Genomic DNA, 70,500 nt, shown 5'->3' with positions numbered 1-70,500 from the left:
GGAGACAGGGTTTTACCGTGTTGCCCAGGTTGGTCTCAAACTCCTGGCCTCAAGTGATCAGCCCACCTCGGCCTCCCAAAATGCTGGTATTACAGGCATGAGCCACCGCATCCGGCCCTTATTGTGATTTTGATTTGCATTTTGCTAATCAAAGATGATGGCTGAGCATCTTTTGGGGGCCGTATTGGCCATTTGTATATCTTTGGAGAAATGACTGGGAGGGGTTTTGCACTCTGTAACACTTGAGTACGTGCAAGCAGCCCACAATAAAAAAGCTGATGGGCGGGGAGAAATCTGACCTTTATGATCCTCCAGAGCAAGCTTCAGGGACAGAGCCCCTCAGGAGGAGAAACTGCTGGAAATGAAATCACAGTTGAGCTGGATAGTGACACAGGAAAGGAAGGGGAACAGAGCCAAGAACTCCTGAAAGGCAGCTCCCACGCCTTTTAACACCACACAGAAATGAGGGAGAGTTTTGAGCTTAGACTTTCCTGAGCCTTTTTAACCAGGAAAACTCATCTCAGCTAAAAACAACAGAAAAGTGGTTGAAGTGAAATTGCATATAAAGGTATATAAGAAATAAGAATATGCACAATAACCTCCCTGTGGATAATGAGAGCACATCAAGCTGTACCCCACTATTTCAAATCAAGCCAAGTGACACTCTAAAAATGCAAAACATGAGAAAATAGTGTAAATCAACATTTTAAAAATGAGAAATATCAGGTGAAAGAACTCAGGAAAATATCAAAAATATTTCAAAAGTAAAAACTAAGTTAAAATGCAAGTGTCAATAATCACAGCAGATCATGCTGGAAAGGACAGACTGTGTGAAAAAGGAAACGTTTCAAGAGTGAAAAATGAAGAGGTAAAAAGGTTTTGAGCAAAAGTAAAGACAGGCAGAAAGGTCAAACGTATGAATACCAGGAGTCCCTAGAAAGGAAAACATAACAAATACCAAAAAGTAATCCAGAAAACTTTCTTAAAATTACAAAACAAAGATTTGAAACTGGAGATTAAGAAATCATCTACACTTAACAATATCAAGGCCAGGCATGGTGACTCAGCCTGTAATTCTAGCACTTTGGGAGGCTGACGTCGAAGGATTGTTTGAGGCCAGGACCTGGCCAACATAGTGAGACCCTGTCTCAAAAAAAAAAAAAAAAATCAATCCAGCATCACCAACAAAAAGATGTAGTTCTAGTAAAATTATTAGACTTTAAAGAAAACTTTGGGGGTTCTAAGAGAAAAGGAACCTTGTGACTTAAAGGGGAAAGACAATTAGATTACTGTCAGACTTTTCAATAGTAAGGATTGGTGCAGAAGAAAAAGGAATAACATGTTTAAAATATTCAAGGAAAGAAAGTGTGACCCAAGGATTTACAACCAGGAAAACTGACTTTCAAGTTCACACAAAGACTTATACACAAAAGTTCATAGCAGCTTTAATAGCCAAAAACTGGAAATAATCCACATGTCCATCAGCAGGTAAATGATAACTTGTGATGTATCCATACTCCGGAAATACTGCAACAAAAAAAAGAAATGACTTAATAAGAAGATGAATAAATTTCAAAATAATTATGCTGGCTAGGCATGGTGGCTCATGCCTGTAATCCCAGCACTTTGGGAGGCTGAGGCAGGTGGGTCATCTGAGGTCAGGAGTTCAAGACCGGTCTAACCAACATGATGAAACCCTGTCTCTACTAAAAATACAAAAAAAAATTAGCCAGGCATGGTGGTGCATGTCTGTGATTTCAGCGACTCAGGAGGCTGAGGCAGGGGAATCACTTGAACCCAGGAGGCAGAGGTTGCATTGAGCCACTATCATGCCACTGCACTCCAGCTTGGGTGACAAAGCGGGACTCCGTCTCAAAAAAATAATTATGCTGAGAAAAAAAAAAAAAAAGGATATACTATGATTCCACTGCTGTAAAATCTAGGAAATGCACACTCTCCTGAGCAGGCCCATGGTCAGCAAGATTGGGGGCTGAGGATGGAGAGAAGGATTAACAAGGAAGAATCCAAGGAAACTTATGGTAATGAGGGGCATGTTACTTATCTTAATTGAGGTGATGTCATGATCCTACAGGGTATATTTTTGTCAAAATTCACCAAATCATGCACTTTATATGCAGTTTATGACAATTATACATATCAAAGCTGTTTTTAAAATTAGCTTTCACATATAAAGGATATAAACTATTATCAATATGCAAGAATTCAGGGATTGTTGTTTCCAGCAGCCCTTCCTGAGGAATCTACTAGAGGATACGTGTCACACAACAAAAATGACTACAAAGACTTCAGCATAAATATATAGTTACTTGTAGAGAACTAAGACGAAATGAGAGTTAAAAGGCCAGACACAGTGGCTCACACCTGTAATATCAGCACTTTGGGAGGCTGAGGCAGGCGGATCACCTGAGGTCAGGAGTTTGAGACCAGCCTGGCCAACATGGCAAAACCCCATGATGTGGTTTGGCTGTGTCCCCACCTAGATCTCACCTTGAATGCCCACGTGTTGTAGGGAGGACCTGATGGGAGGTGGTTGAGTCTTGGGGGCAGGTCTTTCCGATGTTGTTCTCTTGATAGTGAATAAGTCTTACAAGATCTGATGGTTTTATGAGGAGTTCCCCTGCACGGTCTCTCTTTGCTGCCATCCATGTGAGATGTGACTTGTTCCTCCTTGCCTTCTGCCATGATTGTGAGGCCTCCCCAGCCATGTGGAACTGTGAGTCCATTAAACCTCTTCTTTTTTTATAAATTGTCCAGTCTCAGGTATGTCTTTATCAGCAGTGTGGAAATGGACTAATACACCCCATCTCTACTAAAAATACAAAAATTAGCCAGGCGTGGTGGCACATGCCTGTAATCCCAGCTACATAGGAGACTGAGGCAGGAGAATCACTTGAACCCAGGAGGTAGAGTTTGCAGTGAGCCAAGATTGTGCCTCTGCACTCCATTCTGAGTGACAGAGCCAGGCTCTGTCTCACAAAAAGAGGCAGTGGCCCATACCTGTAATCCCAGTACTTTGGGAGTCCAAGGTGGGAGATCACTTGAGCCTAGGAAGTTTGAGGCTGCAGAGAACCATCATTGTAGCACTGTACTCCAACCTGGGTGACAGTGAGCCCCTGTCTCAATTTTTTTTTTTTTTAATTGTTAATGAAGAGAAGGAGAATCAGTCATCTTTGGAGAATTATGGAACCAATTCATGAAGACTCAGGCATTTATCCAGCCTTTCCTCTCTGTCCTTGTATTAGTCCCTTTTCATGCTGCCAATAAAGACATACCCGAGACCAGGCAGTTTACAAAGGAAAGAGGTTTAATGGAGAACACTCAGTTCCACATGGCTGGGGAAGCCTCACAATCATGGCAGAAGTCAAGGAAGAGCAAGTCTCATCTTACATGGATGGCAGCAGGCAAAGAGAGAGCTGGTGCAGAAAAGCTCCCATTTTTAAAATTGTCAGATCTCACGAAACTTATTGACTATCACAGAACAGCATGGGAAAGACTTGCCCCCATTATTCAGTTACCTCCCACTGGGTCCCTCCCATAACACGTAGAAATTCAAGATGAGATTTGGGTAGAGAGATAGCCAAACATATCAGACCTCTACCCCTGGGTAACTGAATAGTTAATGAGGAGAAGCACCCCTATCTGGAGCATTCCATGGAATAAATGACAAAGAAAGGATAGAATTAGAGTATCACCATTTTGCAAGCCCCAGTGAATTAAGAGAGGCCTGAGTTATTGACAGCTGTTAATATAAAAGACAATCTAACGTACCTCCTAATGAGAGAACACACCAGCTGTAGTCTTGCCAAAGGGATCACACCTGATTCTGTCTGGTCTTGGCTCTAGCTGACAGTTTTCAGGAATTCAGAGGAAGATACTGAAACTGCGTATGTGCCAGCAAAACCCAGATCGAGAGACTAGACTCTTCAGCAGAAAAATTGTAAGGAAAAAAATCAGAGGAGGAATCTGCAAAGTAGGAGATGTAAAAAAACATCCAAAAAATGTTTAATGGGCAAGACTGTCGTGATAAAATGGGGGAAATGGATTCGATGCACATTTGGGTGATAAAATGGGGAAAATGGATTCGAAGTCAGGGCAGTGGTTACTTACACAGTGGGTGAGGGACTGATTAGGAAAGGATGTAATGACAGGGCTTTTCAGGCAGGTGGCAGAATTTTTGTTTCTTGATCTATTTCTCTATAATGAAAGATTTTTCTAAAAAAAAAAAAAAAGCCCCAATGTACCATTCTTTCATGTGTTTAAAAAAATGTCCTGTTTCTTAAATCTGTGGGAGTTCCTAATTTCTACTTCTAGTGCATACTGCAGAAAAATGCCCATACTGTTGGGATCTTTGAGGGAGAATTCTGAGCAGTGGACCACATGATGAGTGCTCATGCCAGCCTTCACACACAGTCCAGTCCTGAGAACCGGAGGGGAGAGGGACAGCAGCCTTGGGTCTGCAGAAGCAGTGTTCGCTTCAAAGGCACAGTCACATGTGTCCCATCTTTATAGATTGGCTGCAATGCCGTCAGCTGGGCCCCTGCTGTTGTACCTGGAAGCCTCATAGACCAGCCATCGGGGCAGAAACCCAATTACATCAAGAAGTTTGCATCAGGTGGCTGTGACAACCTCATCAAGCTGTGGAAGTAAGTAGCGTTGTGCAGCCTTCTCTTTGCGGGGGACACTTCTTTACCCTACTCACCATGACTCAGCCATGCTCACAAGAAACAATTTACCTTTCCTTCTCTCTGCTGCCAGTAAAATACTGTTTTCAATCTGTCAGAAGACATCCTTTAAAAAAAACACAGCCGGGTGCAGTGGCTCACACCTGTAATCCCAGCCTTTGGGAGGCCAAGGCAGGTGGATCACCTCAGGTCAGGAGTTCAAGACCAGCCTGGCCAACATGGTGAAACCTCGTCTCTATTAAAAATACCAAAAATTAGCCAGGCATAGTGGTGGACACCTGTTATCCCATAATCCCAACTACCAGGAGGCTGAGAGAGGAGAATTGCTTGAACCTGGGAGGTGCGGTGAGCCAAGATCACGCCATTACACTCCAGTCGGGGCAACAAGAGCAAAAACTCCATCTCAAAAAAAAAAAAAAACATCTTTCACCCAATTCCCAACTGTTGAAGCTGACACTGGCCGTGGAAGCCAAGTGTTTCCTGGAGGGTTTTGTTTTTTTTTTTTTTTTTTTACAGCTGGAGTGAATGGAATAAAATGCCATGAACTCCATGAATGAAATAAGAAAGATGGAATCAGTTCTTCACCCCAGGCAGAGCCTGTCGGGCTGGGGAGTAGTTGGAGTGTGGGAAAGGCCCAGGGCAGCTCCCTGCTGATTCATTCTCCCTCTGTTCCCCTCTGTTAGGGAGGAGGAAGACGGCCAGTGGAAGGAGGAACAAAAGCTGGAAGCGCACAGTGACTGGGTTCGAGACGTGGCCTGGGCCCCCTCCATCGGCCTGCCCACCAGCACCATCGCCAGCTGCTCCCAGGTCAGCCCAGGGCCATGAGAGCATCTCTTGTCATTTAGTCTCTAGTCCATCAGACTAAAGTCTTCTTAGCAGAAAGTCCTCAGGGAAGGTAAAGGGAGAGCAACAGGCACCTTTGGCCCAGAGCACAGGGAGTCAGGTTATTGTGTGGGGAAGTCTTGGTCAGAAGTCACAAGTGGCCTGCCTCCGCCAAGATGAGACAACTACAAGAGAACCAACACCAAGAAGGAGGTGGATTTGGGATGAATTTTCTCTCCTGACTCTTGTGAGACTAGGGAGTGGAGGTGCCCAGGTGCAGTTCCGCGTGTTCCCAAGGCAATGATTAAAGTGATGGAGCCATCCTTCCCAGACAGCAAGGAAAGCCAAGGGTGAGCCTTCAGTTATACGCCACCACACTAGAGGGAGCCAGCTAGGCTTTTCACATCATAGGAACCTCTTTGGTTTGGTTCTAGATGTGAGATTTTTGTGCTTTTTTACTTGTACCTTCTTATTCTCTGAGTTTGGTTTTCGGAGAGCTCTGCCCATTCAGTTGAGAAGTATAGACAGCCAGTGAAGTGACTTGGGAGGCATGAGGAAAACCCCCGAGAAAATCTGAGCAGTGCAGACAGAGTACACCTCTGAAACCCGGATGAGAAAAGGAATGTGGGAGACCCTTATCTCTTCCCACTGGTCAAGAATCTCCCAGATTCCTTTTCTGAGATGCCCCAGAGGTCCTTGGCCCCCCTTTGAATCCCCTACCTTGTTCCTGCAGAGAGGTGCTGCGTGGCTGTAGATTTGGAGGACATCACAAACACAGGAGTCTTGCCACCATCTCCTGACTCTAGCCTGTCTCTTCCTAGGATGGTCGTGTGTTCATTTGGACCTGTGATGATGCCTCAGGCAATACGTGGTCCCCCAAATTGCTGCACAAGTTCAACGATGTGGTGTGGCATGTGAGCTGGTCCATCACAGCCAACATCCTGGCCGTCTCCGGTGGAGACAATAAGGTACACACCCATTCCCCATGGCAGGGTGGACAGGGGCCTCTCCTACCAGAGAGCACACTGGACATGCCCATCTGACTGCAGGCAGGCAAGGAGCCTTAGCCAGGACTGCATTTTGAGTTTGCTTCTTGGTTACATCATTAATGTCACAGCCCATGAAGTAGTATTAACATGTCCCTGTTTCACAGATGGGGAAAGAAGGTAGCAGGCAATCTGACTTGCATAGGGGTCCCGAAACTCTGAGGCGGCAGAGTCAGTCAGGCCCCTCACCCTAACCATTTGGTCACCTCATGGTGATGTTCAGTTAGTTGTGCCAAAAAAGTAAGTGTATAAGAAAAAGAACCCATAAACAAAAGCAAGAAGATTAAGGATCTTTTAAAGGCTATTTTTAAAAAATCTGTACAGTTTGTGAATACTTATGCTGGTAAGAGGTAGGTACACAGTGGGTGCATTGAAACAGTTTCAGTTTTGCAGCTGAAAAAGTTCTGGAGACCAGCTACACAGGGATACAAATGTACTTCACACAACTGGACTGTGCAGTTAAAAATGGCCAAGATACACAGTTCATGAACAGCGGGGACCTCGTGGAAAAAAAAGTTTTATGTTCTGTATTTTACAATTAGAAGGAAAAAAAGCTACCCGCAGAAAGGAAGCAGTAACAAGCTACAGCCATCTGCCCAGCTGAATTCCCCTGTAAGACAGGGGTCTCTAACATCATAGGGTCAGTTCCACATAGAGTGGCTGTGCTGTGTTTTTCAGCACCTCTACTCTGCATCTGAAGCGCAAGTCAGTGCGGATCATGCCGGCCCTTGCTGCTGCTCTCCCTTGCCTGTGTTGGTCTTTTACTGTTTCCCAGTGTCCACTTTGGCTCCATGTCTTACCTTTCATTTGCGTGCTCAGCATAACCAACAACATAGGCAAGGCAGAGAAGCAGCTGGTCTTAGAACTCTTTTCAGCTGCAAAATTGAAACTGTACCCATTAAATAACTCCCTTCCCCAGCCCTGGCAGCCACCCTTCTCCTAAGTGGAATCATACAATATTTGTCTTTTTGCAACTGGGTTGTCACTTAGCAGTATGCCCTTAAGGTTCATCCATGCTGTAAGCAGAATATGTCAGAACTCCTTCCTTTGTAAAGCTAGATACTGTTGCATTGTATGGACAACCACATGCTGTTTCTACACTCATTCCTCCACCAATGGGTGCCTGGGCTGCTGCCACCTCTTGCTATTGTGAATAGTGCAGGTGGGAACATGGGAGTGCAGATCTCTCTGAGAGCCTCTGCAGGCAGCTTTTCTGGTCAAAGGTCCCTTTGATCTACAGTAGTTCCAGAAAGATCTAGGAGCCCCCCTCTCAAAGCCATATTTCTAGGGAATGCCAAAGTCAGGACTAGAACCCAGGTTTGATGGCACTCAAGACAGACCAAGGGTCCTAGATTGCTTCGAGCAGGCCCACAGTGATTTTCACAAGGCTGTAACCAAGTGCCAGGCTGTACACTGCAACGTTTGCGGTCCCCATCACTATGCATTTAGGCTTCTTGCTTTTTCCTTATCAGCCTATATCCTTTTGCTGTCTCCATAGCACCCTTAGCTAAAGGACTTAGTATGTTTTCAGTCTCAGTATTCTGCAGTGTGTTTAGTGAATAAAGTTTGTCCCTAAAGCAGGAGTTATTAAAAAATTTTTTGAGACAGTTTGCTCTTGTTGTCCAGGCTAGAGTGCAATGGCATGATCTTGGCTCACTGCAACCTTTGCCTCCTGGGTTCAAGTGATTCTCCTGCCTCAGCCTCCTGAGTACCTGGGATTACAGGTGCCCAGCACCACACCCGGCCGTGTGCTGTTATATACACACACACACACATTAGTAGAGACAAGGTTTCACCATGTGGGTGAAACTCCTGACCTTCAGGTAATCCATCTGCTTTGGCCTCCGAAAGTGCTGGGTTTATAGGCATGAGCCACTACACCTAGACAAAATCATTTTCAATCAAACTAATATATGTATATAGCTTTAGATTTTTGATTCTGGTTTTTGAGACAGTTTTGCTCTGTCATCCAGGCTGAAGGGCAGTGGTGCAATCTCGGCTCACTGCAACCTCTGCCTCCTGGGCTCGAGCGATTTTCCTGCCTCAGCCTCTCCAGTAGCTGGGATTTCAGGTGCCCACCACCACACCTGGCCAATTTTTTTTTGTATTTTTAGTAGTGATGGGGGTTTCACCATGTCGGCCAAGCTAGTCTCAAACTCCTGACCTCAGGTGATCCACCCATCTTGGCCTCCCGGAGTACTGGGATTACAGGCATGAGCCACCACGCCTGGCCTAGATTTATTTTTTTTATTAATGCAGCCTCTTTTCACTCTCCAGGGGCAAACCGTTTCAGCTCTTAGCTATTTCTTATATAGTTTACCTCAGTGTAGAAACATATTGATCCATTACCTTCCTCTACCACGGGTTTTCAAACTGCAGTGTTGTTAAACCTGTTAAAACAGATTGCCAGCCCCACCCCCAGAGCTGCTTAATCAGTTGTTTCAGGACCCAAGCATCTGCAACTGTAGCAAGGTGACTGATCTGGGACCACACTTTGCAAACCCTCCTCCCTGCCACCCCATAGCCTCTCACTGTAGCTCTGTCACAGTTTAGTGAAAATAGCATCCTGTGTTGACATCATCCAAAGCTGCTGTTATTGTTACGCCTTCCTTTCGGTGAGTTTTTATTCCTTCTCATTTTGGTGGGATTTCAGTGGAGGAGGGACATGCTCTGTTCACCTACAAGCCTCTGAGCAGTGGTTCTTGATGGGGATGAGGCTCTCATTTAGGGGACCCAGTGCAAAGGGGACAGCAGAGGGAGGGGCACAGACCCGTGACAGTCTGCTTGTGCCCTGACTTGCAGGTGACCCTGTGGAAGGAGTCGGTTGACGGGCAGTGGGTGTGCATCAGTGATGTCAACAAGGGCCAGGGCTCCGTGTCAGCATCAGTCACAGAGGGCCAGCAGAACGAGCAGTGACAAGACAGGTGGGGCCTGGCTCCCCACCCGCCAGCTCCAGGACTGCCCCTTCCTGGGCCAACTGACCAAACAATTGGGAAAAGCCCCCAACTCCAACAGGATCATTTTCCCAGGAGGAGTTACAGATGCAGCCACAGATTGATCATCTGCCTTAACATGATCAGAGATTCAGAGATGCTTTGTAATTTACTGTCCAGCTGAAAGCACTCATGAGGAAGAAACTACAAATGATATTCAAATCTATTTTAAACTATTTTGGGCCATTTTTATGTAACTTTGGGTTCAGGCATTATTTGGGGGGTTTTGTTTCCAAAGTAACTAATAAAGTCATATTGCTTATAACTCCTGCTGCGTTATCCTAAGCACTCCTCACCCCACCCCACCAGCTCAGTTTGACTCATAGGTCAACATTCACAAGGACCACGGCTGTGATGGCCTGGCTCCACCCTACCCACAAAGGTACCTTGTCACTGTGTGAGCATCTCTTTGAGTCAGTTTATATTGAAAGCACCATACAGAGCACTGAACTCCTCAGCCTTTGGGGACAAGGATTGTAGCCCTGGATCTGCTACTTACCCTCTCCATACATATCCTCTTCTGTGCAATGTGACTAATACAGTCTGCTCTACAGAATGGCTGCAAGACTCAAATGAGCTAGCGCATCTGGTGACCCACAAAATGCCACGCAAATGCAAGGTGATATGTACCGAACACCAATAGGTAAGAGGCTGGTCTGGAAAGTGGGCACAATTCATTCAGTTTACTGACCCTGTCAAGGAAAGGAGGCCCCCATGAGGGGAGACCTAACTAACCGTAAACCAGGTACAACCTCTCAGCAGAGGCCCTGTGACCCTGACAATCACTATAGCCATCACTCAGTCTGCTGTGAGCCAGACACTACACTGGATCTTTCACACATTCACTAATTCAAGCAACACAAGAACCCTGTGTGGGTGTCCCCAGTTCACTGATGAAGTGCTCAGAAGGCAGAAGCCCTGCCCAGGACCGTGCACTGCCAAGCAGTAAAACCAGCGTCTGGGCCTGGCCCATCTCAGGAGTTACTCCCCACTGTAGCATCAGGGTGTGAGTTGGGGGGCTCCTCAGCTATAATCCAAGGATGCTTCTCATACCAACACTTGTATAAACAGACCCAGATAAAAGGTCAGGCCCCTCACCTCAGGACCCCCTATTTGTCCTTCCCTCCTTTTTCAACAGCCAAATCCTTTTTTAAAAAACTGAATCTTTGATCATACTATGTAACATGGAAAAAAGTGAAACTGCTTTGGTTAAAGGTGAGGATAGAGAGGCCATGGCACAGCCCAGTCATCTTCCCAAGTCTCTCCACAAAACTCAGAAGATCTCCACTTCTGAGACCAACATAAAAACAGCTGCTTCCTTCCTTCCATTACTCAGAAAAGCAAAGCCCAGGAAGGCACCTTCACGTGCACTTCTCAGTGTAGAGTTCCACACTGAATTGTTAGCCACATCCACATCTGCCTCCTGATATGCCCTGCGCTCCTTGAGCCTGGGCCTGGGCTTCCTATGGTGCCAGCTGCTGCCGCCAAGTAAATACTGAGAAGGAACTAGTCCCGTGTCACTCTGGGTTGGTGGTAGGTTAATGGGTTCCTGGCCATGTGCTTTATTTGTAATATACTACCAAGGATTGGTTAAGATAATCCGGGGTTAAATAAAGTTGCCACCATAACAGTTGTTTCTGCTTAGAGTGCCAACACGTTAACCTATTCCTGGGGTAAGAGGAGACCCCAAATTTTGTTACCACAAAATAGGCTAGTCAAATAGAAATACTATCTGTAAAACTCACAGGGTGGTTGCCAAGCCCAAATGAAATAAAAGGGAAATATAAAAGGCAGAGTTCTGGTTAGAGCCAGAGACACTAGCAGCCATGTTGTTCTTAATCCTTTTGCAAAAACAAACCAACTAGGACAGCAAAAGAAACCCACAGACCCTAGAACACAGAGCAGGACCAAAGTCTTCAGAGACTACCTCTGAGAGCAGCAAGGCAAAGAAAATGGGAGTTCTTACGGTGCTATATGCCAGAGACCCTAAAAATTGCCATCAAATACTCGTCCATTCTGAGTAGAAAGGAAGCCAATGTGAGAGCAATTTGTAAAACTAGAAGATTCACAGGCTTCCATCTACAAGTGAGCTTAGAAACACTAAAGGGAGACCTTCCACTTCTGCATATAAATGATTAATAGTTATAAGAATTACCCGGCCAGGCACGATGGCTCACAACAGTAATCCCAGCATTTCGAAAGGCCAAAAAGGGTGGATAGTTTGAGCCCAGGAATTCAAGACTAGCCTGGCTAACACAGCAAAACCCCATCTCTACTAAAAAATACAAAAATTAGCCAGGTGCAGTGGTACACACCTGTAGTTCCAGCTACTCAGGAGGCTGAGTAGCAAGAATCACTTGATCCCAGGAGTTGCATGTGAGCCATAATTGCATCACTGCAATCCAGCCTGGTCAACAGAGTGAGACTGTCCCAAAAAAAAAAAAAAAAAAAAAAATCAATTCCCTACCCGAGTGCAGTAACCAGCACTTTGGGAGGTTAAAGACAAAGGATCTCTGGAGCCGAGGAGTCTGAGATCAGCCTGGGCAATATAGCAAGACTCTGTCTCTTTAATAATTAATAAGAATTTCTCTCACACTATAAACAACTAGGAAATCATGAAAAATACATGAAACAACTGCTTTCAGTCATAGGACAACAGGTAGCATTTGGGAACAGGGAAACAAGTTAGGTAAGTACCGCAAATGCCCCAGATTACTACCCAGAAGCAGTTTCTGGGCCAAAAGAGAGACTCCAGTGTCTAGTAGTCTCTGGGAGCTGAAGAGACAGAAGTCAGAGTTCAGGAAGACCAAGGCAGCCTGGGCACAGTGGCTCATACCTGTAATCCCAGCACTTTGGGAGGCCAGGGTGGGTGGATCACCTGAGGTCAGGAGTTCGAAACCAGCCTGGCCAACATGGTGAAACCCCCATCTGTACTTAAAATATTAAAATTAGCTGGGTGTGGTGGCTCATGCCTGTAGTCCCAGCTACTCAGGAGGCTGAGGCAGGAGAATTGCTTGAACCTGGGAGGTGGAGGTTGCAATGAGCTGAGATCATGCCACTGCCCTCCTGCCAGGGCAACAGAGCAAATCTTCGTCTCAAAAAAAAAATAAATAAAACAGACTGGTACAGCTAATAAACTGATGGTTAAGACAGAATGATACCATTAAAAACCCTCCAAAAGTGGTCATGACAAGACGAAAGAAAAGGAAGAACAGATGGGACAGTGGAAAAACTAGTGACTTACAAATAATCTGGAGATTAACAGTAATGTGCCAACACTGGTGTTTTAATTTTGATAAATGTACTGTGGTTATATAAGGTATTCACATTATTAGAAACAATTAGGATATTCAGAGAGAAAGACTGCATCTTCCATGTTTAAATTTTCTGCTGGAAGCAAGCATTTAATCAAAATTTACCTGGGATACTTGGTAATTTATAATCAAAATTACCTGGGATACCTGAAAAAGATTGAGGCCCCCACACCAGAGCTACTGGATCAGAATCCAAGGACAGAGTCTTACAAATGTGCATAAAACTTATGAAGCTTTCCTCATGAATCCAACACAGGTCTTCTGGAAGTTGAGATTAGATGGCCCTCCAGGCCACAGCCCACCCTGAGGTCCTATGGCTCTTAGCAGTCCATACACTAAAAGGCTGGACGATCAGCAACGCTAAGAGAACAGTTTCAGTACAGTGGTGGCAATGAAAGGCAAGTTCAAGTTTTGAGGGGCCAGGACACAGTAAAGAAGGGGACACAAGGAAAGGGAAAGGAAATGGAGACGTAACATGAGGGGAGGGTGAGATCGGTGCAAAACAAGCTTTTTCAGGATTAGGGACCAGGGTGTATTTTAAGGCAGAAAGCAGAAGCCATTGGAAGGTAACAAACTGAAGACACAAGAGAGGCAAAGTGTTAGAGCTGTGGCCCCAAGATGGCTGGAGGCTAGGGAAGCCCCAGTGGGAGACGCTAGGCTTGGCAAAGAGGAGGGATGAGAGAGCATGGCTGAGGTTAGGGAGGATTGCAGAGTGACGGCCACCTATCTAGAATCAGCCACATGTGGCTGCTGAGCATTTGAAACATGGCAAGTCCAAATTGATATACGCTATAAGAATACACACCAGATTTCAAAGACTACACATCTGTAATTCCAGCACTTTGGCTTTTGGAGGCCAAGGCAGGAGGATCACTTAAGCCAGGAGATCAAGACTAGCCTGGGCAACATGGCAAGACCCTGTCTCTACAAAAAATACAAAAATTAACTGAGTGTGATGGCATGTACCTGTAGTCCCAGCTACTTGGGAGGCTGAGGTGGAAGGATCATCTGAGTCCAGGGAGGTTGAGGCTGCAGTGAGCCATAATAGTGCCACTGTACTCCAGCATGGGTGACACAACAAAATCCTGTCTCAAAAAAAAAACCATGCATATTTAGACATATGCTGTTGCACACTTAACAGACTATAATATGGTATAAGCATAAGTTTTATATTCACTGGGAAAGCAACAAAATTCATGTGACTCACTTCATTATTGTCTGGAACCAAAGCTGCAATGCCTCCGAGGTATGCCTGTATATATCTATTAAAAAATGTGAATCTAGAAGTTACGGAAGCTACAACTAGGACAAAAAGAAATCCGACCAAATGGCCCTATCTCAAAGAATAAAATCTCTTTCTAGAATCTCAGAATCTGCCTCTTTCAGACTAAAGTTTAGCCAAATCCATGAAAAAAACTGCTTGCTAAAGCAATTAATTATCAGTACAAATAAAATTATAATGAAAAGTATATGAAGATAATTTGTCCTCAGACGCTCTTTACATATAGCAATTAATTCACAAATGAGTCACTCATGTGCCTTCATGAAGGCAGGCCCTCAAGAGACCTGCAAGGGGAAGGAAAACTACCGCCTGGAGGGAACCTGCTTCCTGAGCCCCACCAAGGTCCAAAAAGGAAATCGTGGCTTCATCCTCACCCTCAATGAGTTGCCAAACTGGGCTTGGTTATTATTCACATTTGGAAAGCACGAGGCTAGTCAGCCAGTCCCCTCCAGGTCGTTCATGCTTCTTCCAAGTTCCACGTGATTCAGATTTGCTGTGTCCTCTACCTGCATCCCTCCTCCATTCCATAACTGAGAGGACAGTGAGGTAGCTTCCGGGTGCCTCCGCCACCATGGTTCTTCCATCCATCAGCTCTTCCTTCCTCGACTCTGTGGTATGTGGCTAGTGGAGTTTCCAACTCCCAGGGGACATTTCAGTTTCCCAAAGATAACACAGCTCGAAGTGGGTGTTTACTCACTGGTAGTCTTATCTAAGATCAACACTAGCAGCTCTGCCTGGAGAGGCCTCTGGGATCCGGGTAAGCAGAGGCTTCATGTCTCAGGAGGTGCCTGGTCACCATAGTTAGGGTTTTTCTGTTTGGGGAGTTTTTTTTTTTCTTTTTTTTTTTTTTGATGGGGCAGTTGGTGGCTCTGAAAAAGCTGCTCAAGTCTTCTCTGAGGACTATAGACCCCTCCACCCTCTCCACCTTCAGCCTCTCTGGGCTCCAGGGCCAAAAAATGTCTACACTGAGGTGGCGGACAGGTCTGTGAAGGCCTCCTGGTGACATGCTCACATGTTGCTGCGACTAAAGACAGGATTTTGGCCACCACAGTGGGCCAGTGGGGAGATGTTTACCAACAGAAGGTACTTTGTCCATCACGTCCTACTTAAGGATTCAGTCCAACCTGGCCTGTGCTTCTGCTGTCCCAAGAGACTAGAAAGCCCCCATCTACCCTGAGGTTGATCTTTTAGGTCAGAGTAGGTGGTCATTTGGCAATCAGCTGCTCTACTGCCTCACTGGACATCCTCCTGCCCCAATTCTATCCTGTTCAGTGCAGACTGATTTTCCTGGAACACCATGTTCATTACGGAGCCAGATGGCATATCAGAAAGAGCACTTACTAGGACCAAGAGACTCAGGTGGGAGCCCCAGCACTGCCCCCGATAGCTGTATGGCTTTGGGGAAAGTGTGACCCTTTGGTGTTCAGTTTTTATTACAGTGAAATAAAGGATTCAGCCTCCCAGGGCTTGAAAGACTTTCCAGCTCTTTCATTCTATGGTCTGTCTCTCGTCTCTCTTCTGCTCAAGGATCTTCAGTGGCTTCCCTCCTGCAAATAAAGCCCAAACTTCTTGGACTAGCAGCTCCCAAGGCACCTTCTAACATTTTTGTTAGGAGACCTCATCACCACCCTCCTCCAAGCCATCCAGCTTTCTCCTTGCTGCCCTGACATACTCTATCCATGCCTTCACCTCCCCTCTGCTTGCCAAGAAGCCCTTCCTTCAAAGCCTGCCCCAAGTTCACCACAAGCCTCTTTCCTGGAGCCTTTGCTAACATCACTGCCACAAGCCCCAGCCTCAGGTTAGCTCCTCTCCTGAACTGCTAGAATTTCTCTGCAGACAACTCACTGGCCCGTAGCGGTTCCCGCCTGGGCACCCAGCTGGATAAAGCACTCCAGTAAGGAAGGAATTCCTGGGGCCAAGGGGAATGAGGCAGTGGCCTTGACCTATGCTGTCAAGTTTTGTGGGCCTGGTATGAAACCATTGTCATCTGCAGGCCATTTTACAGGTTAGAAGCCACTTTCTCCCATCGCCTCAGTTCACCCTCAAAGACTCTGGGTAAGGGGAATCATTTGTGGTCTGCTTAAGGCCAGTCAATGAGGGAGGAGCTGTGCCCATGCTAAGCGCAGATCTTCCACCTCCAGGTCCAATGTGTTTCCCTCTCAGAACAGGCTAAACTAGAGACCAAAACTGCTGGGGGAAGGCAAGTCAAGCTGCCATGTGAAAAAACACCAAGTCAAGCAGTCATCTCACAACACCTGGCAGAAATTACTGAAGCAAAGCCACTGGCTGAGGTTATCCCCACACCAGCTTGCTCCAGAGGACAGTCAGAAGCATTCTGCTCACCCGGGAGTTGGGACTCTCCTCCTTGGGAAGGTGGAAGATCACCAGCCCGGCTCCCCACGGGCTCCCAGGGCTCACAGAGGCCAGAGCTGCATCAGCACACGGGAAACAACAGGGAGCTGGACTGGGGAGGTTTTGGAGCTCTCCTAGTGACAACAGCCTCATTTTACCCAGGGAGAAAGGGCGAGTATGCTAAGGTCACACAGCAACAAAGCTGCACCCAGACCCCAGAGCCCCTCTCCTCCCTCCCTCCTCCACCAGGGCCATGCCCACTTGGGGCACCCCACCACCCTGTGTTCCAGGGACAGCTGGAGCACATGCTTCACCTCTCACCAACCCAGCAATCCCGCAGGGCATCTGACCTCCACTGTTGACTTCTACCCAGAGGACACAAACATTTTTAGTTCCCAAGGAATGTACATCAGCCCCACAGAAGCTAGGCCACCTCTGAGATGGGGTTGCTGGTTTAAAACAAACACCAGCCTTCCTATATAAGGACCCGACAGCCACCAGGCACCACCTCCACCAGGAATCGCAGGTAGGTTCTCTCTCTATTCTGTGTGTGTGTTTGCGGATGGGTTTATTATCCGTGACTGCTGCCCAATCATGTAACTTCTCTGGGCCTCAGGAGCTCCCTCTAAACACAGGGGATGTTGGATAATCTGAGTCTGGCTGGCTGCTCAGAGACAAAGCTTGGCTTAAGAACTGCCTCCAACCCCCGCCCATGTCCCCTGGGGCCCTTGCTGGTTCAGCTCCCTCACTCCTCATAAAGACTTGCAACAAGCTCCTTAGACCCTGGGATAAAAGGCGCTGGGGAGGAGTGCCTTTCAGCCCCTATCAAGTCCTGCTGCCAGGCGTTCTGCTCTGAACAGCCTTGGAGAAGAGAACACACATCCTTCCATTCTCTTCTACCTTGGGAGGTGGAGAGGGGTCCTCTCTACACAGCAGTCAGGAGCTCAGATGGTAAAGCCCCTCACCCCATCTGTCGGGCTTCTACCTGAGCAAGCTCAGAGGCACATGAGAAGGGGAGGCAGCTGGCTGGAGACCCTCTCTCCCCCAGGCCCACCTGTCTGCAACCCAGCTGAGGCCATGCCCTCCCCAAAGACAATCTGCGGCCTCCTGCTCCTGAGCGTGCTCTCGCTGGACTTGGCCATGGCAGGCTCCAGCTTCCTGAGCCCTGAACACCAGAGAATCCAGGTAAGACCTCCCCACAAAGCCCCACTCGCTGACTAGCTATCTTGTTCCAGCCCTACCACTTAACAACCAGCTCTGTGACCCAGGGCACAATCTCTGGGCTTCAGCCTTTTCCCAGAGCACAGAGGACTCTGGGTCTGACCACGCTGTTTCTGGAAGGACATGAGAGCTTAGGGTCCTAAAGAGACCATTTCCCCCTTGCAGCAGAGAAAGGAGTCCAAGAAGCCACCAGCCAAGCTGCAGACCCGAGCTCTGGAAAGCTGGCTCCGCCCAGAAGATGGAGACCAGGCAGAAGGGGTAGAGGATGAACTGGAAATCCAGGTTGGTACCTCTGTAGTTTTATGATTCTTTGGCAGTAAGGGGGCTGGGGTCAGGGGAAAGGGAGGGCAGGGAGAGGTGGCAGTGAACAGGGTCCATCTACAAGCTCACCAGGACTATAAAATGGCACCAAAGGAGCTGAGCTCTGCCCTGGGTTCTATGAGGTCTTTGTCTATTAAGAGAAAAAGACCTGGGAGAAGTAACTTTGCTACAGCAGAATAGGGAAGGAAGAAGGCTGGGCAGAGAAGAGAGGGTGCCAGAGCCTCCAGGTGACTCAAACAGGACAGAAAATACAGTGCACAGAGACAGAGACATGTACAAATAAACAGCAGGCCCAGATTGAAGATGTTTCTCTGCACAAAACCATGTTTTACTCAGGGGCTTCTAGGGCCTGAACTGGGGGCTGGAAAGCTTCAAAACAGCACCCGGGGTGGGAGAGCTGTCAGCAGCCTGGGCTCCGGCACTCACTCACCTCACCTGGAGGAAAGGAGGGGGCAGATCTGGCCGAGTTTTGTTCTGACAAATCGTGTGTGGGGCAAGGAGAAAGTTCAGAGACAACCCAAGAGCAGAGAGGAGAGAATAAAGGGATTTTATGGGGTTGTCCATGCAACCTGCCTGTGGCTGTGGTTCAGGGAATAGTTTCTTCTAAGCGTTTGCTTGGCGACACCATTTTGCAGCTAAAGCAGGATTCCCCCAGGGTAGCACTTAATAATGGCAGTTATTAGAACTGAGCCCAAGTATACCAACTTTATCTCTAACTGCCTCACTCCTGCTATGCTCCATCTGCTCCCTACGACCTGTGAGGTAAGCAGGGCTGGCATCATTCCTACTTCAGAGCTGAGGACAGTTCAGAGGTGAACTCACTTGCCCAAGGTACCACAGCAGCGCGTGGTAGAGACATAACACAAGGTCAGGGCTGACTCCAGTCCCCAAGCCCTCTTCCCCCTCACTGGTCTGGTGAACAGAGACAGTGCACAGTGGCCCAAGGGAGGCCTCTTCCTTCAGGAGGAGTGAAACGTGCCCACCTTGGCCTCCGCCTGCCTGTTCACCAGACTGTTCTCCAATTGAGGAAGAAAGCCATCCAGAACCCCGAGCCCCTACTCACTCTTGTTCTCACCAGGACCCAGCGGTGTTCAGACCCTTCCTCCACACTATGGGACCCATTAGATTCCCATTTTAAAGAGCTGCATATCCTAATGCTAAAACCAGGACATTATGCTGCTAAAAGAGGCCAGCTCCACACATGGTCATCCCTGCCAGAGGAGCTGCACATTAGTCCAGATGAGGAAGAGGTCCTGGTGGCTGATGACGCAAAGTGGGGCTGGTACAGCAGGAAGTCTGCACTTTCAGTGAAAGCCAACCTCGGAGCATGTGACCCACACTGCCTAGGCTAGAACCAGAAGTCAAATGCCTGGGAGGTGTTGGAGCTGCCAGTAGAGGGGCAGCCACAGAGCCCTGGAGCACTCCACTACCAAAACCCCTTGTATCCCAGGGTCCCACCCACCTCTCTCATCTCAGGCCCCTCTACCTCCCTGCAAACATTTTCCTCCCAAAATCAAGTTTCAAAGTGGAAGACTCTGGAGACCAAGCCCCACTCCCATTGAACAGATGAGCCACTGAGGCCAAGAAGGAAGCCGGACCCCACCAGCCAGCACTAACGCCAGCTCTCGCTTGCCTGCACCACAGCGCCAGGTGTTAGGCCATCAGTTTCCCAGACCAGTGCTCGCGTTTCCTAAGATGTCGGCCAGGTGATCAGCCACCCTGCATTCAACTCAGACGTGGAAGAAAAATGAGTATTTACTGGAAGGAATGGAAGGCCCCAACATTCCTTTTAAAAAAAAAGGCGGGGGCCGAGCACAGTGGCTCACACCTGTAATCCCAGCACTTTGGGAGGCAGAGGTGGGTGGATAGCTTGAGGTCAGAAGTTCAAGACCAGCCTGGCCAACATGGTAAAATCCTGTCTCTACTACAAATACAAAAATCAGTGGGGCATGGTGGTACATGCCTGTAATCCCAGCTACTTAGGAGGCTGAGGCAGGAGAACCACTTGAACCTGGGAGGTAGAGGTTGTAGTGAGCCGAGATCATGCCACTGCATTCCAGCCTGGGCAACAAAGCAAGACTTTGTCTCAAAACATAAAAAATAAAAATCAGTCATGTCATTCCCCACTGGGTCCACCTTCAGGTGGAGTTAAGGGGAGGGAATAGATTCTGAAATGGAAACACGTAGCTATTGGTTATTTAATAGCTTCTCTGTGCCTGTGTCCTCACCTGTAAAACGGGCACAGTGGTAGCTCCTGCCCCACAGGGAGGCACTGAGAACACCCAGCCTGACGCAGAGGAAGGGCAATGGGACTAAAGCGGTTTTCAGGGCTGGGTGGGTTTAAAAGTCCTGCATTCTAGTCCTTGGCCTCCAACTCCTCGCCTTCTACTGTGAGGGCCAAATGACCCAGCACTAAGATCCTTCACTGACTCAGACATCAGTGCCCAACATGGCCAGGCACCAAGGTAGCCACTGGCAAACAGACAATCTCTGCTCTCAAGGAAAGTCTACCATGTATCTGCAGCAGAGCTCCTTCCCACTTACCCAAAGCTTTGAACTCCAATAAATCATCTCAGGAATGCCTGGAAAACTGGAGATGGGGCACTCTCTGTAGAGGGGAAGAAATAGAGGCGCAGAAAGGAGGACTTGGCTCAGAGCCTCTTTCTAGGAAAACATCAGCTTCCTTTTGATTTTCCAGGCATCGAGGAAAGGGCTATGCATATAAGAGGAAAAAATACCTAAGGAAGGAGAAAAGGGAGAAGGAAAAAACAAGAGAGAACAGAGAAAGAAGTGGGGGCAGGGAAGGGATAGCCAGCAGGCCAGTGATGTGAATGCCAGGCAGACCCCTGCCCCTCAGAGACACCCCTGCCAGGGCTTGAAATGCTGCCACTGGTGACTCAACCTGCTGTCTTAAAAACTGCAAGTGAGTAAAAAACTCATACTAGGGGACACCATAACTTTTACCAGCAATCCCTTAGAGGCTAAGGCTGGCAGACATGGTGAGACTGCAAGGTAAGTGTCTGACAGATGGTGAGTGGGAAGATGAGCTGTGGCCCTGAGAAAGGCAGAGAACCTGGCTGAGGTGTCACTCAGCAATCCCTGCTGGGGCCCAATGGGCATTCTCCCTCCCAACTTCTGAGGAGACAGCAGAGAGCCCTGAGCCTGCTGTGGGATGCGGATGGGCATGACCTCTGACATCTCCTGGGTCCTTCTTGCCCTTCCTCCTAGTTCAACGCGCCCTTTGATGTTGGAATCAAGCTGTCAGGGGTTCAGTACCAGCAGCACAGCCAGGCCTTGGGGAAGTTTCTTCAGGACATCCTCTGGAAAGAGGCCAAAGGTGAGTCCTTCCTGGGCTGGGGTTTGCTCAGTTTCCTTGCAGCCCCACATGGCAGTTCAATCTGTTGGTGATGAGAATTTTCCCCAACCTCTGCCTCTCAAAAATAACTTCTAATTTATCTTTCTCAAAGACCCGCAGGAGAGTGGCTGGGCTAGTATTTGTGAGTGACTCAGAAGGGAGTTCATCATAGTCTTTGCGTTCAAAGAATGTTCTAAGAACTAATACATTAACTAGCTTTGGGGTCTCAGTTGAATCTCAGCTTCCTTAACTGTAAAGTGGAGCTATTTTACCTATTGTGAGAGTCTACAATTACTTGGTGTTATACCATTTACCATTGCATAACTTTACTTCACTAACAAAAGGAATTAGTGCCAAAATAGCACTTGGAATAGGCTCTACAGGCTGTTAAGCAGTTCCTTCCTGAGTTAAACAAAGGGTTTGCTTTGAATCCCCTCATCTTTAAAAAGGAAAAAAAAAAAAAGCCCAACCTATTGAGATGGTAGAAATGCTTGCACATCTGCAAAGCACCATCCTCACCAAGGCAGTGACCCCTCACACCTGGGGAACAGCAGGGGTAGCATTCACCCCACTGTGTGGACAAGGAAACCAAGACTCAGAGCTTTGAGGTGATTTGTCCAGGACACAACAGTCCACACTTGACTGCTGCCCCCAACTTCAAGGCCAGTGCTTCCCCACAACTGCCCCCATCACAACATCCCACCTCCAATGTCACCACCGTGGAAGGAAAGCCCTCTGTGATGGCACTGGCAGGACGTGCACCCAGAATCCTGACTCAACCTCTTGTTTTCCAGAGGCCCCAACTGACAAGTGATCACCCACAAGCCGCACTCACCTCTCTCTTCCTCCCAAACTTAGAAGCATTCATCTGGCTTTTCGCTCACTTCGGCACCAACTCCCACAACTGTTGTATGAGCTCAGGAGGTGAATAAATGTTCAGACTGCATGCTGATGTTCCAAATGGGAATTTATTCAAAGAGGAAAAGTTAACATTTCACTTAAAAAAAAAATCCAAATTAAAATTTAAAAAATTCTTGGTCAATGGTTGGTGGGAAAGGAATAAAAGGACAAGAAGCAAGGCTAGTGTGCGTGCTTAGAAAACCCAATTACAAGAACTCACTCAAGTAGAGAAAATACTGCATGCACGCATTGTTTGGAATTAATACTGGGTTTTTGTTTTTGTTTGTTTATGTGACAGAGTCTTGCTCTGTCTCCCAGGCTGGAGTGCAGTGGTGTGATCTTGGCTCACTGCAACCTCCACCTCCCAGATTGAAGCAATTCTCCTGCCTCAGCCTCCTGAGCAGCTGAGACTAAAGGCGTGCACCACGACACCCAGCTAATTTTTTTTTTTTTAGTAAAGACAGGGTTTTGCCATATTGGCCAGGGTGGTCTCGAACTCCTGACCTCCTGATCCACCCACCTTGGCATTGGCCAGGGTGGTCTCAAACTCCTGACCTCCTGATCCACCCACCTTGGCCTCCCAAAGTGCTGGGATTACAGGAGTGAGCCACTGTGCCCAGCTAAGACTGGGTTTCTTAGAAGAGGAGGAGGAGAAAAGAGAGCAGGAGGAAAAGGGAAAGAGGAGGAGGGAGAGAAAAGGAGGAGAGCAGGGAAGAAAAGGAAGGAAGGGGAAGAGAAGGAGGGAAGGGGAAGAGAAGGAGGGAGGGGGAAGAGAAGGGGGAGGGGGAAAAAGAGGAGGGAAAGGGGAAGAGAAGAGGAGGAGGGAGAGGAGAGAGAAGGGGGGACTAAGGGAAAGAAGGAAGAGAGGAAGAACAAAGACACGGTTCCTTTAAACATCAGGGCTTCCTGAGTGCAAGGCTGCATTGACAGCTTATTAACAACCAGCCAGGGCTGTGTGGACAAAGAAACTTCAGGATGACATTATCGGAGCCAAATCCATTCAAGGTCGGAGAGGAAAAGAGGAAGGCCAAAGAGTGAATTTGAAGTTAGACATAAGTGAGGTGCCCGACCATGGCTCTTGGGCACTGCTAGACAACGCTGAAATAGCTGTATTCTCCTTCCTCCCCCTCCACTACTGAGAAGGCCTGGCAAAGCAGATGCTTCATGTGGGCAAGGCTGGCTATTGTCATGGTTCCTTCACTGATACCAGGGGGGATCCCCAAACAGTCCCTAAACTCCAACCTACAGCAGAGATGAGCCTTGACTCTTATGTTCCACAACTTAATTACAGTTACCACACCAGTCTTCCCAGGGGAAGGCCACTCCTAAAAGTGTGGACTGACTTGACTGCAGGCGATGGATGGGACACATCGCTAAGGGGAGGGAAAGGCAAAGAACAAGGTGGCCCCAAAGAGCAGCACTGCCCACTTGCCAAGTCAGCCATCTGAGCGTTTGTGGGGAACATGAAGGAACCTTTCTGCAGACAGTTGGGGTAATGTCTGCACTCTGGAAAACGCCTACCACAGAGGGTGCTAGGAGCCAAGTGGCTCCCCAAGTAAAATTCTGGCCACCCTGCACTCAGGCACTAACCACTGATCAGGTGCTGCAGTCACAGAAAAACCCAACTGCTCTCCCTCACAGAAGAGCCATAGTCTGTGAACACCACCTTTATCACGGAACTTCTTAGAAATGCAGAATCTTGGACTGCACCCCAGCCCTAATCTATCAGGATCTGCATTTTTACAAGATCCCCAGGCTACTTAGTAAATGACTGATAGGAAATGGCTTAGAAGCTCTTTCTCAGGTGTCACAGCAGACTGCAGGCCCCCCACTTACCCCCTACCCCCAGAGAGCCATGCCCCTACCTCCCCAGGTACCTGGCACAAGTGGATAGAGATCAACACACTTGTCCAGCTCCGTCACTTAGTTGTGATATAACCTCGATTATCACTAACTACCCACACCCCTCTTCTCAATAGTTAGAGAAGAGGAGCAAAGGCCCACTATGGCCAAAGTGGTCAGGAGCTGGTTTCTTTTTGAGAAAGCACCCACCATTGCTTGGGCTTGGAGGAAGACGGGTACTGGGCGCTGGACAAATGCTGGTCACCTGATGCTTCCCCCACCAAAGACAAGAACTTATTTCTCTCTCAAAGGACTCACAAGCATTATTACCCACTTGCCTGGGTCATCCGAAGAGAAACAGATATGCATACCCACTGTGAACTAGGCATTCTCACCTGTGCCAGGCAACAAGGCGTAGTGCTAAGATGTGGACTTTGGTCTCAGACCTGAATTTGGATACCAGATGTATGATGCAGAATTTCTCAGGCTGCTCACATGTACAATGCCTACCTCGCTGGGTTACTGCCAAGACTGAACATGAGATCTCACATGAGCCATGCCTGGCACAAAGCCCAGCATGTAGCTAAGCATTCAATTACGACAGCAGCCAGCACTTACTGCCATACCCGTGCTGTGTACCGGGCACCACGTTAAATGCTCATGCAGATTAACATAATTTCACTTCATTTTCACAGCAAGCCTACTTATGAGGGAGAAAACTAAAGCTCAGAGAAATTAAGTAACTTTCCCAAAGTCACACAGCAAGCACATGACCGACTCAAGGCCAGCACCAGAGGGTTCAAGTGCAGCTTTTTCATCCTGCTCCACGGCCTCTCAGCCAGTGCAGCCTCCCTTGCTCTATGGCCTAGGATGAGAGAGGTTTCCATTTTCATTCAGAATACATTGGGTGAACTGGTAGCGGGGTGGGGACAATTTCAAGTCAACAATGGGCAAAAATATAATTTTCAAAGAAAATGGTTAGGGGACAGCCTTGGGAAAATATATTATTTCAAACATGTTCCTCCTGTGTCAGCTTTCTTAAACTCACTCCTTCAAGAATCATTTAATGATACCACAAACTTAAGTGTCTCTGAAGTGAGGTGTATGCACCCCTAGGGTAAGCAAGTTATTTGCTAGAGAAAAAAAATTCTCCTTGTGAAAAAACTTTTGTGTATAATTAGCATAAGCACATCTATTTAAATTCTTATGCACTTATAGGTGTGTATTCAGAAATTCTCTTAAGACAGTGCACAGAGAAGAGGTGACAGCTCCACTAAACTACCCACCTTAATCTGAATCCACTTTCAAACGTCACTGGCATTAAGAGGCTGAGGTTGGTAATCACCTAAGGTCAGGAGTTTGAGGCCAGCCTGGCCAACATGGTAAAACCCCATCTCTGCTTAAAAAAAAAAAAAAATTAGCCAGGTGTGCTGGTGGCACCTGTAGTCCCAGCTACTCAGGAGGTTGAGGCATGAGAAACACTTGAACCCAGGAGGCGGAGGTTGCAGTAAGCCAGGATCGGGCCACTGCATTCCAGCCTGGACGACAAAGCAAGACTCAGTCTCAAAAGAAGCCCCAAAACAAAAAAAGCTGTCACTGGCAAATGAGCATTTATTAATACAGTGGTCCAGAGAGAGACTTGTTGGCCACTAATCACCACCTTTGACAGAGTTTGCTTCTTCAATCTGTACATTCCGGTGGCCATTTGCCCTTATTTTACAAAACTGAATGAAGCAAAATAAAGGTGCTGAAAGCAAATGAGTCAGTCCCAAACTTCCTACGGAAAGATGGAAACACCAGAAAAGCCAAGAATAGTCAGTAACAAGGACCATCACTGAGTAGACAAAGTCAACTGCATATTCAACTGTGAAGGAACTGAGACAAAGTTTAGGATTAGGCCAAAAATACATAATTAATTATTGCATCTAAAAGACAAGGTGGCAACAGAAACTTCAAAGGTGTTTAACATTCTTGGAAGGAAAAGCACCTTCCTTTCTATGCCTAGGTTTACTTTTTGGCCAGTGCACTTGTATTCAAGAATACCTTAGTACAAAATAGGAGGCTGAGTGCAAGTAATGAAACAGAATTTCCTTCAGAGTTTACCCAGAGGCATCAGTTCACAGTCCAACACCCACCATCCAGCTGATTCATCAACACCCCCAGTGACTAGATTTTTCTTCTTCCTACAGCCTTGCACTGGAAACAAAAAAAGAAGAAAGTCTCTACATAGATTAAAAAGAAGCAGTGCATATGAGTTCCCAGGCAGTAAAATGAGTTAACACTCTAATGCTGTAGAACTTTAAGATTTCTTTTTAGAAGGGGTAGGGGTTAGGGAGACAGAATCTTGCTCTGACACCCAGGCTGGAGTGCAGTGGTGCCATCTTGGCTCAATGCAACCTCCGCCTGCCGTGTTCAAGCGATTATCCTGCTTAAGTCTCTCAAGTAGCTGGGACTACAGGCGTGTGCCACCAAGCCTGGCTAATTTTTATATTTTTAGTAGAGATGGGGTTGCACCATGTTGGCCGGCCTGGTCTCAAACTCCTGACCTCAGCAATCTGCCCGCCTTGCCCTCCTGAAGTGCTGGGATTACAGGAGTGAGCCACCACATCCAGCTGAACTTTAAGAATTCTTATATGCAGTTTAATTTTACAGAGAGCCATAAGGATACTCAGTCTCCAGCTATCTGGATTCTTGGGTTACAAAGCTGGCCAACAACCAGACTAACCCATTGCATCACTCAGGTAGGTTACACAAACACAGAGAGCCTGGGTTGGCTAGAGGATCCATCACTTTATTTTCAGAAAAAGATGGCCAAAGAGGGGAAAAAAATACAGAGGCATACCCGCGGCACAGTGAAAACAATCAGCCATCCAAAAAACCGAATCAAACACAATGCCAACCAGCTTTCATGCTCACACAGGCCAGATTCACTGTGCAAGAGCACATAAATGATAATCTAAATCCTAGAGAGAAAGATAGCACCTTGTGCTTTTCCTTGGCAGGTGGACGACACAGGCTCAGAGACTTCCTTGTCATGGTCGCTTTTCCTCCAACACAGGGCTAGCTGGTTTCACCGGTAGGCAGTATTGACTTCAGGACTTGTTATAGAGGAGATAGTTGTGCTGCAGTTCACTTGGTGACAATAAAGCACTTTGATATATTCAGCAGTCCCCCAAATCTTCCTAGTAGGATATCAAGGTCTCCCCTGACTTCCTACATGGGCAAATCTGCAGCACAGACAACGTAACAGCACAACTAATCCATGAAGACGGACAGTGAGTGAATCAAGGCCAAGTTCCAGACCAGTTACTTGTGTACCAGGGGCAAGATGGAAATACCAGATAGGAAATATTAAATCCATTCCATTTTAGCTCAGAAGACTCAAATGCACCTTCCAAAAACACCTAGAGGAATTTAGGATTCCAAAAGTGATGTGTTTTACAATTTAAGCCTCCAAGATAGATGAGGGACTCTAGGTGACCTATCTACCTCACTGCAGAAGATCAGGGTGAATGATCCTTTGAAACAAAGTACAGTCTCCTCTCACTTAACCCTGGACCATTAGCACCTCTAGGGCCTGTAACGAATATACCTTTACAAGGCACCAGCAGGCTGCAGAGCAAAGCTCAGAACTTAAGATGACTCAGTTGCTCAAAAGGTGAAGGAGAGGCTCTCACTTCTAAAACACAGAAAGACAGGACAAGGAAAGGCAAAGGCAAGGGGACACCCAGGAGAAGCAGGAGAGGGACTGGTACATTTGTGGACACCAGGCCTGCTTATTGTGGATAGACCATATAAGACGGCTAAGCTGCCCAACAGAGCTTTTGAGAATTACTTTGATTCACCTCTCAACCTGGGCAGGGCACACAAGGGACTGTTATGCAAGATGAAATGAGGATTATTCTTGGTCAAATGTTCCAGAGAAGGGGGCAAAAGTGAAGCACAAGGAGGCTGAGAACCTCTGACACAAAAGACTAGAAGGTAGTTTCTGCTGCAAACTGAACCTTATCAGCTTAACACACCCATACAGCAGCCCTGAAAGCATCGGTGAGTAGGATTTACCTCCTCTGGGGTCCTCTTCCCCAAGAGGCCCTCTTCCTGGAGTCCCCCAGTCAGTCCCGGATCTCCATCGTGAACAATGAGCGCTCCTCTGCACATCTCCATATTGATGGCAGTGGAACCAATGAGACCAGCAGATGAAGTCCTTCTGCCTGTGGCAGCCCTGGAGTTGACACCAGAACAGTGACAGCCAAACTGAAGAGTTATCCAGGGAAGGAAGGAGGAGGAGGACTTCACTGGTTCCAAGAAAATAAACCTCTGAGCTAGGTCTCCAATTAATTTCCCCCAAAAGGTTTCCCACTTGGGAGTCTGTTTTTAGAACTGAGAACCAGGAACTGAGTTACACACCCACATGTGCTTAGACGAGTAGGCAGGTATCTTTATTCACAAACTGCTCAAAAACACAGGCTGCAGAGAACAGGATTTGGACTGGCAAACTCACTGTACCCTCACATCACACTCTTTCTTCTTTGTTGCCTACCCTGGAGCATTTTGGCTGGGAAGCAAAACCCCGATGCTATTACAGGCAGTCCCCACATCCCTCATTCCACACCCACCCCACCCATCACCCAGAAGCTGACGCCTTATAACCCACTTTGAGGAAAATATCCTGTCCTGGTTTTCTGTGTTCCAATCAGCTCTCCAAACACATCCTCAACCTGGGACACAGACCTCAAGCCAGCCTGCATTCTGTCAGGCTGCTGATTGCCCTGCAGGGTAGAAAAGAAAAGGAGAAAACAAATCAGGCTTAATGCTCACACTATGTTTATACTCTTAACAAAATGCAGCAAAAGACTGGTTTGGCCTGATTTTTAAAAAACATAGAATGCCAGTTTTATGACCTTTTCTGGCAGACTCCCGATGACTGTACCATCTCTGCTTAGAGACTGTAGAGGCGACTGGTGTTCTCACGCAAGGCAGCCAAGGTGCGGGAGAGTGGCTGATCTTTGACCCTGGCAATCTCTCGGACAGTATGCAAGGCCAGGCCCGGGTGGGCATACTGACATAGGCTTTTGGGAACCTGGAAGACATCAAGCAGTCATAACATCATTGTGCTGTCTGTGCACAGTCATAATCTAGAACTCCCTCCCTGTCCCTTCCCCAGCAAGGACCTCTTTGGGGCTGCCCTGTAGAGACCCCTTTACCTGCAGGTGCAGGGAGAGTCCTAGTCATGGGGGCTCTGGGTGAGCAGGGTCCCACGCTTCCTTGGACTACCCTCTACAGGGTAGGGCTTTGCACTGCCTGGAAGAGAGTGGTTACCCTTCAGCTTCTCAGCCCCCTAGACTTTTGGTTCTGCAAAGCAACAGCAAGGAGGCATCTACACAGTCCAGAATGGGACCAGGAAGTCACTGGGGCTCTGGCCCTGACAACCTTGTAAGGGTGACCACCACCTCCCCACCCTCTCCCTCCAGTGCCTCCCCTACCTGGCGAGGAAGGAAGTAGGGAGCATCCGTTTCCACGATGATTCTCTCCAGTGGGATCTGCCTCAGGGCTTCCCGGGCCTCCCAGGCGGAGGAGTATGTCAGCACTGCCGTGAAGCCCACAGACATGTTGGGAAAATACTTCAGCAGGGGCTCGATGACCGGGTAGCTGCCGGTGAAGCAATGCCTGGGGACAGAACTCCACATCAGGGCAGGCTCACAGTCCCCTCTGCAGTAGCCCCCAGCTCCCCCTAGATCCATCACCCCTTTTCAATGATTCCCAGAAATAGAAAGATTGCATCTGAGGGAAGGACTCCACAGTAAGCACAAAGGGCCAGCTCCAACATAGGAAGACCCGAGATCGCATGTGGTAAGTGATGCTCAGAGACCACCACACACCACACACACTGCAGAGGGCTCTGAGGTCACCTGAAATGACCACCACAGAGAACACACTGGGATAAGAAATGCTTCTAGGGCCGGGCGCAGTGGCTCACCCCTATAATCCCAGCACTTTGGGAGGCCAAGGCGGGTGGATCACAAGGTCCTAAGTTCAAGACCAGCCTGGCCAAAATGGTGAAACCCCGTCTCTACTAAAAATACAAAAATTAGCTGGGCACGGTGGCAGGCACCTGTAATCCCAGCTACTCAGGAGGCTGAGGCAGAAGAATCACTTGACCCCAGGTGGCAGAGGTTGCAGTGAGCCAAGATCACGTTATTGCACTCCAGCCTGGATAATAGAGACTCCATCTCAAAAAAATTAAAATTTTAATTAAAAAAAAAAAAGGAAATGCTTGTAACACTAAAGAGGAGCAAAATCAAAAACTGTGGCCCCTATGATGACGACAGCATATAAAAATTATGCCTGTGTAGTCAAATCAACTGAAGGGAAATGTAACAAAATATTGGGAAGTGGAACTACAGGTAAATTTTCTTCTCTTAATCTGATACAAGCTTATGTTCTTGGTGCCATATATAGAGTCACCAATCTGGAAATCCAGGACCTCTTCCTGCAATACTACTCGTTAGGTCACCTTAGCCCTGGCCTACCAGCCAGCCACCATTACATTTTCTTCAAAGTTAGCCCAAAATGAAGCAATGAAAAACCAACCAACCCAGAAAAGCCAACTGACTGCCTCATGATTGGTGTCTGTACCAGCCAGGGGTCAGAAGCTTCACTCACTCTGCTTAGGCACCCAAAAGCCCTGACATCCTCATCCCCCTTTATCTGCCATCTGACAAAACCCAGTTTGGGTGCTAGAGTCCTTGTTATTCAGCCAGCTTCTCTCAACCATCTTTAAGGAGCCAGCTGGACATCACCTCCTGAGTCTTCTGGCTGGGCTATGATGTCAGACCCCTGCTCTAGCTCCCGCAGCACCTATGACCACCCAGTCCCATATACTATGTAGGCAGAAGCCACCAGCCAACCTGTCTACTGACAGCACCTCCAGATGTCCCCAGAGGCAAGCCAATGCCCAGTACCTACACATAGAAGGAGTTCAGAAGTCCAGAGAGTTTACCAAACTGAACTTAAGAACCCCTACATGCCATACTGATAAAAGATGACCTTGATTTTCATAATGGGGAGGAAAGGAGCTTTCAAATTCAAAACAGGAAAAAAAATGTCCTTTCAAGTACCCTAGGATGCCCTGTGTGCTAAGCCACCAGACCCCAGAGCAGCCTTTCCCAAGATCAGCAGTCCTTACTGCTGAGAACTGAGACTCCATTTCCACCCATCCCCAGGAAGAGGGCACAACAGGCCCCCTGGGCTCACTGGTGATTTAGGGTTATTAGTTGAAACCATATGAAGTTGCTATATTGTGAGCAAAAAAAAGTCCAAATATGAAAAATTTAATGTGGTTTAACCAAATAGTTAATTCTTTAGAAAAGATAATGTATAGGCTGGACGTGATGGCTCACACTTGTAATCCCAGCACTTTGGGAGGCCGAGGGGTTGGATCATGAGGTCAGGAGTTCAAGACCAGCCTGGCCAACACAATGAAATCCTGTCTCTACTAAAAATACCAGCCAGGCATGGTGGCATGTGCCTGTAATCCCACCTACTCGGGAGGCTGAGGCAGGAGAACTGTTTGAACCCAGGAGGCAGAGGTTGCAGTGAGCTAAAATTGCACCACTGCACTCCAGCCTGGGTGACAAGAGTGAGATTCTGTCTCGAAAAAAAGAAAAAGAAAAGAAAGTATATAATGACAGAATATGATCATTGCTCTTTTAATTGGCTTCTCATTTTTCCAACTAACGTCCCAGGCAGAGGGAAGTGTTTCTTTCATTTGCCCGCTGAAGTTCCAGTCTTCTAACCTATGGATCTTGTAGTCAGGGGGCACAAACTTTTTCATGATGTCTAGCAGATCTTCATCAGCTTCTCGGCAATGGATCACCAAGGGCTTCTTTAGAGACACAGCCAGCTGTAGCTGTCTCTCAAATACCTAGAAGAGAACACAGCAACAACCCCTGCCAGTTAGCAGCATTTCACAAGTTCCATTACCTCTGGAACACCCAGTCCAGCAGGCACCCCAGTGTCTTCAACTCTTTTAACTATATAGTGTAATAATAATAGCTAATGATTATCGGGCACACTTCGGGTCTATCATGACCTGCAATCTGCACAACTACCCTGAGGCAGATGCTGCTGGCCTTGCAGCATGCAGTGAGGGCAAGTTAACTTGCAGCCACCAGAATCCAAACTTGAACCCTGGCAGTCCACACAGTAACCACTATATGATGCCGACCTGGGATGGCAGGGGCAGGGCAGGGATCAAGAACATAAAGTACAAAGTTATTACCTCTCACCTCACTCTCCCCACCTCTAGTCTCAAGAGATACCAACTTCCAGAGCTTTCCCTATGCAGAGCTGTTGGGGATGGGCGGGGTGGGGGTGGTGTTTGTGTGTATCTCCAGCAAGATGCCTGGTTCTCAGAAGGTGCTCAAATATTTGGTAAAGGAACAAATACTAGACTTATTTTCTACAAGTTACTTTTTGTTTTTCTTTTCCTTTTTTCTTTTTTGAGACAGAGTCTTGCTCTGTTGCTCAGGCTGGAGTGTAGTGCTGCGATCTCAGCTCACTACAGCCTCCATCTCCTGGGTTCAAGTGATTCTCCTGCCTTAGCCTCCCAAGTAGCTGGAATTACAGGCACACACCATTTTGCCTGGCTAATTTTTGTATTTTTTGTAGAGATGGGGTTTTGCCATGTTGGTCAGGCTGGTCTCAAACTCCTAGCTTCAAGTGACCTGCCCACCTCAGCCTCCTGAAATGCTGAGCTTACAGGCATGAGCCACTGTGCCCAGCCAATTTGCTTCCTTTACTCAATCAAAGTCAAACATCCTCACAGGTATTTACAGATACACTTTTCTCTGTATAACTAGCCACTTTTACATCTTCATTATTGTTAATTTAAATGAAAAAAGTAGAGTTAGGACCTGTTCTTTCCTCTAATAAGGCCAGGTTTAGAACAAAGAAAAGTATTAATTCGCCAAGTGCGGTGGCTCACAACTGAAATCCCAACACTTTGGGAGGCTAAGCCGGGTTTGAGGTCAGGCATTCAAGACCCTGGCCAACATGGTGAAACCCCATCTCTACTAAAAATACAAAAATTAGCTGGGCGTGGTGGCGCACACCTATAATCCCAGCTAAGGCAGGAGAATCCCTTGAACCTGGGAGGCAGAGGTTGCAGTGAGCTGAGATCATGCCACCGCACTCCAGCCTGGACAGAGCAAGACTCTGTCTCAAAAAAAAAAAAAGGGATTAATTCATTGTAAGCAAATTACCTCACATTAATGTTTCCATGAGTAGTTTTTTCAATTGTGGAATGTAATTAGTGTTTGTTTTTAGCATCAATGAGATACTTTTGGTAATTTGAGTCAGGTGATACTCACTTAAGAATGATATTTACAAGTCCACCTGTACTGCCTCTTCTCAAAATAGCAACACTAAGGCAATACCAATTCTGATGTAACTTTTGTTTAATCTGTATTTTCAACTAAAGGAAAATGATCACAGACACCAAAACTATAGACTGCTTGGTAGAGGCTTTAAAGGCTGGCCAGTTCCACTATCAGTAGGTGCCTGGAGACCCTCCTATCTGCACCTGCTAAGCTGTTCATCTGTCCCCCCCTGACCCCTACACAGGAGGAAGGGAGGTTTCAAGAGATTCCAATTCCATCATTTCATTCCTGCCTCTACAGAATTATTCCTCAGAGTAGTGAAGCTATTAGAGCTTTAGGATGGAATATTACACAGCTGTTAAACATTTTTCAAAGTATAGTTGATGAATGGGAAAATTTCACAAGTGGAAAAGACACTTAAAATTATTTAATTTCCCAATTTCTTTTTTTAATACAAACACATGAATACAACCTATGTTTCTTTGATTTTATGACAAGTGTTTGGAAGACAAGCACTTTGCAATTGTTCCTTGCAATTTTATTATCCCTTGCAATTTTCCAAGGGACAATAACATTACATTTATAATGTTTCATAAAACACAGATTTCAAAAATGTTAAAAGACGGAAGAACAACTAATTAGAATGCAGGAACTTGTGGTTGGACAGGACCTATTCAAAGCAATTGTCCTCACCAGAAACCCGGCTGAAAAGAACAGGAGTGAAGGAGGTACAGATGAGTTATTATCCAGCATAATTACTCACTTCTACCTGCCTAAGCTTCTGTTCCTAACTGATCCATTATTTCTACAGATTCCAGAGTTAGTCTCTCCTGGGGGTTGCCCTGGGCATCTCTTACATATTTATTACCTTGATAATTAATTAATTCCTCTTTAACACAAGTAAAGAGATGTGGCCTGGATAGCAAAGGACAGTCTACTCTCCCAATGAGTGTATTTCATACTCATATTGGCTGACGTGTGCAACTTACACACACACTATTCATGATCTAATTCTTATGAGTTAAATAATCTGTAAACACACAGATAAACAAGGAAAAAGTTAACAGTAATTTGCTCTAAGCAGCAGAATAACTACCCATGCTTTCTCCCATTGTTCTGCTTTTCTCTATTTTCCAATGCTTCCAGAAAACCTTAGGTACAGCATCCAAACTCTCTTACAAAAGCCAGGTCTGGCATGCTATCATCTTGGCCAGATACAGTCCTTCCATAGGCTTTTTTTTTTTTTTAATGAAATAGAGACAGAGTCTCACTATGGTGCCTAGGCTGATCTTGAACTCGTAGGCTCAAGCAATCTCTTGCCTCAGGCTCCCAAAGTGTTGGGACTACAGCGGTAAGCCACGGCACCCAGCCCTGTATAGGTTGTTGTTCTCTTCACAAGATAAAACACTCAGCAGGACACATCAAGAACTTGCTAATGGCTGTGCTCTTAGTAAGTGCAACTCAGTACTGATGGCCAACTAGGTACAGTTGCCAGTCACCACCATTCACCTCATTTGGGTGCCAAATTATTTACATCAAAACAGTATATCCACATACCCCACCCAGCCTAGGAGTCTCTTGTGTTGGCAATTATTTTCTAGTCTTCCTCTTCTTTACAGGCAACTTAGCCCTCCCCCAGCCAGCATTTCCTCAGGCTCATTATCTTCCAGTCTTGAGTTGCACCTCACCAAGCCAAATGACACCTGTGAGACTGTATTTATCACCCTATGCTATCACTTCTAGTTCAGTTTGTTGTGCAGGGTGCTCTGTGGACCTTTAAATGCAGATCTGAGATCCTGTTAATTTTGTTTTGAGACAGGGTCTCACTCTGTCACCCAGGCTGCAGCATGATCATAGTTCACTGCAGCCTCAATCTCCCAGGCTCAAGCAATCCTCCTACCTCAGCCTCCTGAGTAGCTGGGAACTTAGGCATGTGTCATCATAGCCAGCTATTTTTTTTTTTTTTTTTTTTTTTAGAGACAGGGTTTCGCCATATTGCCAGGCTGGTCTCCAACTTCTGGCTTTAGGTGATCCGCCCGCCTTGGTGTCCCAAAGTACTGGGATTACAAGCATGAGCCACTGGCTAATTACAGGTGTGACCCACCAGCCAATTTTTGTATTTTTAGTAGAAATGGGGTTTCGCCATGTTGGCCAGACTGGTCTCAAACTTCTGCCCTCAAGCGATCACCCCATCTTGGCCTCTCAAAGTGCTGGGATTATAGGTTTGATCCTGTAAATACAAAAAATTGGCTTGGTATGGTGGTGGGAATTTCTAATCTCAGCTACTCGGGAGGCTGAAGCAAGAGAATCACCTGAACCCTGGAAATGGAGGCTACAGTAAGCCAAGATCATGCCATTGCACTCCAGCCTGGGACACTATGTCTCAAAAAAAAAAAAAAAAAAATTTTAGCTGGGTGTGGTGGCTGGCACCTGTAATCCAGTGACTCAAGAGGCTGAGCCAGGAGAATCACTTGAACCCAGGAAGCGGCGGTTGCAGTGAGCTGAGATTGCACCACTGCCCTCCAGCCTGGGTGACACAGTAAGATTCCAACTTAAAAAAAATTTTTTTTTAATTAGCTAGGCATGGTGGTATGCACCTGCAGTCCCAGCTGTTTAGGAGACTGAGGTGGAAGGATCATTCGTTTGAGCCCAGGTTGAGGCTGCAGTAAGCTATGACTGCACCACTGAATTCCAGCATGAGTGGCAAAGACATTATCTCTGGGGAAAAAAAATTCTAAAATACTAGAACTCTTATGCTGCCAAAGCACTGTGCTCGAAAACTACTGAAGGGAAAAATATCAGCAGAGGCCAGGCACAGTGGCTCACACCTGTAATCCCAGCACTTTCAAAAGCCAAGGCAAGGGGATCAGTTGAGGTCAGGAGTTCGAGACCAGTCAAGTGAATATGGTAAAACCCCACCTCTACTAAAAATATAAAAATTAGCCAGGCAAGGTGCCACACACCTGCAGTCCCAGCTACTTGAAAGGCTGAGGTAGGAGAATCACTTGAGCCCAGGAGGCCGAGGCTGCAGTGAGCCAAGATCACACCACTGTACTCAAGCCAGTGGTAACAGAACGAGACTCTGTCTCCAAAAACAGAAAGAAAAAAAAAATTATATTTGCCAGGCTCAGTGGCTCACACCTATAATCCCAGCACTTTGGGAGGATGAGGCAGGCAGATCACCTGAGGCTGGCAAATCATGACCAACCTGACCAACATGGAGAAACCCCGTCTCTACTAAAAATACAAAATTAGCTGGGCTTGGTGATGCATGCGTGTAATCCCAGCTACTCAGGAGGCTGAGGCAGGAGAATCACTTGAACCTGGGAGACGGAAGTTGTGGTGAGCCAAGATTTCACCATTGTACTCCAGCCTGGGCAAGAAGAGCGAAAGTCTATCTCAAAAAAAAAAAAAAAGAAAGAAAGAAAAAGTACTAAGAGTATTAGCCATGATCTTTGGTTGAATGAGAAATTATGCGTTTTTTAATATTTTTTCAATTATTCTGCAATGGATACATTAAAAAAAAATAAAGAAAACCAGGCTGGGCATAGTGGTTCATGCCTGTAATCCGAGCACTTTGGGAGAGTGAGGCAGCCAGATCACCTTGAGGTCAAGAGTTCAAGACCAGCCTGGCCAACATGGTGAAACCCCATCTCTGCCAATACAAAAATTAGTCGAGTGTGGTGGCACATGCCTGTAATCCCAGCTATTTGGAAGGCTGAGGCAGGAGAATATTTGACCATGGGAGGCTGAGGTTGCATTGAGCTGAGACTGCCCTACTATACTCCAAGCTGGACAAAAGAGCAAGACTCCCTCTCAAAACATAAAATAAATTAAGAAAACCTAAAGTCTGTTGCTTCCCAAGAAGGAAAGAAAACAAATGTTTTGACATCGATATCATTAGCCACAAAAAGTCACAAAGTGGCCTGGTGCGGTGGCTCACGCCTGCAATCTCAGCACTTTGGGAGGCTGAGGCACACAGATCACAAGTTTAGGAGTTTGAGACCAGCCTGGCCAAGATGCTGAAATCCCGTCTCTACTAAAAATACAAAAATTAGCCAGGCACAGTGGCGAGCACCTGTAGTCCCAGTTCCTCAGGAGGCTGAGGCAAGAGAACTGCTTGAACCCAGGAGGCGAAGGTTGCAATGAGCCAAGATCACGCCATTGCACTATAGCCTAGGTGACAGGGCAAAACTACATACATCTCAAAAAAAAAAAGTCACAAAGTACTTCTCCCCGAACTTCCATAGTAAAGCTAAACAGTAAGAAATAGTTTGTAAAGCATTCAGCCAATGGTATCTAGACAGTCTGGATGAGAGCAAGCACTCTGCATTTTTAGGGATTTTAAATTCTTTAGTTCTAAAATTAGAAAAACCCTTATTGTCAGCTTCAACAACTAAAAGAAAAACAAACTATAAGCAGACTAAAGAGAGCCTTGTTACCTTGTGCTGTTCTGGGACAGGCGTGGTGCACTTGTAAGAGTAATCCAAGCCCATTTCCCCAAATGCTACAGCCTTGGGGTGCCTTAAGGCTTGCAAAAGATTTCTTTCTTGACTCTCACTGTAGTAACGTGCAAAATGAGGGTGACAACCAAAGGCCCCCCACACCAGATCCTCTTTTAATAGCTCCTCCCATAGGCAATCTGTCAAGGTGCGAGGGTCACAGAAGTCAGAGATACAACCCTGAAATTCCTTTGGGAAGGAGCTGCTGTAAATTTTTCTGAACTTTTTAAAGGTCCCTTGGAAAGACAACTTGGAATAGAGCATGTCCAAGTGACAATGGGTGTCAATGAAGCCCTCCTCTAGGCTTGGTTCCCAGTGGCTCTTTGGCAAGGAGCTAGATGAATGTCCTCCACAAGGACGCGGTGGCGTCTCCTCTTGGAATGTTCTTTTCTCCTTCACCTCTCTTTCTTCTAAGATTCTGGAAAAGCGAAATGAACGAGAATTCTGGAACCGGCCTTCCTCTGAGGCCTCCATGTCTCTGGAGGTGTTTTGGGCGCTCCCTGAAGAGTTGGGAGAATAATCACTCAGGCGGCTCCAGCTGCTCCTCCCAACCTGGGCTGCATCATTGCTGCCACTCCCTGTGGAGGGGTAGCTAGAAGGCTTGGGGCTGCTGGTCCAGTAGCTGGCGTAGTCACACCAAGGACTACTGTACAAATGAGGCGGGTACATGACATAGTCAGTGGTGAAGGGAGAAGGCTCTGGAACAGCTGAGGGTTTCAGCAAGACAGGTTCCTCCTGAGAGAATCTGACCGTGGAGATCTCCTCAACATCAGACCAGTCACTTCCAGAAGAGGGCTGCTCCATCACCACCTCCCTATCTTTATGCTGCACAAAAGAAGGCACACAACAGTAGGTTAGCCTTTCTATGTGAACATGGCCTCCCAGGCTATCATCAGCTGAACATAAACCTGGCTTGTTCTGGCCGTGGTGACAGCTTTGCATTGGCTCATTAGCTCACCCTGTCACCTGGTTTCCTTACAATTTCCAGAAATGTCCAGAACTGAGCCAGGTTACTGCTGTGAACAGCTGTATTGGGTTTAGGGAATAGGCCTATAACCACAGCCTCATCATGCCCTCCTAAAGGCAACGCTCTACCTGCATCTCTTTCTTACTGACCCCTCTTGAGAAAAATTGCTCTCTAGAACACACTCCAGATTGGAGATTTTAGAGAAAAGCAGTGCCCAGCTTTTCCTCTCTAACACTGTCCTGGACATACTTAAAATGTGAAACTACAACAGTTGGGACAGTTTTATTCTTTTTCAGACAGGGTCTTGCTCTGTCGCCCAGGCTGGAATGCAGTGGTGAAATCTCAGCTCCCTGCAGCCTTTAACTACTGGGCTCAAGTGATCCTCTTGCCTCAGCCATCTGGGTAGCTGGGACTACAGGCACGCACCACGCACCTGGCTAATTTCTTGTACGTACGGGGTCTCCCTATTTAGCCCAGGCTGGTCTCAAACTCCTAGACTCAAGCAATCCTCCTGCCTTGGCCTCCCAAAGTGCTTAAACTGCAAGCATGAGCCATGGCACCTGGCCACTGGGTCCCCAAATTATTCGACCCTTCTCCCAGTTGAGAGTGGGGTCTGGCCAGGAAAACTGACTTTCAAGTTCACACAAAGACTTATACACAAAAGTTCATAGCAGCTTTAATAGCGAAAAACTAGAAATAATCCACATGTCCATCAGCAGGTAAATGATAACTTGTGATGTATCCATACTCTGGAAATACTGCAACAAAAAAAAGAAATGACTTAACACAATAAGAAGATGAATAAATTTCAAAATAATTATGCTGGCTAGGCATGGTGGCTCATGCCTGTAATCCCAGCACTTTGGGAGGCTAAGGCGGGCAGATCACCCGAGGTCAGGAGTTCAAGACCAGCCTGGCCAACAGGGTCTGGAGTGGACCTCCAGCAGTCCTGCAGCAGAGGAGCCTGTCTGTTAGAAGGAAAACTAAAAAACAGAAAGAAATATCAACAGAAAGGACATCCACTCAGAGACCCCATCTGAAAGTCACCAACTACAAAGGTAGATAAATCCACGAAGATGGGAAGAAATCAGCTCACCTCCTCTCCTCCAAGGGATCAAAACTCCTCACCAGCAAGGGAACAAAACTGGAGGGAGAATGAGTTTGATGAACTGACAGAAGAAGGCGTCAGTAGGTGGGTAACAACAAACTTCTCTGAGCTAAAAGAGCATGTTCTAACCCAATACAAAGGAACTAAGAACTTTGAAAAAAGTTTAGACGAAATGCTAACTAGAATAACCAGCTTAGAGAGGAACATAAGCGACTTAATGGAGTCGAAAAACACAGCACAAGAACTTCGTGAAGCATACACAAGTTTCCACAGCCGAATAAATCAAGCACAAGAAAGGATATGAGAGACTGAAGATCAACTCAATGAAATAAAACAAGAAGGCAAGATTAGAGAAAAAAGAGTGAAAAGAAATGAACAAATCCTCCAAGAAATATGAAATTATGTGAAAACACCTAATCTATGTTTGATCAGTATACCTGAATGTGATGGAGAGAATGAAACCAAGCTGGAAAACACTCTTCAGGATATTATCCAGGAGAACTTTCCTAATGTAGCAGCAAGGCAGGCCAACATTCAAATTCAGAAAATACAGAGACCACCACAAAGATATTCCTCAAGAAGAGCAACCCCAAGGCACATAATCATCAGATTCACCAGGGTTAAAATGAAGGAAAAAATGCTAAGGGAAGCCAGAGAGAAAGGTTGGGTACCCACAAAAGGAAGCCCATCAGACTCACAGAGGATCTTTCAGCAGAAACCCTAGAAACCAGAAGAGAGTCAGGACAAAAATTCAACATCCTTAAAGAAAATATCTTTCAACCCAGAATTTCATATCCAGCCAAACTAAGCTTCATAAGTGAAGGAGAAATAAAATCCTTTACGGACAAGAAATTGCTGAGAGATTTTGTCACCACCAGGCCTGCTTTACAAGAGCTCCTGAAAGAAGCACTAAACATGGAGAGGAACGACCAGCCACTGCAAAAACATACCAAATGGTAAAGAGCATCAACAAAATGAAGAAACTGCATTAACTAATAGGCAAAACCACCAACTAGTATCAAAATGGCAGGATCAAATTCACACATAACAGTATTAACCTTAAATGTAAATAGGCTAAATGCCCCAATCCAAAGACACAGACGGGCAAACTGGATAAAGAGTCAAAACCCATCGGTGTGCTGTATTGAGACGACCCATCTCACGTGCAAAGACATACAAAGACTCAAAATAAAGGGATGGAGGAAGATTTACCAAGCAAATGGAAAGCAAAAAAAAAAGCAAGGGTTGCAATCCTAGTCTCTGATAAAATGGACTTTAAACCAACAAAGATCAAGAGACAAGCGCATAATGGTAAAAGGATCAATCCAACAAGAAGAGCTAACTATCCTAAATATATATACACCTAATACAGGAGCACCCAGATACATAAAGCAAGTGCTTAACGACCTACAAAGAGACTTGGAGTCCCACACAGTAATAGTGGGAGAATTTAACACTCCAATGTCGATATTAGACAGATCGACGAGACAGAAAATTAACAAAGATATCCAGGACTTGACCAAGCAGACCTAATAGACATCTACAGAACTCTCTATCCTGGGAGCTGCCACCACCGCCACCGCGGATTCCAGAGCCCGGGTAGCTGCTACCGCCGCCGCTGCAGCCACTGCAGGCAGTGCCGCCGCCACCGCCTGAGCAGTGGGCTTGGGAAGGAAGCAGTCACCTCTGAGCTTAGCTCAGAAGCGTCTTTGTCCCTTGCAGCCCTCCTACGGCAGTCTCCAAAGATTTGGGCCACAACAAAAAGTGCATTTTGCCCATTTGGCCATGGATAGAGAAAAAGGAAGAGCACTGGACTTGGAGTCAGGAATGACAATGGATAAAAGTGAGCTGGTACAGAAAGCCAAACTCACTGAGCAGGCTGAGCGCTATGATGATATGGCTGTAGCCATGAAGGCAAACACAGAACAGGGGCATGAACTCTCCAAGGAAGAGAGAAAGCTGCTCTCTGCTGCCTACAAGAATGTGGTAGGTGCCCGCCACTCTTCCTGGCATGTCATCTCCAGCATTGAGCAGAAAACAGAGAGAAATGAGAAGCAGCAGCAGAGTACCGTGAGAAGATAGAGGCGGAATTGCAGGACATCTGCAATGACGTTCTGGAGCTGTTGGACAAATACCTTACTCCCAATGCTACACAACCAGAAAGTAAGGTGTTCTACTTGAAAATGAAAGGAGAGGCCGGACGCGGTGGCTCATGCCTATAATCCCAGCACTTTGGGGGGCCAAGGCGGGTGGATCACCAGGTCAAGAGATCGAGACCATCCTGGTCAACGAGGTGAAACCCTGTCTCTACTAAAAATACAAAAGTTAGCTGGGCATGGTGGCGTGTGCCTGTAATCCCAGCTACTCGGGAGGGTGAGGCAGGAGAATTGCTTGAACCCAGAAGGCGGAGGTTGCGGTGAGCCAAGATCGTGCCATTGCACTCCAGTCTGGGTAACAACAGTGAAAACTCCGTCTCCAAAAAAAAAAGAAAATAAAAGGAGATTATTTCAGGTATCTTTCTGAAGTGGCATGTGGAGACAACAAACAAACCACTGTGCCGAATTCCCAGCAGGCTTACCAGGAAGCATTTGAAATTAGGAAGAAAGAAATGCAGCCTACACACCCAATTCGACTTGGTCTGGCACTTAATTTCTCAGTCTTTTACTATGAGATTCTCAACTCTCCTGAAAAGGCCTGCAGCCTGGCAAAAACGGCATCTGATGAAGCAATTGCCGAATTGGATACACTGAATGAAGAGTCTCATAAAGACAGCACTCTGATCATGCAGTTACTTAGGGACAATCTCACTCTGCGGACATTGGAAAACCAGGGAGACGAAGGAGACGCTGGGGAGGGAGAGAACTAATGTTTCTCATGCTTCGTGATCTGTTCAGTGTCACTCTGTACCCTCCACACATATTCCTTGTGCGATAAAATAAATAAATACATAAAATTTTTTAAAAATTGTACGTCGACTTTCGATTTTTCAGCCTCAGCCTAGCAAAAATGGTTCATGGGATAAACAGCTGGTATTTGTATCTAAAACTCAGATTGGTCACATAAATGCCACGGCATTCTGAAGTTTTGATTTTGATTAACATTTGACAGGATTACTGTGTGTTAAATTTTTTTTTTAAACTGAACACTGTGATTATGGGGTTTTGTAATTTAGCGGAATTCTTACTGGTAGAAAAAACAGACCCAAATTATGTGTAACTTTTTGGAAAGTTAATCTGATGTCAAAATAATCACTGAAATAGACAATTCCATTTTAAAGTTGTACAGAAAGTTATAGAGATTATATTGTGATGCTGGAACTTGGAGACACACGTCACCTGGCATTTGAGTTTAATGGTAATTCACAGTAATGCTGCCTGTTGTTTGGAGCTTAAAGACACTTGACCTGTTGGGGCTGTTGCCACTCAAAAGTTCATGACCACAAATATCAACGGTGACTTCCTCCAAGGAAACTTGAATCCTGAAATTGAAATTCTTTGTGGCAGATAACTGGCTTATGACGACACCCTGAAAAGTTCAAGTGCTCACATAACACACCTGACTAAACCCCTCTTCCTACAGCAGTATGTTCACTGTGTTACCAGTTTGTAACTTGTGCTTCAATAGTGGAATCTATTTTCATTGTTAACACTGAGCTCAAGAAAAAAGCCGTGTGTTTTATGAGTGACCTTATCTGTTTCCTGGTTAATACCTTTAAAAGTAATGTTCTGAGTCAGGCATGGTGGTGCATGCAGTAGTCACAACTGCTTGGGAGGCTGAGGCAGGAGGATCGCCGAGCCCAGGAGTTTAAGGCTGTAGTGCCCTATGGTTGCACCTGTGAATAACTGCACTCCAGCCTGGGCAACATAGCGAGACCTCATCTCCAGGAAAAAAACAAAGGAATGATGTTCTGTAGAGATTGCCTTTCACTTGAGGAGTACTCAGTTTTCAGGTTCTTCGTAGCTCAGGGCTTTTAAATTTTGAAATCTAAACATTCTTTCCCACCATCTTTTTTGACTATTGACTTTGGTTTTCTCTTCTCTCCTAAGTTTCTGTCCCTCTCCTTCCTTACTTTTGTTTCCTTTTTGAATTCTATCTTTATCTATCTTTTGTTCACTTTTTAATGCTATATATGGGCAGGGGTAAGAGACATTACTGAGCACCTTGGTGAGCAAGTCTGGCTTTAAAGATTAAGAGCTTCTGGCACCAGAGCTGTCTTCCTCCAGTTCTCAACACAGTGTTGCTCTTCGGTCATACCAGGATCTGAATCAAAAAAGTATTTTTAAATATCCATGATTTCTCCCTATATTGAGGCTGGCACTGATCATGCTTTTTAGTGCCTGTCACCAGGTTTCCCAAGTGCACTCATCCAGCTCAATTCTCAGATGAGTTTTAAGGAGACCCTATATTCAGGGAAGTTGTTTAGACACTGCAGTGGAGAAAATTGGGAATAGTCAGGCCTGTCAGTCTCACAGTATCACCCCTCTACCTTTTAATATTCCACCTAGCTGTAGAGTCCATCCGTTTGTCCATCTGCTGAAATGAGAAAACAAACACTCATGCACGGATTTAAAACAAACCAAAAAAAAAAAGAATCCCTCCTAGCTGAACAAAAATGTGCAGTTAATACTTGGCGCTTGAAAACGCAGTGGTGAATGTGGAACCAAGCCTGTTTGTATATCTGGTAGCTCTCTTCTTGCTGTGTTTTTCCTTACCAGTATTCTGCCTAAATGTTTGCTTCTGTGATGGTTATATTGCCTAGCAAGCACACCCATGGTTGTGAAAATAGTATAGCAAAAAAAGAAAAATCCCAGTTATTGATGTACTAGATTTGTGTATGTCTTTTAAACAGTTCTAGTTTCACCTTACACAGAATAATCAGGAAAAGTGTAAAAATTCAAAAGTGAAATAAAAATTTTATCAGTTAAAAAAAAAAAAAGAACTCTCTATCCTAAATCCACAGGATATACATTCTTCTCAGAACCACATCGCACTTACTCTAAAACTGACCACATAATTGGGAGTAAATCTCTCCTCAGCAAATGCAAAAGAATGGAAATTCTAACAACCAGTCTCTCAGACCACAGTGCAATCAAATTAGAACTCGGGATTAAGAAACTCACCCAAATTCGCACAACTACATGGAAACTCAACAACCTGCTCCTGAATGACTACTGGATAAATAATGAAATGAAGGCAGAAATAAAGATGTTCTTCAAAACCAAAGAGAACGAAGACAACACACCAGAATCTTTGGGACCCATTTAAAGCAGTGTCTAGAGGGAAATTTAAAGCACTAAATGCCCACATGAGAAGTGAGGGAAGATCTAAAATCTACACCCTATCATCACAATTAAAAGAACTAGAGGGGCAAGATCAAACAAATTCAAAAGCTAGCAGATAACAAGAAATAATAAGATTAGAGCAGAACTGAAAGAGATAGACACACAGAAAACCCTTCAAAAAAAAAAAAATTCAATGCATCCAGGAGCTGGTTTTTTTGAAAAGATCAACAAAATAGACCACTAGCCAGACTAATAAACAGAGAGAAGAATCGAATAGATGCAATAAAAAATGATAAAGGAGATATCACCACCAATTCCACAGAAATACAAACTACCATCAGAGATTACTACAAACACCTTTATGCACATAAACCAGTAAATCTAGAAGAAATGTATGAATTCCTGGATACTTACACCCTCCCAAGACTAAACCAGGAAGAAGTTGAATCCCTGAATAGACCAATAACAAAGTCTGAAGTTGAGGCAGCAATTAATAGCCTACCAACCAAAAAAATCCAGGACAGGTTCACAGCCGAATTCCACCAGACATACAAAGAGGAGCTGGTTCCATTCCTTCTGAAACTATTCCAAACAATACAAAAAGAAGGAATCCTCCCTAACTCATTTTATGAGACCAACATCACCCTGATACCAAAACCTGGCAGAGACACAACTAAAAAAGAAAATTTCAGGCCAATATTCATGATGAACATTGTTGCAAAAATCTTCAATAAAATTCTGGCAAACCGAATCCAACAGCACATCAAAAAGCTTATCCATCACAATCAAGTAGGCTTCATCCTGGGGATGCAAGGCTGGTTTGACATCCACAAATCTGTAAATGTAATCCATCACATAAACAGAACCAAAGACAAAAACCACATAATTATCTCAATAGATGCAGAGAAGGCCTTTGACAACATTCAATAATCTTTATGGTAAAACACTCAGTAAACTAGGTATCAATAGAACGTATCTCAAAATAATAAAATCTATTTATAACAAACTCACAGCCAATATCATACTGAATGGGCAAAAACTGGAAGCATTCCCTTTGAAAACTGGCACTAGACAAGGGTGCCCTCCCTCACCACTCCTATTCAACATAGTATTGGAAGTTCTAGCCACAGCAATTAGGCAAGAAAAAGAAATAAAGGGGATTCGATTAGGAAAAGAGGAAGCCCAATTGTCTCTATTTACAGATGACATAATTGTATATTTAGAAGACCCCATCATCTCAGCCCAGAATCTCCTTAACATGATAAGCAAATTCGGCAAAGTCTCAGGATACAGAATCAATGTGCAGAAACCACAAGCATTCCTATACACCAATAACAGAAAGCCAAATTATGAGTGAACTCCCATTCGTAATTGCTACAAAGATAATAAAATACCTAGGAATACAACTAACAAGGAATGTGAAGGACCTCTTCAAGGAGAACTACAAATCACTGCTCAAGGAAATAAGAGAGGACACAAAGAGATGGAGAAACATTCCATGCCCATGGTTAGGAAGAATCAATATCGTGAAAATGGCCATACTGCCCAAAGTAATTTATAGAGTCAATGCTATTGTCATCAAGCTGCCATTGACCTTCTTCACAGAACTGGAAAAAACCACCTTAAATTTCATATGGAACCAAAAGAGTCGGCATAGCCAAGACATTCCTAAGCAAAAAGAACACAGCAGGAGGCATCACACTACCTGACTTCAAACTATACAAGGCTACAGTAATCAAAACAGCATGGTACTGGTACCAAAACAGAAATATAGACCTATGGAACAGAACAGAGGCCTCAGAATTAACACCACACATCTACAACCATCTGATCTTTGATAAACCTGACAAAAACAAGCAATGGGGAAAGGATTCCCTGTTTAATAAATGGAGTTGGGAAAACTGGCCAGCCATATACAGAAAGCTGAAACTGGACCCCTTCCTTACACCTTATACCAAAATTAACTCCAGATGGATTAAAGATTTAAACATAAGACCTAATACCATAAAAACCCTAGAAGAAAACCTAGACAATACCATTCAGGACACAGGCATAGGCAAGGACTTCATGATTAAAACACCAAAAGCAATGGCAACAAAAGCCAAAATAGACAAATGGGATCTAATTAAACTTAAGAGCTTCTGTACAGCAAAAGGAACAATAATTAGCAAGAACCGGCAACCAAAAGAATGGGAAAAAATTTTTACAAGCTACCCATCTGACAAAGGGCTAATATACAGAATCTACATAGAACTAAAACAAATTTACGAGAAAAAAAAAAAAAAACATCAAATAGTGGGTGAAGGATATGAACAGACACTTTTCAAAAGAAGACATTTATGCAGACAACAAACATATAAAAAGAATGCTCATCATCACTGGTCATTAGAGAAATGCAAATCAAAACCACATTGAGATACCATTTCACACCAGTTAGAATGGCAACCATTAAAAAATCTGGAGACAACAGATGCTGGAGAGGATGTGGAGAAATAGGAACACTTTTACACTGTTGGTGGGAGTATAAATTAGTTCAACTATTGGTGGGAGTATAAATTAGTTCAATTGTGGAAGACAGTGTGGCAATTCCTCAAGGATCTAGAAATAAAAATACCATTTGACCCAGCAATCTCATTACTGGGTATATACCCAAAGGATTATAAATCATTCTGTTATAAAGACACATGCACACACACATATGTTCACTGCGGCATTGTTTATAATAGCAAAGACTTGGAACCAACCCAAATGCCTATCAATGACAGACTGGATAAAGAAAATGTGGCACATATACACCATGGAATACGACTCAGCCATAAAAAGGAAGAGTTCATGTCCTTTGCAGGGACATAGTTGAAGCTGGAAACCATCATTCCCAGCAAACCGACACAAGAAAAGAAAACCAAACACCAAATGTTCTCACACGTAAGTGGGTGCTGAACAATGAGAACACATGGACACAGGGAGGGGAACATCATACACTGGGGCCTGTTCAGGGGTGGGGGGCCAGGGGAGAGATAGCAGGGGGTGGGGAGTGGGAGGGGTAACATTAGGAGAAATACCTAATGTAGGTGACGGGGCTGGGGGCGGGGCAGACGGATGCAGCAAACCACCAGGGCATGCATGTGTATGCCTATGTAACAATCCTGCATGATCTGCACACGTACCCCAGAACTTAAAAGTATAATTTTAAAAATATGGGCCGGGCGCGGTGGCTCACGCCAGTAATCCCAGCACTTTGGGAGGCTGAGGCGGGTGGATCACGAGGTCAAGAAATCGAGACCATCCTGGTCAACATGATGAAACCCCGTCTCTACTAAAAATACAAAAAAAAAAAAAATAGCTGGGCATGGTGGCGTGTGCCTGTAATCCCAGCTACTCAGGAAGCTGAGGCAGGAGAATTGCCTGAACCCAGGAGGTGAAGGTTGCAGTGAGCCGAGATCACGCCATTGCACTCCGGCCTGGGTAACAAGAGCGAAACTCATCTCAAAAAAAAAAAAAAAATATATATATATATATATATAATATATATTATCTATTTTATATTATAAATAAAAATTATATATTTTATATATATTAGATATATTATTTATATATATTATATAACATATATAATTTATATAATATATATAAATAAAAAGAGAGAGAGAGTAGGGTCTGTGACCCCTCCACTTAATATGGACCTACCTAGAGACTTACTTATGGCCAACAGAATGCAACAGAAGTGAAACTGTAACTTCCAAAGCCAGGTCAGAAGGGCCTTTGTAACTTCCATCTGGTTCACTCTGCAGGCTTACTCTGGAGCAAGCCAAGCACCATTTAAGAAATCCGACCACCCAAATGACAGAGCAGCCACCTTTAGGTGTGCCAGTTTACAACCTGGCTGACCTCCCGGCTGACAGCCAGCATCTGTCCACCATGTAAGTGAGCATCTCCGATGTCCAGCCCAGCCACGCTCTTGGTTGATGACAGCCCTGGCCAATATCTGAAAGGAACCACATGAGACTCCTCAAGCAAGACCTGCCCAGTGTAGACCTTTCTGAAATCCTGACCCACAAAACTGAGAGCAAACTAAAAGTTATTTTAAGCTACTAACTAGCAATAGTAACTGAAACAACCATTCCTTCCATTAAATAGATTTAGTCCTGCTAAAAAAAGTAAGCTCCGCAAGGTCAGGAATTTTTATTTTTCTTCACTGATGCCTCCCAAACACCTATAACAGTGCCTGGCAGATAATAAGTGCTCATGAATATTTGCTGAATTAATTTGTAGAATAAATGGTGCCTGAACTTAGATTCACATCTCCATCAACTTGGGAGCATTTTAAAAACAGATTTTTAAGGCCCATTCCACCCTGAGATATTGTGATTCAATAGATCTAGGGTGGGGCCAAGGAATCTGTATTTAATTTTCCCTGTAACTGTGATGCAGACCAGGTTTGAGAAATACAGTAAGCAGATCAGTATCAATTCTATACCTGCCAATGCCAGAAGGCTTCAGCAAGAAGCCTTACAAAGTTCTCCTAATGTTTTTATGAGTACATGTAATGCACATAATAAAAAAATTCACAATGAAAGAGCATCCTAGATAAATTATCTGATTAAAATGGAACAAAACTGTTTATGTTGCCTGTATTAATTTCATGCCCTTATCTGTAACAGGAAACAAGTATTAATAACAAAATTTAAATGAATTACCCATTTCCCATTTTACACTTTCCTGCCTTAGACTTCTTGCAGCTACTCCTCAAACAGCAGAAATATTCAAACAAGAATCTTTCCTAAAATGCAAGCTAATTTAAATGTAGCACATTTTAAATTTAATCTGAACTTCTGAAGCTGGGTGATGGGCACCTGGTGAATTCAATATACTATTCTGCTTAATTTGAATGTTTACCATTTCCCCTAAAACCTTTAAAAATGTATCAATAAGGGAGAACAATCCCTCAAAAACTATCTTGCTTATAACAGAAAATTTCCATCAACCCAGACAATTAAAAATCGCAGTCTTGCCTAAGCTTGACAAGGTTTTTTTCCCCCCTGCTGAATTTTCTGAGTACATCCTGAGACATACTGTAATTACAAGTCTACTTTTATATAAGTGCATCTGAAAGTTAGTGTTTATCATATACAGTAACACATTAGCATCTTTGCAATCTAGCTCTTCAAGATGTGTTTACCACTGTTTTCAACAACACAAAAGTTAATCTGATTAAAATCCCCAAAAGCTCAAATACAAGCTAAGGTTTTCCCCAAAAAAATGATTCCTCAGAAAAGGTATCACTTTATATGCAAATCGTTACAAAGCCTGTTGTATTACAAGGTGTACTCTTTGGTTTGAGGAAGACAACCCCAAACAGAGCTCAACAAAGCTAATTTTTGATGCTTATAGAGGTTCCCTAAACTCATTTCTTTTTTATTTATTTTTTTTTTTTTTTGAGACGGAGTTTCGCTCTTGTCACCCAGGATGGAGTGCAATGGCGAGATCTCGGCTCACTGCAACCTCCGCCTCCCAGGTTCAAGCAATTCTCCTGCCTCAGTCTCCCAAGTAGCTGGGATTACAGGCACCTGCCACCACACCGGGCTAACTTTGTGTATTTAGTAGAGATGGGGTTTCTCCATGTTGGTCAGGCTGGTCTCGAACTCCCAAACTCAGGTGATCCACCCACCTCCCAAAGTACTGGGATTACAGGCATGAGCCACCACGCCCGGCCTTCTAAACCCATTTTCTTAAAAAATGGGAGAGGGAGGTGATGAAATGTAACAGATTGAATATGAATAAATTATTCCCGGGGTTATTCCTTCACAGTTCTAAGCACTGAATGTCATTTTTAACAAACCTCTTAAAGATTACTTTTGGATTTTTAGATAACTTTTAAAAAACAATATGGTTAAAGGTAATACTGGAAAAATACTCAAATTTCCTTTCTTCTTTTCTTGAGACGAAGTCTCCCTCTGTCACCCAGGCTAGAGTGTGGTGGCACAATCTCAGCTCACTACAAGATCTGCCTCCAGGTTCAAGTGATTCTCCTGCTTCAACCTACGGAGTAGCTGGGACTATAGGCACATGCCACCATGATCAGCTAACTTTTATATTTTTAGTAGAGACACGGTTTTACCATGTTGGCCAGGCTGGTCTTGAACTCAGGACCTCAAGTGATCCGCCTGCCTCAGCCTCCCAAAGTGCTGGGATTACAGGAATGAGCACCATGCCCAGCCAAAAAATATTTACATTTCTAACAGTGGTTATCTAGGTGGAAGAAAAGGACAAAATAGGACTGAATTTAAAAGGACTTTTCACTAATTACCTTTTATTTTTGAACCATGGGGCTATACTTACTCAAAAAGTAATCTAAAAAAATATTTGGAGGTGGTCACATTATGGCAATCCCAAAAACACACCTCAAGGAAAAATGGAAACAGACTGCCTCAATGTGATATGACTATTTGTAACTTGTAATAAAACTTCCAAGAACAATATATAGATTCAAAAAGTGCTATACTCTCATCAGCGAAAACCAGACAGACGATCCCATTTTCTACAACAAATAAATTATAACATCTTGGAGGGGGAGAAGGAAGAATCTACAGTGACAAAGAGATTTGACACATTTAAAAATTGCCACATACAGTTCTCATTTGGACCCTGTTTCAAATGAACCAAAACAATCATGAAACAGGGAAATTTAATCACTGACTGGACAGGAAAATGGCAAAGTAAGGAACAAAGCAGTTTCAAAAACGCACATGTAACTAGAAACCTATACCATAAACAGACATAATAATTATGTCATTTAATCCTTGAAAGCTTTTTAGAGTCAGGTTGGCTGAGAAAATGTTTTTAGATTTTTTTTGTCAGGAAAAATAGGAGATTGCCTATATTCAAGACTGTCTTGGTGGGGCGCAGTGGCTCACATCTGTAATCCCAGTACTTTGGGAGGTCAAAGCAGGCACATCACTTGAGCTGAAGAGTTCTGGGACCAGTCTGGGCAACATGGCAAAACCCCATCTCTACAAAAAATACAAAAAACTAGCCAAATGTGGTTGTGCATGCCTGTAACCCCAGCTGCTCAGGAGGCTGAGATATGAGAATCACTTGAACCTGGGAGGCAGAAGTTGGAGTGAGCCACTACACTCCAGCCTGGGTGATAGAGCAAGACTCCATCTCAAAAAAAAAAAAAAGGATTGCCTTAGGTTTAAGCCTGTATGGTAAAATTTAAAATTAAATTACTGAGGGCCTACTACTGGGCATTAAGCAAAGAGTAATCATGTATTAATTCAGGGTTCTGCATGCTGTAAGCCCACAAGCATCCAATACACTGCCTATTGGTGTAAATAGTTTTATTGGAATAAGTCAGACCCACTCACTTATATGTCGTCTATGGCCGTTTTCATGCAGAGTTGAATAGCTGCAACAGGAGCTGTAAACCCAAAATGCATCTGGCCCTTTACAGAAAAAGTTTGCTGGCCCTTTATTAGCTTTTTACAAGTGATAACATTTGAAGAACTAACTCATTTTACACACAGGAAAAAAATGGGGCTCAAAGAGGCTGACTTTCTCAAGATCCTAATTCGAGTGGCAGGGCCAGGATTTAAACCCAAATGGTCTGATCCCAACACTCACGTGCTCACCTATCATACTGTGCTGCCTCCAAACAGATTAAGAAAAAATCTAAATGTCACCAGTCTCATGAAGGGGAAGTTTGCGTATAACTTTAGAAAATTCATCTATACAAAGGAATTCGAGGCAGCCAAATAAGATGATCTACATTAGACAGAAAACACGCCCACTACATATTTGGTAGGAAAATAACTCACAAACCTACTTTATATGGGAATTTTCAATTGTGTACATAGCACAGAGTTTTTGTCCTTCCCTCCCAAAAACCCTTCTAAAGTTACAGGAAATACATTTGAAAAGGAATAAACCTACAAGGAGAAAGCACACAAAATGAACAGCAAAGAAAATTATGTAAAAATTGGATGTTATTCAGGAATAACAGGGCAGGGGACATTGAATGCTAGAAAACAGATGGGTTAATGATTATCGCCCAGGCAGATCAGATGGCCAAAACCTAAGCCTTCAGTGAGAAAAACCTAGAACCAGACTACAGGACCCCCGAAAGACTCAGGAATTGGAGATGCCAGACCTCAGAATGAGGGTAGCGCTGGAGATGAAAATAGGAGTTGAAGTCTGTCAAGATCTCCAGGCCCCTGCTCCCACCCTGTAGAGATGGCCTACCCTTTCCCCACCCAGCAAAAGACAAAAGTTGATGCTTGGAAAAGTTAAACCAAGAGAACCACAGAAAAATGAAGATACAATGAGCTATTATCATGCCACTACACTCCAAACTGAGTGACAAAACCTTTTACAAACTAAAATTCTTAGGCTGGTCCTTCTGAATTCTTTTATGAAAAAAAGAAAAACCTATAATCCAAGCACTTTGGGGGGCCCAAGGAGGTGGATCACCTAAGGTCAGGAGTTCAAGACTAGCCTGGCCAACATGGTGAAACCTCATCTCTACTAAAAATACAAAAATTAGCCGGGTATGGTGGCGCATGTCTGTAGTCCCAGCTACTCAGGAGGCTGAAACAGGAGAATCACTTGAACCCAGGAGGTGGAGGTTGCAGTGGACCAAGGTGGCGCCACTGAATTCCAGCCTGGGTCACAGAGTAATACTCCATCTCAAAAAAGAAAAAAAGAAAAAAATCGCTTCTCGGCCTTTTGGCTAAGATCAAGTGTAGAAAACAAGAAAATTTGGTAGAAATTAAAAAATCACACACACATTAAAAAAGGGAAAAAAAAGACCTCCCAAAAAATAAACAAATAAATGTTAGAAGACAAAGTTGAAGAAACCATCCAGAAAAAAAAATTTTTTAAGGATACATTGGAAAGAAAAGAAAATTAAATTTCCATCCAAGAGACCAAGTGCAAAATAGAGAAGAAATCAAATAATCAAGAAAATTTCCCAGAACTTTTCAAGGCTAAGGATGAACTGAACAAATTCATCTTATTTTACTCTTTCCTGAAACCTCACTAAAACTAAAGAATCTAAAAACCAAACAACAAACAAAATCCCTCTAAACAACAAAAACACTAGAAGATAAAGAACAAGAGACTATAGCAATCACATCTTGGAGGCTGGAAAGCAGATGGCCGAAAAACACCTCACTGGCAGACCAAGAGAAGGCTGACACTTAAGCCAGGCACGAGGAAAGCTCGGAACAGAGCAGGCACTGTGGTGCTGGGCCCCTTGAGAACTGGAGTTACAGAACATTAAAATGAGGACGACTGGGTGAAATCTGGTTTCCAATGAGTTAAATCCCAGATTCCCTCCCCATACTCAGAGAAGGCGAGTTGTTTGAAGACAGTAAAACAAAAGGATCTCTAGAATAAGGCCTGGTCAGCTCAGTGGAGGGAACTGGTATGCACCAAAAAGAGAAAGATTAAGTGACTGCTGAGACCCCCCAGCCTCCCCTTTCCCCAGCCAGCTCCCAAATAATTTTCCTCCTAAGCAGACTAGGAAACGCTCCTCTCGGCAATGTGACCAGTCTCGAGGCTTTCCTAAAAGCAGTGATGTCAAGCATGGTGGCTCACACCTGTAATCCCAGCACTTTGAGAGGCCGAAGCAGGCAGATCACCTGAGGTTGGAAGTTCAAGACCAGCCTAACCAACACAGAAAAACCCCATCTCTACTAAAAATAAATACAAAATTAGCTACGTGTGGTGGCGCATGCCTGTACTCGCAGGTATTTGGGAGGCTGAGGCAGGAGAATCACATGAACCTGGGGGCAGAAGTTGAGGTTAGCGGAGATCACGCCATTGCACTCCAGCCTGGGCAACAAGAATGAACCTTTGTCTCAAAAAAAAAAAAAGAGCAGTGACGTGGTGAGGGAGGGAGGGTTATGCTCTCCAGATCATCCCAAAGCAAAGCTCAAAGTCTCTGCACTCAGAGCTTCCAAATAGCTTTTTAATCCTCCCTTTCTTGATCATAAATAGACAACCAAAGATTACTAGAGATGTGAAGACAGCCTATAACACAGAAAAGATCAAAAGAAATAGAAGCAACTTAAAGAGAACTAAAACCAAACTAAAAAACTACCATGAATTCTCTAAAAGAGATGACAGAAGATGAAACAAGAACAAAGATGCTATTCAAAAACAAAAGAGCTCTTGGATAATAAAAGCCTGACAGTAGTGCCGGGTTGGGTGGCTCATGCCTATAATCCCAGCACTGTAGGAGGCCAAGGCAAGTGGAACATGAGGTCAAGAGTTCAAGACCAACCTGGCCAAAATGGTGACACTCCGACTCTACTAAAAATACAAAAAATTAGCCAGGCATGGTGGCGTGCACCTGTAGGCCCAACTACTCAGGAGGCTGAGGCAGGAGAATGCTTGAATCTGGAAGGCAGAGGCTGCAGCAAGCCAAGATTGCACCACTGCACTCCAGCCTGGGAGAGAAAGCAAGACTCCTCCATCTCAAAAAAAAAAAAGGCATGACAGCAGAAAAGTAAATCTAAATAACAGCTGAGTTGAAAGATAAAGAAAAGGAAATCTCCTACAAAGTAAAACAAGAAATTGGCTAGCAACAAGGGAGAAAGGCAATAAAATTAGAGAACCAGCCCTGAAAATGCAACATCCAAAAAATAGAAGCTAGAAAAAGAAGAAAAATATGGAAAGAAAACATCAGCAAAGTACAATAATTCATGAACTTTTCCCACAGCTAAAGTACATGGAAAGGGAATGTCCCATGCTAAGCAAAGTGGACACTACCACAGTGAAATTTCAGAGCCGAAGGTTCAGGAATCAGCATAACTTCCAACATCAAGAAAACCAGAAGAGGCCAGGTGTGGTGGTTCACGCCTATAATCCCAGCACTTTGGTAGGCTGAGGCGGGTGGATCACCTCAAGTCAGGAGTTCAAGACCAGCCAGGCCAACATGGTCAAACCTCGTCTCGACCAAAAATATCAAAAAATTAGCCGGGCATAGTGGCAGACGCCTATAATCCCAGCTACTCAGGAGGCTGAGACAGGAGAATTGCTTGAACCTGGGAGAAGCTGCCTGAAGAGCTGTAGTAAAGGATGGGTGGAGATGAGTAAGATGGAGGAATGTGGCCAGGCACAATGGCTCCCGCCTATAATCCCAGCACTTTGGGAGGCCAAGGTGAGCAGATCACAAGATCAGGTGTTTAAGACTAGCCTGACCAACATGGTAAAACCCTGTCTCTACTAAAAGTACAAAAATTAGCTGGGCATGGTGGCACGTACCTGTAGTCCCAGCTACTCAGGAGACTAAGAGTCTTGAACCCAGGAAGCAGAGGTTGCAATGAGCCAAGATCGTGCCACTGCACTCCAGCCTGGGAAACAGAGTGAGACTCCGTCTCAAAAAAAAATTGATGCTTCCCCTCAATTATAAGCTGTATTAAAAATTAGTTTCCCTCCAATGACATCCTTCCCTTCTTCTCTGATTATCCAGGTAAGTCTGCCTAGATGAAGACTGATTTTCCAGACTCCCTTGCAGCTAGGTGTCAGCCAGGTTTCCAGACTCTTGTCAATAGCAGATACAACATGTGCAACTACTGAGCCAAGCTCTTAAGAGGGGAGGAATGCACTTTCTTCTTCTCCCCTTCCCACTGGCCAGAATGCCCACATAACAAACCCTGAGTCCTAACAGAGTACCCATTTCACACTAAGAGACGGACATTGTGTTGAGGGGTGGCAGAGCATCAAGACAAAAGGCACCAGTATCTCTGACATGATGGAGCCATCCTTCTTAAGCCAAACATATTTTGTTTAAGCCACTGTTATTTTGGCCTTTTACACAGCAGCCAAACCCATATCCTAATATATAAATCCTTTAAAAAAAAAAAAAACACTTGGTTTAGGTTTATTAATAACTCTGAAAATCTGAAAAGTATGTTAGAAGAAAACCATCAATTTGTTTCCTGGAGGCCTCGTTAAGTAAAGTACTGTTTTAATTCTTAACATTTAGGATCAAACTAGAGATGGAACACATTTCATCAAGAGAACTAAAAAGTCAAATGCCTGGCACAAGCCTGACTTACCTTTTGATTTTCTAAATGAGAGTTAGAGTCATCCAAGAACTCTAGGGGTAGAGAGCACTTGTCAATGACTGTCCTTCGGTCCCCAAGGGACTCCTCACTGGGTTTCTCCTCAGGGTCTATAACTACCCTCCTGTCATAGAAGCTGCTCCTCCCTGGGATGGTCTTGTCCTCCTCCATGCTGACCTCTGGGGTTGACTCTTTCTCCTGAGCCGCAGTGACTGTGACATTCCTGGCTGCTCCTTCTGCAGTCTTGGCTGATGCTTCACTCCTGGCTGGTCCTTCACTCCTTGCTGGTCCTTCTCCACGGCTGGGATGCTCTGCTGTGCTTAGTTTTGCCCTAGTGGCAGCCTCTCCCTTCCTTCTTGGCATTGATTTCCCCAAGATGCCCTGGATAGCCTTTAAGTAGATCATTGTGGAGCCCTGGTCTCGAAGTCTATCCCTCTTCCTTTTCTGGACCTTGTTGGGTTCCTCAATCATATCACTCTGACCCTCAGCTTCAGCTGCAAATTCAGAGTTTGTGGAATTATCAGAACTATCTTTGGAATCAACCTGGAAAAAAAAAAAAAACTGAAAGGACTGGTCGAAGGACACTTTCATACATAAAGCATTTGGCTAATTATAAATCAGTAGTGGTTCTACCAGTCAAAGGAAAAGTGATTGTGGCTAAGGCAAAGGTTCTCTCCAGGAGGTAGAGAAGTGGCACTATAAGAGGGACTGATTGCTGCCATTTCTTAGCAGTCACCTTCTCATGCTCATCAGATGATACCCTCACTGCAGGGGGAGGGAAGGAGCTGAAATGAATACTCTCATTAAACCAGACTGCAAGCTCCAGGAAGGCAGGGACTATACCTCAGGCAAAACAGCAGCTTAAGCTCTTCCCACTGGAATGGGCCATAGAAACCAGCTAGCCCAATTCCATATCTAAGGGTATAGGAAACCTGAGGACCCAGTGAAGGAAAGGGCTAGCCCCAGGAACTCCAATCCCCCAGTCCTGAGTGCACTGTTCTTCCCACAATACGCAAGCCTCCCGAAAGTTCTCTGCAAACTCTTCCCCTCAAATAATCATCCTGGTTTTGGAAAATGCCTCGGTTTCTCAGCAACTGCACTAGGGTCAACCAAGATAGACTGCTCCCAATTAGGAACCGCCTCAGACTGAAGTGATGCCTCAGCCCCCTTTCACACCCACTCACTCCAGGACTCCACCCAAAATAAAGCTAGACTTTTTTTTTTTTTAATACATTTTTAGGAAGACCTTACCCATAAAAAGCTAGACTTTTTGTTTGCAATATTTTGCTGTGATATTCCGATCCAATCTAACCCCAGCCGTGTGTGTAAACACGCCACAGATGTAGGGCCATTCCATAAGCAGTGAACCATTATTCCATTTGCACTCCTAAATCATTTCTATTAAATTCCTAACTACAGACTAGGCACAGTGGCTCACACCTGTAATCCAGCACTTTGAGAAGCTAAGGCAGGTGAATTGCTTGAACCCGAGAGTTCGAGAAGAGCCTGGCCAACATGGCAAACCCCATCTCTATAACATGCAGGCGCAGTGGCTCACGCCTGTAATTCCAACACTTTGGGAAGCTGAGGCAGGAGGATCACTTGGGCTTAGGAGTTCAAGACCAACTAGGGCAACATGGAAAAACCACATCTCTACTAAAAATAAAATATTAGCTGAGCCAGGATGGCACATGCCTGTGATTCCAGTTACAGAGAAGGCTGAGGCACAAGAATCACTTGAACCTGGGAGGCAGAGGTTGCAGTGAGCCATGGTGGTGCCACTGTACTCCAGCCTGGGTGACAGAGTGAGACCCTGTCTAAAAAAAAAAAAAAAGTTTTATATGTATATATTTGCAAACAAAGTCTAAAAAGCTAAACTGTTTATAATGGATCTCTTTGGGGAATGCAGGGAAGTGGAAAGAAGGTTAAGCTCTGCTGGGCGTCATGGTTCACACCTGTAATCCCAGCACTTTGGGAGGCCAAGGCAGGTGGATCCACCTGAGGTCAAGAGTTCAAGACCAGTCTAGCCAATACGGCAAAACCCCGTCTACTAAAAATACAAAAATTAGCCAGGGGTGGTGGCACATGCCTGTAGTCCCAGCTACTGGGTAGGCTGAGCCAGGAGAATCACTTGAACCTGGGAGGCAGAGGTTTCAGTGAGTTGAGATCACGCCACTTGCACTCCAGCCTGGGCAGCGAGGGCGAAACTTTGTCTCCAAAAAAAAGAGAGGCTTAGGCTCTTATATCATAAGCTTCTTGTATCCATTTGAAAATTTTTTTCCAAAGAGAATATATCTTTGTTTAAAAAAAAAAAAATCATCCGAGTCAAGGACCAAAGAAAAATAAAACTTAAAAGAATCATAAACCTTTAGAAATACATACTTGTTGGCTGGGCGCAGTGGCTCAGACCTGTAATCTCAGCACTTTGGGAGGCTAAGGAGAGTGGATCACCTGACGTCAGGTGTTCGAGACCAGCCTGGGCAACATGGTGAAACCCCATCTCTACTGAAATTACAAAATTAGCCAGGCATGGTGGCATGTGCCTGTAGTCTCAGCTATTTGCAAGGCTGAGGCATGAGAACTGCTTGAACCCAGGATGTGGAGGTTGCAGTGAGCCAAGATCGCACCATTGCATTCCAGCCTGGGCAACCAAAGCAAAACCCCATCTCCAAAAAAAGAGAAAAAAAGAAAAGAAATATGTACTTGTTAATATAGGCATATTTTTTCCTGAAAGTACTCAAACTGTTGGCAGCTGCTAACTTCACAGAGATGAATGAACAGAAAAGGTGGTGTTTGCTATCATTTTGAACCTCTCTGGACTTTAAATTTTCTTACTTTCTGAATTTTCTAACATGTCTACAGGGGTTATTTGTTAAAGGAGATTATGGGTCATTTTTGTTTTTTTCTTTTTTGAGACAGAGTCTCACTCTGTCACTCAGGCTAGAGTGCAGCAGTGCAATCTCAGCTCACTGCAACCTCTGCCTCCCGGGTTCAAGCAGTTCTCTCCTGCCTCAGCCTCCCAAGTAGCTGGGATTACAGGTGTGCGCCACCACACCTGGCTAATTTTCATAGTTTTAGTAGAGACGGGGTTTCACCATGTTGAACAGGCTGGTCTTGAACTCCTGACCTCAGATGATCCACCTCCACTGGCCTCCCAAAGTGCTGGGATTACAGGTGTGAGCCACTGTGCCCAGCCTGTTTTCTTCGTATCTTTTTATATTTAAGTAATTCTAATGAATATATATATTTTTTGAGGCAAAATCTCTCCGTTGCCCAGGCTGGAGTGCAGTGCTGCAATCTCAGCTCACTGCAACTTCCACCTCTGGGGTTCAAGTGATTCTCATGCTTCAGCCTCCCTTAAGTAGCTGGGATTACAGGTATCTGGCACCACACCTGGCTAATTATTTTTTGGTATTTTTAGTAGAGACAGGGTTTCACCATGTTGGCTTGACATCAAGTGATCCACCCGCCTTGGCTTCCCAAAGTGCTGGGATTACAGGTATGAGCCACCGTGCCTGTCCTCTGATATATACTAATAATAAACTTGATGACTCCCAGGGCCTGCCCTGTGAGACACAGTCCCAACCTCCCAGCCCACTTCTCCAGTGCCCTCTTGTGCCTGCCACCAACCACCTGCCACCCTTGGTCCAACACACCCTCTTACACATTTGCTGACACATCTTATCTCCTCTGCTTGTGATATCCTTGCCTCAGTCCCATTTTGTCTTTCTACCTGTCAGTTAAGGCCCCATCTTCACTTTGACTGCTTCTCCACTTCTGCCCGCTACTCCCCCTGAAGCCAGGTATACAACACAGATGAGATATGCAGCAAACTGAAGAGGGCCTGCACCCTCAGAAGGGCAGCTGCTCCTCATCTCCACTGGTGCCATTTGAAAGTACAGAACCAGAGTTAGAGATTCTGTTTTTTTCAAGTAAAAACCAGGTATCTTGAGTTTAATGCATTTTTCATCCATTCAGCAAGCATTTACTAAGCACTTACTGGCACAGTTCTGGACCTGTGGGTTTAGCATTCAATAAAAAAAACACGAAGCTGGGTGTGGTGGCTCATGCCTGCAATTCCAGCACTTTGGGAGGCCAAGGCAGACAGATCAGTTGAGCCTAGGTGTTCAAGACCAGACTGGGCAACATATAGAGATCCCATCTGTACAAAAAAAAAAAAACCTACAAAAATTAGCTGGATGTAGTGACGCATGCCCATAGTCCCAGATACTCCGGGAGCTGAGGCAAAAGGATCGCTTGAGTCTGGAAGGTCAGGGCCACAGTGAGTCGAGATTGTGCCACTCTGCCTGGGTGACAGAGCAAGACACTGTCTCCAAAAATAAATAAATAACATACAAGAATGTCTGCCTCCAGGAGCTCACATTCTAGCTCATGAGGGAAGGGAAAGGTAAGGCAAGGGAAATATATACATTAGAGAGTGATAACTGCCAAGGAGAAAAACAAGAAAAGAGGACATAAAGTGGAGTGGCGATGTCACTCCAGTCTTCAGTTCAAGGTAGATACTTAGGCTGGAGTCATAAATTCTTTTTTTTTTTTCCTTCATCATTCAACTTGATCTTTTTATTTTTTGAGAGAGTTTTACTATGAACCCCAGCTGGAGTGCAATGGTGCGATCTTGGCTCACTTGCAATTTCTGCCCCACAGGTTCAAGAGATTCTCCTGTCTTAGCCTCCTGAGTAGTTGGCATTACAGGCCTGTGCCACCACGCCCAGCTAAATTTTATATTTTTGGTAGAGATGTGGTTTCTCCATGTTAACTAGGCCGGTTTTGAACGCCTGCCCTCAAGTGATCTGCCCACCTTGCCCCCACAAAGTGTGGGATTACATACAGGCTTGAGTCTCCATACCCGGACTAGAGTCATAAATTCTTAAATTTTTCAAAACGTTAAATACTGTAAGGACCTAGCAGGCCATATCCAGTCCACAGACTAGCAGTTTGCCATTTCTGATTGTGAAGGCCAGGAATGTAGTTGAGGGAGAAAAAAAGAATTAGGAATATAATAATTTAACTTGTATCTTAATACAGATTTACAATTTACAAAACTGCCACTGCCATCAGCTTTCTTTTACAGAAAGTGAAACTGCTTCATAGCTTGTAAGCCGTGGAACCGGGATTCAAACTTAAGTTCTCCCTAACATCCTTGAAGCCAAGGGAGAGGAGTAATGAAATATGAAAGTGAGAAACACTGTTGGCTGCAGGTGGTGGCTCACGCCTATAATCTCAGAACTTTGGGAGGCTGAGGCAAGCAGATCACTCAAACCCACAAGTTCAACACCAGCCTGGGCAACATGGCAAAACTCCATCTCTACAAAAATTACAGAAAAATTAGCTGGGCATGGTGGTGCACACCTAGAGTCCTGGCTACTTGGGAGGCTGAAGCAGGAAGATCACCTGAGCCAGGAGGTCAAGGCTGCAGTGAGTCCACTGCAGTGAGTCCAGCCTGGACAACAGACTCTGTCTAAAAAAAGAAAAAGAAAGAAAGAGGCAACATGAGGTTTCACGTTGAGAAACCTTTCATGTTGAAAGAGAGTGGCAGTTATCACTCTCTAATGTATATATTTCCCTTGTCTTACCTTTCCCTTCCCTCACGAGCTAGAATGTGAGCTCCTGGAGGCAGACATTCTTGTATGTTATTTATTTATTTATTTTTGGAGACAGTGTCATGCTCTGTCACCCAGCATAGTGGCTCATGCCTATAATCCCAGCACTTTGAGAGGCTGAGGCAGGTGGATCACAAGGTCAGGAGTTTGAGACCAGCCTAACCAACATGGTGAAACCTCATCTCTACTAAAAACACAAAAACTAGCTGGATATGGTGGCACTTGCCTATAGTCCCAGCTACTTGGGAGGCTGAGGCAGAAGAATTGCTTAAACCCCGGAGGCAGAGGTTGCAGTGAGCCGCGATCACGCCACTGCACTCTACCCTGAGCGACAGAGCGAAAATCTGCCAAAAAAAAAAGAAGAAAAAAGAGTAGAAAACACTCTCAAAGGCTGTAGTAAGGACCTAAGATGGATCAAGGTCACTGAGGCTGAGTTTCAGCAGGTGATAGTTGGCTCTAAAGGTAAGAAGTAGGTAGACCATGGGCAGAAGGTAAGGGACAAACCAACTGGCTTCAAAAAAGAGAGATTTTGTTCTTCCTGGCAGCACTGCTTGGTTAACTGTGCATCTCCAAAGGCAAGAGGGATAAGTGGAAATGTTGCTCCAGCCCTATCACCAGCTCCTAGCCAGCACCCTGTCTTTTCCTCCTACCCTTTCTCCCCAGCATGCCAGGAGGAGCTCTAAAATGCAAACCCCATCACTTCAGCCTTGGCTGAGAACCCTTCCAGGGTTCTGCATTTGCCTAAAGAATAATCCCCACCACTGAGTTCATCAGGAACCCTTTGCAGGCTGGTCCCAGCCTTCCTGTCCAGCCTCATCTCCAGTGTTCCTCTGAACACCCAAGTGTCCACGGAATGCAGAAGGGCACGGATGAGGGAAGGGAGGGCCAGCAGTGCTCCAAGCACTATAGACAAGTAGCATTTCCTGATGTTTGGGGCACATGTTGTTCCCTCTGCCCGAAATGTTCTGTCCTCCTCCTTTGTCCATCAAGAAGACAGGTTCACCTCTTCTGTGAGGACCATCCTGATGGTCAGTCACTCATTCCCCTGACCCTTGGGCACTTCAAACTTCCCTGTTACAGCACTCTGCTCACTGCCCTGTAGTGAGTGACTTTTCAGTCTGTGAAGCATGGCCTGATTGTCTTTGGCACCTACAGCCCCTAGCCTGGTGTTCCACGTGGGCACTGGACATGTGCCAAGTGAAGATGCAAGAAAGGGGATGTGCAAAAGCTCTATCACTTGAGAGCCAGTGCTTTACAATGCCTGCGCTGATTTACCCTGCAGAAAGCTCCTCAAGGGAGAGGCCTTGGCATCTTCATCTTGCCACCCCTACATCTGATGCCAGGCTGGGGCAGAGTAGGTGCTCCCAGAGGCAGTAGTGCAAAGAACACTGGCTTTGAAGTGAGACTGATCTGGTACTATCCCATAGCTTGGCCACTTACCAGGTGCATGGCCTTAGTTGGCTTATTTAACCTTTCTGAATCTCATTTTCCCAGTGCCTACACAGAGTAACTGCTTAAATATTTGTTAATTGATATGAAGTTATTTACTAACAGATATGTAGAGATAATAGCACCTACTTCACGACACTGTTGGGATTATGTGACAGTCTATAGGTCAAACATTAAGAATCTTAGTTGATCAAGCCCTATCATATATGCTCAAATTTTCCCTTCCATTCTTCCTACTCTAAATTGAATGTAGACATTTAGATGTCATAGTAAAGATAATCTGGAGTACATGAAAGTACTCGTCACACAGTTAACCTTCTCTATGAAGAATAAACGAAGATCATCAGCTAACATCAGAATGTGAGAAAACCTCTCCAGCTGTCCTGGAGGTAAAAAGGGAACAATGTGAGGTCAGATAGAAGGGATCTCTACCGATTCTAAAATGACCAGTCTAATATGCCCCCCTCAGAATAGTCTTTGACCTGGCACAGAGAAAGCTATGTTAAAAGCTGCTGGGAGGAGGGAACAAAAGTCAACTGTGTAACCCTCAAAGTTTACAGAGCAACACCAGGCACAGTAGCTCACACCTGTAATCCCAGCACTTTGGGAGGCCAAGGTGGGAGGATTGCCTGAACCCAGGAGATTGAGACCAGCCTGGACAACACAGGGAGAATCTTGTCTTTACATAACATAAAAAATTAGCCAGGCATGGTGGCACACGCCTGTAGTTCCAGCTACTTGGGAGGTTGAGGCAGGAGGATTGCTTGAGCCCAGGAGGCTGAGCTGCAGTGAGCTATGATCATGGCACTGCACTCCAGTCTGGGTAACAGAACAAGAACCTGTCTCAGAGAAAAAAAAAGTTTACAGAACACAGGAGAGTAGTGAGAGGACTCTAGAAGAACCTGGGGATGAACATGCCATTTTTGTGAGTACCCCTCAGCTGTGCTTGCTGAAAAACTTAGTACCAGGACAAACAAGTTCACAGATGAATGCAGAGCAAGGGAGGAGCAGGTATGGATGAACAGGGAAGGTATGAGGTGTCTTGTAATTAATTGAGATGAGTCAAGTAGTGTGCACTTGGTTTTCAAACTGACAAACTCTCTAGGGAGAGACCTCAGCAGTGCTAGAGATGGACCATCAGGATAATATAAAAATCCTCACTTGACAAGAGTAAAAATCTTTCTACAGTGCAATTTGCATTTCCTCTGTAAAGAGCCCTGTTTAAATTCTCTAACTGCTTAGAAGACAATCCAGCTGGCACAATGGCTCATGCCTGTAATCTCAGCGATTTGGGAGGACAAGGAGAAAGGATAGCTTGAGCCCAAGAGTTCGAGACCAGCCTGAGCAACATAGTAAGACCTTCATCTCCACAAAAAAAAAAAATGTTTTAATCTGCAGGTTGTGATGGCACATGGCCATATTCTCACCTGTTTAAGAGGACTGCTTGACCCCAGGAGTTTGAGGTTGCAGTGAGCCATGATTATGCCATCATACTCCAGCCTGGGAAATAGTTTCCAAAAACAAATTTTTTTCTTTTTTTTTTTTTTGAGATGGAGTTTCGCTGTTGTTACCCAGACTGAAGTGCAATGGCACGATCTCGGCTCACCGCAACCTCCACCTTCTGGGTTCAAGCAATTCTCCTGCCTCAGCCTCCCGAGTAGCTGGGACTACAGGCGCGCACCACCATGCCCAGCTAATTTTTGTATTTTTAGTAGAGATGGGGTTTCACCTTGTTGACCAGGATGGTCTCGATCTCTTGACCTCATGATCCACCCGCTTCGGCCTCCCAAAGTGCCGGGATTACAGGCGTGAGCCACCACGCCCGGCCAAAAATAAATTTTTAAAAGAATATAATTGACTGGGCACAATGGCTCACACCTGTAATCCCAGCCCTTTTGGAGGTTGAGGTGGGCGGATCACTTGAGGTGAGAAGTTTGAGACCAGCCTGGCCAACAAGGTGAAACCTGGTCTCCACTAAAAATACAAAGATTAGCTGGGCATGGTGGCACACACCTGTAGTCCCAGCTACTTGGGAGGCTGAGGCAGGAGAATTGTTTGAACCTGGGAGGCGGAGGTTGCAGTGAGCCGAGATCACGCCACTCCACTCACTCTACCTTGGGTGACACAGTAAGAATCTGCCTCAAAAAAAAAAAAAAAAAATAGGTAATTGTGCCTTATAATAAAATTCATTGTCCTTAGGATAAAGTCCAAATTCCCTTGACTACTAAAACCTCGATGCAATCTGTCCCCTACCTCGCTCTCCAGCCTCCGTTCTGGGCTCACTGCTCCATACCACCTTCTGGGCAGTCATTTGACCACCCCTCTAGCCCTCCCACCAGACTGCTCCCTAGATGCTCATCACTCCCAAGCCCAAGGGTGCTTAGCCCGCAATAACCCTCAAATGCTTATTGAAACCATTAAATGGGTTCTTGCAAAACAAGGCCTCTTTAGCCTTAATGACAGAAAGATGGGTGTCCATCCTACAATTAGACCCACCCAGATTAGAGACCACACCCTCAACCCAAGTTTCAGGTCTTTAGGACAGCCAGGGATTCAGCACACCTGAAAAACTAACTAAAATAAATTTCCTGCCTCTCCTGGTACCAGGTTTCACTCTATCCGTAATTGTCAGTGAAGCTAAATTTAATCAACTGGTATTATTTTATGCCATACCCAAGTCTACTGAAATTGTATCAAGGATTAACGGCAAGATTAACTTGTATGAGCAAAGTCCCACACTTATCTGATTTGAGACACATTCAGCATTCTTAGGCTAAAGACAAGGCTTTTCAACTCACCATTATTTTTGAATTTAAGAAGAAAAAAAATCCACGTGCCCACCCACACAAGAGTTCAGTGAGGTCCACATCGAAAAAACCAGGGGCAATTAGCCCAGAAATTCCCCAAGATAAACAGTCAAATACAGCCTCCTTTCTCAGCTACTCAAAAGAAACCACCAAGACTAGGCTTAAAAACAAACCCATATTCCTTAGGGCCTGTTTTAATTACTTTTGTAAAAATAATTTTCTCCACCAGGCATGGTGGCTCACGCCTGTAATCCAAGCACTTTGGAGGCCAAGGCGGGCAGATCACCTGAGGTTGGGAGTTCAAGACCAGCCTGACCAACATGGTGAAAGACGGGGGTCTTAAAAAAAATTTTTTTTTAAATAGTAATAATTTTCTCTAGAGGCAGCCCATTTCATCCCAAATAAGACTGTTTCTCCACTCCTCCACAGGCCGAACTTCTCACTTCTTAAGACCCAGAGCTGCAAAACCTAGAATGCAAACTCTAAGAGGCAAATGATCTCTGTTTTGTAACTAGACAATCCCAAGCACCTATAACATTGCCTGGCACAAACTAAACCCTCAACAAATATTTGTTCAAAGCCTTAATTGAGTGGATGAGCGAAATATGTCTTTTCTGTTAAGCACTCCTTGGTCTGCTCCAAGTACTTATGAAACCCTCTTGTGTGTTTCCTCTTGTGTTAGTTCCATTAGGGAACTAACGATATAACTTCTAAAAAAAAAAAAAAAAAAAAACTAGCACCACTAAGCAAAACCCCATCAGGCTGGAAACCATGACTTTGGAGAAAAGCCACACCAAGGACCACATTTCTTGGTTCTGTGATTCAGAGTGGTTCAAAGAACAAGGGCACACAATTCCTTAAACTGACAACTAAAATACATCCTGCTCTTGAGCACATAATCCACCTTCTACTGCAGTGATTCTCCAACGGGGCTGCACGTGTACAATAACCTGGGGAGCACTGAAAAATCTGGAAGCCCAGACCACGCCTCAGCCCAATAAATCAGTTTCTCTGGGGTAAAAGGCAGGCCCAAGTATTTTAAAGCTTTCCAAGTAGTTCCAAAGTGCTGCTGAGTTTGAAAGCTACCTCTCTACTTAAAACTTAAGGCCACGCCCTGAAGACTGCCTGGACTTCGTGTTTGGGTGGAGTGGACTTCTGAGAAGACCCTCCAGACCTTCCAGGATGTGATATTTTATTATAGTCTCCCCCCGCCAAAATTCCCATCCCCAACCTCGAAAGCCACGTGGAAGGGGCTTCACCGATTGCAAAGCGTGGCAGCCACCTACCTTAAGGCTGCAGGCTCCCTCCTCTAGAGAAGCCATTTCTTCTAGAAAGGCGTTGGCAGGACGCGGAGGGGATCCCCCTGACGACGACAGGAAACCCCGAGTGCTACGAATCAGGCAGCCTTTGGAGGCGGCCCCGCCCACACCTGGGCCCAAGAAACGAGGGGAAGAGGAGGAGTTATTTCTGCGGCGGGATGAGCCCCAGGATAACCTCCGCGAGCAAGCCAAGTCGTCCTCCTTCTGAGCTTTCAGGCGCTTGGGGCTGCCAGGCCCTCCCGAAAGCCACGCAGAGCTCTGAGTTGGCCGGCTGGAGGGGGCCACATCACCGGGCTCCCGGAGGCAGCTGCGCTTGCTGGGACACCCTTCCGACGTGCTGCTCCAGTTGTACTTGACCTTGCGCCCCTCGGACGCCATGGGCACCTGCAAGGTACAGGGAGCCTGGATTCCAACTCCACCCTTCCTGGCCGCCCCACCTTAGATTCCCGCCACCCCGGACCCCGGGGAGTGCAAGCCACAAATGCAGAGCCAGGGTTTGGCTTCACTGACCTTTCACTCTTCTTTCCACTGCCCATCACAGTTCTCAAGGTTTCAGAGAGGCCAAACCGTGTTGGAGAAATCAAAACGATTCAAAATTTACTAAAGGCTTCCGTTGGTTCCCAAGCCCACAACGTGCTTCTGAGATCACCCACCGCTTCACTTTGTAAAACGCTACTTCGGAAATGCCTAAGCGCTTCCGGGGCTACAAAGTGCTTTGATCAGTTTGCAATATAAAGCCCTTCAGAACTGTCAAAGCGCTTCAGAAGACCACACGGCGCTTCAAGGTCCACACATGGCTGCCATACCCGCAGCCCAGGGGCCCGGCGCTTAGCCCGGAGGCCAGGGCCAGACCCGGCGCCGCAGCCCGCCCAGCTCCTGCGGCCCGACCAGCCCTGGGCCGGAAGGGGCCCGAGCTGCTCCTCGGGAGCTGGCAGCGCACCCGTCTGCCGACTCAGGACGGCCCGCCGGGCTGCCGCCGCTGTACCACCGGGCAGCTCGCCGCCGACCCCAGCCCTACGACCCAGCCCGCCTGGCCTCCGCCTGAGCTGCGACCACTCCGGCCTCCTCAGCTTCCGCCCTCCGGAACCAGCCCTGCGGCCCGCAGGCCGGAGAGCTGTGGGGGCGGAACCTGCGCCGAACGGAAGGCGCCTATTGCTCTACTCGCCAAGGGGCGGGACTCCGAGAGAGATGGAGCCCGCCTTTTGGCCAAGAGGCTTGGAGGCGGGACGGTACGCCTTAGGAACTCGTCCATTGGTCAGAAGCCAAATAGGGCGGAGCCGCTCACGTGGGCTACAACAGCGGGAAGCTGAGGCCAGCCGGAGGTGCAGGCAGGCGGCGTCTGCAGACTCGCCTCACCTAACGCTGTTCGCCTCAGTACCCGCCCCTGTGCCGGACGCTTTCAGACCTGAATTCGCACATCGAACCCACGCTAAACCATGTGTGCTGAGCCTTATGACCCCACATTATAGAGCAGAAAACTGTGGCTCAGAGAGACCAAGTGAGACACCCAGAAAGGAGAAGAATTAGAAGCCACGGAAGAAAAATAAAGACCACAAAAATGTGGAATATCCATCTGGTGAAAAATACTAAAGACAGCTGGGCGCGGTGGCTCACGTCTGCAATCCCAGATCTTGGGAGGCGGAGGTGGGAGGATGGCTTGATCTCGGGAGTTCGAGACCGGCCTGGCCATCATGGTGCGATATCTACAAAAAAATTAAATTAGTTGGGCGTGGTCCCAGCTACTCAGAGACTGAGGTGGGAGGATCACTTGAGCCCCGGAGGTCCAGACTGCAGTGAGCTGTGATCGCGCCACTGCACTCCAGCCTGGAGGACAAAGCAAGAC

General features: G+C 45.6%; 3 protein-coding genes, 1 long non-coding RNA gene and 1 pseudogene across 10 annotated transcripts in view; 3 read left to right on the top strand and 2 right to left on the bottom strand.

Moving 5' to 3' along the window:
- Window positions 1-9,829, top strand: part of SEC13 (SEC13 homolog, nuclear pore and COPII component) — a 21,215-nt gene extending 11,386 nt beyond the window's left edge. For all 4 annotated transcript variants that reach the window (XM_035276280.3, XM_035276279.3, XM_035276281.3 and 1 more), the window contains 4 exons: window positions 4,531-4,664; window positions 5,387-5,510; window positions 6,347-6,493; window positions 9,374-9,829. In XM_035276280.3, coding sequence (XP_035132171.1) covers window positions 4,531-4,664; window positions 5,387-5,510; window positions 6,347-6,493; window positions 9,374-9,487 — 519 coding nt within the window. In that variant the 3' untranslated portion in view covers window positions 9,488-9,829. The remainder of the gene's footprint in view (window positions 1-4,530; window positions 4,665-5,386; window positions 5,511-6,346; window positions 6,494-9,373) is intronic.
- Window positions 1,421-3,928, bottom strand: LOC144579577 (uncharacterized). Its single transcript, XR_013527501.1, has 2 exons — window positions 3,790-3,928; window positions 1,421-1,527 (listed from the first exon to the last, which is right to left on the bottom strand). It is a non-coding gene; the product is annotated as an uncharacterized LOC144579577 (long non-coding RNA).
- Window positions 9,830-17,557: 7,728 nt separating the features above from the next.
- GHRL (ghrelin and obestatin prepropeptide) lies at window positions 17,558-22,355 on the top strand. Its single transcript, XM_017965078.4, has 4 exons — window positions 17,558-17,697; window positions 17,899-18,015; window positions 21,283-21,391; window positions 22,204-22,355. The coding sequence occupies exons 1-4, from the start codon at window positions 17,590-17,592 to the stop codon at window positions 22,221-22,223; spliced, it is 354 nt and encodes a 117-aa protein (XP_017820567.2). The 5' UTR covers window positions 17,558-17,589; the 3' UTR covers window positions 22,224-22,355.
- A 6,213-nt stretch (window positions 22,356-28,568) lies between these two features.
- TATDN2 (TatD DNase domain containing 2) lies at window positions 28,569-69,751 on the bottom strand. 3 transcript variants are annotated; one of them, XR_008476827.2, is made up of 9 exons: window positions 69,168-69,751; window positions 68,625-69,041; window positions 57,456-58,004; window positions 37,974-38,858; window positions 31,948-32,075; window positions 29,635-29,818; window positions 29,356-29,452; window positions 29,053-29,231; window positions 28,569-28,920 (listed from the first exon to the last, which is right to left on the bottom strand). XR_008476827.2 is itself a non-coding variant. In XM_003734891.6 (8 exons), the coding sequence occupies exons 2-7, from the start codon at window positions 69,033-69,035 to the stop codon at window positions 29,091-29,093; spliced, it is 2,298 nt and encodes a 765-aa protein (XP_003734939.3). In that variant the 5' UTR covers window positions 69,036-69,041; window positions 69,168-69,751; the 3' UTR covers window positions 28,569-28,920; window positions 29,053-29,090. The 3 variants fall into 3 exon arrangements, 2 of the variants coding, with proteins under 2 accessions (XP_003734939.3, XP_008980396.1); XM_003734891.6 differs by lacking the exon at window positions 29,356-29,452; XM_008982148.5 differs by lacking the exons at window positions 29,356-29,452; window positions 57,456-58,004.
- Window positions 41,847-43,052, top strand: LOC128929752 (14-3-3 protein beta/alpha-like; annotated as a pseudogene). The gene is made up of 2 exons (XR_008476828.2): window positions 41,847-42,313; window positions 42,610-43,052. The product of XR_008476828.2 is annotated as a 14-3-3 protein beta/alpha-like (transcript).
- Window positions 69,752-70,500: the final 749 nt, after the last annotated feature.

The sequence above is a fragment of the Callithrix jacchus genome, chromosome 15, assembly GCF_049354715.1.
Source record: "Callithrix jacchus isolate 240 chromosome 15, calJac240_pri, whole genome shotgun sequence".
Classification (NCBI taxonomy): domain Eukaryota; kingdom Metazoa; phylum Chordata; class Mammalia; order Primates; family Cebidae; genus Callithrix; species Callithrix jacchus.
This window is presented reverse-complemented; position numbering and strand designations above follow the sequence as displayed.

Coding starts and splice junctions, on each gene's coding strand:
- GHRL (XM_017965078.4), top strand. CDS start 17,590: ATGCCCTCCCCAAAGACAATCTGCGGCCTCCTGCTCCTGAGCGTGCTC. Junction 17,698..17,898: donor CTGAACACCAGAGAATCCAG/GTAAGACCTCCC, acceptor TCCCCCTTGCAG/CAGAGAAAGGAGTCCAAGAA. Junction 18,016..21,282: donor AGGATGAACTGGAAATCCAG/GTTGGTACCTCT, acceptor CCTTCCTCCTAG/TTCAACGCGCCCTTTGATGT.
- TATDN2 (XM_003734891.6), bottom strand. CDS start 69,035: ATGGCGTCCGAGGGGCGCAAGGTCAAGTACAACTGGAGCAGCACGTCG. Junction 38,859..57,455: donor CTCATTTAGAAAATCAAAAG/GTAAGTCAGGCT, acceptor TCTTTTGTGCAG/CATAAAGATAGGGAGGTGGT. Junction 32,076..37,973: donor CTGTCCCAGAACAGCACAAG/GTAACAAGGCTC, acceptor GTTCTCTTCTAG/GTATTTGAGAGACAGCTACA.